At 37.6% G+C, this 72,089-nt stretch overlaps 2 protein-coding genes across 2 annotated transcripts; one reads left to right on the forward strand and one right to left on the reverse strand.

Moving 5' to 3' along the window:
• The first annotated feature begins 16,350 nt into the window (after positions 1–16,350).
• Positions 16,351–19,884, forward strand: LOC149005351 (putative inositol transporter 2). Its single transcript, XM_089169071.1, has 6 exons — positions 16,351–16,499; positions 16,949–17,019; positions 17,661–17,996; positions 18,099–18,206; positions 18,376–18,969; positions 19,061–19,884. The coding sequence occupies exons 1-6, from the start codon at positions 16,367–16,369 to the stop codon at positions 19,529–19,531; spliced, it is 1,713 nt and encodes a 570-aa protein (XP_089025197.1). The 5' UTR covers positions 16,351–16,366; the 3' UTR covers positions 19,532–19,884.
• On the reverse strand, positions 19,784–55,635 carry LOC149005352 (large ribosomal subunit protein uL14mz-like). Its single transcript, XM_089169072.1, has 4 exons — positions 55,537–55,635; positions 55,267–55,345; positions 38,635–38,732; positions 19,784–20,810 (listed from the first exon to the last, which is right to left on the reverse strand). The coding sequence occupies exons 2-4, from the start codon at positions 55,298–55,300 to the stop codon at positions 20,439–20,441; spliced, it is 504 nt and encodes a 167-aa protein (XP_089025198.1). The 5' UTR covers positions 55,301–55,345; positions 55,537–55,635; the 3' UTR covers positions 19,784–20,438.
• Positions 55,636–72,089: the final 16,454 nt, after the last annotated feature.

Consider the following 72,089-nt stretch of genomic DNA (forward strand, 5'->3'; position numbering starts at 1 on the left):
TAAGTTTCGTAAAGATCACACCTTGAGTATCTAATTTGGAATACCTAAATCGTGATCCAGCTAGTATTTAATTATTTATAGACAATGCTAAGGTTTATCGCTAATGCACTCTCCCACAAGGCTTACTACACCGTTAGACAGTAATCAATTCGATAACCTATATTAGACCATATGTTGCATATATCTCAAAAACCTCAACACTACATCGGCAATTGCAGAACACTGAGGAAGAGATTAATGCTAAGTTAAACTATGCAGTTCAACCTTGGAAGAAAGGGACCTTAACTAAGACTAGTTGATTGAAGACAGCATATATGATTTGTAATTTTATTCATAATATGATGTATACTAATATTATGTTAGTGTCAGCCTCCATCTTTTTTATCATCCAAAAAATAATCAAAATGTAATTTTATTCATATATGATGGAGACCAACACTACTAATATTATGTTAGTGTTAGTCTCCATCTTCGTTATCTTCCAATTAATAATGAAAAGGAAGAATAAGTTTGTTGAAGTTCTTGATGATTGGGAATTTGAGTATGAACCTCACAGATTCAAGTATAAAGATTTATGCAATGCCTTGAACGGTGCTATGCCGATTGTGGACTAATAGCTATTGTTTTAGGCGAACTCTACTTGTCACATCCACCCAGCCGATACCCCATTTGGAATACCCGGGATGTGATCCACAGTCCAAGGATCAATGATTTGAGGTCCATGCCTCCCACATACACGGTAACACAATCATGAACAGTAATAATCAATGGTAAAAACAGTTAATACTAAATATCATGAATAAGATAAGACTAAATAAATCAGAGTGCGGAAGGCAATAACATTAAACCATAATCATAAGGGTGAGAGAAGGTATGATAACCACTCTCTCAGAACAGCGGAAAAGAAGTGTGATAACGCCAAATACATGTCTAAGTGTCAAAAGATAATCTCAAAGATAAGTTAGTTACAAGACCAATGGTTCCACAAATACACTAGGGGAATGGGGCACTATGCTAGGGTTTCTTCTATACTAATAGTAGTCTCCTCAACAGTACGGATGAAGTAAACCCAGCGCTGCCGCTCCCGCACAACTGTGGGGCTAACCCTGGTGCGAATAATAATCCTCCTCGGCTCCAATATACGAATCCTCACCGACGCCACTACCCGGAGGGTAGTATGTGGAATCATACTCCGCCTCATAGGAGGTGCCATCGTAATCTTCGATACCTGGAATGTAATCTAAAACATTTCCACAAAAGGGATGAGTTCGAAGAACTCAGCAAGGAGGTTATTCCATAATTAGAGATCATACACATTCAGAACATATAATAATGCAATGTGATATGGAACATATGATGCAGATATGAGCCTAACTCTATGAATGCTGGTCTCTAAGGTAGACATGCTTTAAGTCATAACACCGTACTTCTCTGGGTCGTCAGTCACTCTCCCATTTCCATATCTTGGGAATGCCCGGGGAAGATCGGTAAAGTCATCAAAACCATGGTAAGGGGAATCGGTCACCGCTCTCTCACATCACCATTTGGTCAAGCATCTTGGCGCATGTCACAAGTAAAGCCTAGCCCAATGCAAGTCATCTACTCAGTCGGTCAAGTCAGATTCAGATACGTCCATTCCTCGCCCCCGGCGATCCTTTCCGGTATCCTTCACACTAGAGTCAGCGAAATCCCGGATTTCGGACTCATCAACCCTATTGGTCATCCACATATAGTAAACGGGAAGCTCTCACGTCCTCTCACGGATTGGTTACCGGTCTTGAGCGCCCGTGAGCCCAAGTCTATCCATATGCAACTCTACCAATAAATGGCCCCTTTAGGGTATCCGTAGCATGGTTTATGTCCCCTACCGGATTGGCTACCGGCCTAGAGCGCCCATCCAACCATACACTACCACGGGTTGTTCGGTCTCAATGCCCTTCCGATTCGGGTCTGACACGACAAGGATGAACCTAGCCACACAACTAGACACCCCTATGTATGTCATCCAATAACTCGGGAGAGTGTCGATAGGCACCATCGGAGAACATCCCATACTATTCCCTCCGATGCCCAAGGACAGAAGTGTCAGTAGGACACCCTCCAATCCCAAGTCATACGTAAGCAATCACACATCAAATCTCATCATTTCTCATGCATCCAATGCATATTCATAATAGTACTCAAATCATGATATTGAAACGAATCATTATAAACATAAGCAAATCAAAATGATAGAGTAACACAACAATTGTATAAAGATTTAAATGTTACTGTTCTAACACATATGTATCAGTATCATAATGATTGAAAGAAATTTAGGGATTTCATTCTTTGAATAAAGCATAGTTCAATATTTGATGACTTATATATTTATGGATATAACCATCCTTACCTTGGATGAGTTGATGATGAATTGAGAATACCAAGAATAGTCCAATAGAAGTGTTAAGGCCCTAAACAAACATCAATAATAAGTTAGAAAAGAAGTCGGGAAGATCGGATGTCATTTGAGTCAAAACTGACCAAGGTTGCTGTCAGCAACAACTTTGGTCGATGGTATCGACCAAAATGATCGACCAAAATAGTCCTCGAGGATTTTGGGGATTTTGGTCCGAAATGAGTCTTCCGGTGTTCGGATCAATCTGGAACTTGGAGGCATACTTAACAACAGTAGTAGGACACTATAAATCAAGGAATTAACCCAATCCAATGGTCTAATTAAAAAGCCCCAATTTGAGCTATCAAGTTCAAGTGATAAACATCATGGCATGAGTTGGAATTGATTGCATTGATGAGGAATAGCATGCAATAGCTAGAGGAACTAATAGAAATTCGATTGGAATCATATGGCAATGTTAAACATGAACATAATACACTTTATAGCTCAGTTTGATATCAAATGGTATGATGTTAATAGGTAAAGCATAGAATACATATGCTAGGCATGAGATATAAGCATTAGCATCAATGAATGGCTAAGGGAATCATGGATTGAGCATGAGTAGGCACTTGGAGTGGTGGTTGCAAGGTTGCAGCACCATTCCAAATGTCCCATCAGCAAGATGACAATAGAAAGGAGTAGAAAATGGTAGGGTAGAGAGTGGAATGAAGAGTCTTACCTTAGTGTAGAAGATGAAGGCAAGAATCAATGATAAACTAAGTGTCTTTGATGAGATACCCTTCACACTAACCAAGGAGCTGCTTTGGGAAGCTCTCCCCACGTTCCCAGGTGAGAAAAATGATTGCAAAAGGCTCAAGGCTCGAGGTCATATTAAATAGAAAAGGAATATTCCATGGAATCATTAACTTGGCAAACTGGGACATTTTGGTCGATGCTTTTGGTCGATGGTATCGACCAAAATGATTTCAGCAGAAAACTCAGGTTTAGAACAGCAACTTCAAGTAGGGATTTGAAAGGCTATACAAGGTCAAATTGAGTGAGGTTTTCTTCCACAATTCAATCAAGAAGTCTAGTTTCGGGGAATACCTTTGGATTGTGCACAGGAGGTCATTTGGTACATCAACCATATTAATCTTCTCCGATGCGCATACTTTCCTTAAACACTGACAATGCATTTAAGCAAGGGGTATCATTGTCAATGTCCATGGGCTCGGTCTCCGAATCAAGATCATCAATCAGAATGGTCCATAAATCTCTTCTTCCACCGCTTCGGGTCCTCGGACCTGAATACAACAGTGGATCCGGGTCATGGTCAAGGTTAGAATAGGGCTAGATATTACACTACTAATGCCAAGTGTTCATCCCAAATTTCACCCATATCTACTACACATGCATGAAGCATATCCTCCAAAATCTGAATTATTTTCTCAGATTGCTCATCAGTTTGAGGATGATGAGCGGCGCTCAAATTCAATTGAGTACCTAAAGATTTCTACAAACTCTTCAAGAATCTTGAAGTGAATCTCAAATCTGAATCTGATACGATGCTAATTGGCACACCATGTAGTCTCACCACATTCTCCACATATAACATCTCCAATCTATCCATAGTGAAGCTATTCTTCATTGGTATGAAGTGTGCCGACTTCATCAATCTATCTACAGCTACCCACACTGTGTCATTTCCCTTGTTAGTCTGAGGCAAGCCTGTGACAAAATCCATCGTAATATTTTTCCACTTCTAGCTTGTCACGGACAGTGGTTTTAAAAGACCTGCAGATGGTTGTCAAATAGCTTTTACCCTTTGACACATTCCACACTTGGCCACAAAATCATCGACATATTTTTTCCAATTTGATCCACCAATAATGTTCTTTCAGGACACCTTGGTGCTGCCGGGATGTATTGTGAATATCGAGTGATGTGCCTCACCCAATATTTCCATCTTAAGTTCTTCATTAGCTAGCACAAACAACCTTCCCCTATCAAAACATTATCAATAGACAAGGAAAAATCAAGTACCTCTTATGGATCTGAAGAAATCCTCTCCATCTTCTCCTTCAGAACTTGGTCTAAAGGCTGCAAGGTGATGATTCTATCCCTTAATGTCGGTCTCGCTTACAAGGTAGCAAGAATCACATTGGAATCTTCTCCAACTCCATGATGGAGTTCAACAGAGGCTTACTGAGGGATGCAAGGTCAATTACTGCACTGGTGTTCTTCCTACTTAGTGAATCGACAATCACATTTGCTTTACCCAGGTGATATTGGATATCACAATCATAGCCCTTCACTAGCTCCAACCACCTACATTGTCTCATGTTCAACTCCTTTTGTGTGAATAAATACTTCAAGCTTTTGTGGTCAGTGTGTATGGCTATTCTCTCTCCATAAAGATAATGTATCCATATCTTCAAAGCAAATACTACAGCTGCCAACTCAAGGTCATCAATAGGATAATTATGCTCATAACCCTTAAGTTCGTGCGGAGACTCAGTGGTCCACTATTGTTCATGCAATGGTAGGGTTGCATATGTTAGGGTTGGGCTCATAAACGTCTAAGGAGCGAACCGGGTGTCGTGAGGAGTCATGAGAGCATTCCGCCCCAACAATATGTGGATGACCATAGGGTTAGGGAGTGGGGTCCAACAGCAGTAGCCAATCCGTGAGGGTTCTCATTCCTAGGTTGCGAAGGATACGGAACCGAGTTGGTTGGTGCCATAGGGGAAGTATCTAGACTTCATGTAGTGTGTTACCGTATATGACTTGCATTGGATTAGAAACCCCGACATGCGCCAATACTCATTGCCAATGGTTGTGGTAAAAGAGTGTTGACTTGATCCCCAGCCATGGATGCCTGATGAGGACTTTACCCCCTTTACCCAGGATCCCAATAGAGGTCAATCCGTGAGGGATCAAAGTGACTAGACCTACCCAGAGGAGGGCTTGTGTTATATCTTAAAGCATGTCAATTGTCTAGAGACTTACATAGTTAGATCTTAGTAGCATTCATACTATTGGATAACATTCATATCATATTTGCATTATTGATTGTGTTGACATATGGATGAAAAATGTGTTATCCTTACTGAGTTCGTCAGAACTCATTCCTTTCTTTGTATTTTATACTAATTGTGTGCAGATGGTTTCACAACATCGGAAGTCAGAGATAATCCGCATGACCGAACATTCTCGTATGAAGAGGATGTGGCACCATCAGTGCGAGATGGAGATAGCGTGCACAAAGTGTCCTGCGGATGCTTGGAGTGCGCTTATAGCACCCATTGATGGCAGAAGAAGGCAGATTGCTAGACATTTTGTTGACCTTCTGGTGAAGAACTAGAGAACCCCCTTTCTTGTCAAACATGAACAATTTATCTTAGCTTTAGAAAAAGAATCTAGAATGAAACTTATTTAGTTTATTTTGATTGCTTCCGCTGAACTCCTTATTCTTTTTGAACATTAATTATTTCTTTGATTATTTTATTGGAGTATTTGGACCCCTGTAATCCTTTTATTTAAGTATTGAACTTGTTCTTGCTCTTGATTTATCTATACTTGCATTTATTATTATTGATGGGTAAGACCGTGGATCCTGTGACGGATCGCAGCACCCACGAGTTGTCGGGTGGGTAACCGAGACCAGTGGGTGGGGTGTGACATGCCTCCTAATTGTCCACAGTAGCCTTCTTGAATAAAATAATACAAAATTAAGTCATGAATGGCTATTTATAGAGGGTCGGGGTAAATTAGGGTTTAATCCTGTAATTAGACCTGGCTAGTCGCTTGGGACAGTTGGTTGGGTCAATCAACCTCCTTAAGCAATTGCCCCCTTGTACTTTTCAGTACTTGGGTGCTTTGCTCAACCGGTTGATCCCCAACACTAACCTAACTTAAACCAACATGTGGGCGATTCTTACCTTGATCACGAACATCATCAAACTCAACTTGACTCAGGATAGAGATCCACCTTCCCAGTCCATCAGAGTTTCTACTGGATCTCCTTTGGTCTCCCAGTATGGCAGGTTCTTTATCGGCAGAATCTAGATCCATGGGCTCAGGGTACGATCATGGGCTTCAATCCAAATAGTCCACAACTTATTCTGGGTGGAACTTCGAGTACTCAGACCTACATATGAATCCCAGGTTAGAATTATGGGGGTTGTTATAAAACCCATTTAAACAATGTTGATGCCGACATTCAACTCGATCCTTTATATTCTGAAGTATGTGTGCAGCTCAGGTGATGAAGTATACCACATTTAGTCAAAAACTTGGATAAACTTCTTTACTCCCTCTTCAATCAGTTTGGAATTACTTAATGCGAGTAGAAAATAGGTTTTCAACATCAATTTAAAAATCCGAAAAACCCGCAACAATCAGACTTACTAGCAACCAAGTAAATCCAAGTAAATCAAGTGTAGTCATCCACAAACAATACATAATACTGGAATTTGTCATTAGAGAGCTCAGCAGGTCCCCGCATATCAGAAAAATACTAGTTGCAGAGGAGTATCATTGTGTGTAGTGCATGAATCAAATGGCAATTTGTGTGCTTTAGATAGTTCACAGGGTTCATAATCAATCCCATTATTACATTCGGTAGATGCTAAACCAAAACAAAAAATAACAAAACAAACAATGTGAAATTTAATGTGCCCAAGTCAAAAGTGCTAGAGAGTCGATGTTCCACGAACACCAGAGAGAGCCAACACAGAGTCAAGAGCAATGCAAGCATTAGAAAACTAATAAACAACATTTCTAATATAAGTTTTTCAATTAGCAGGACTTGGCTCAAGAAGCGATCCTTGACAAGGAAATGCCAGGCATAAAATTCGAAGAAAATAGGGTTACTAATAGTGAACTTGCAAACACTAAGAAGATGATTAGTAGCAGAGGGTACATGCAGAACATCTTTCAAAAGAAGCCATGAATTCATAGTAGAAATAGTAGAGTGGCCAACATGTTTAATAGGCATACTTGAATCATCGCCAATCATCACTGATTCAGGACCAATGTACTCCAAAGCATGGTTGATTGCCTGAATATCAAAAGTGAAGTGATGTGTTGCTTCAGAATTAGGAATCCAACTAGGCAGATGGGCACCTCCTGAGTTTCCAAAATTATGACCAAAATTCCAAAAATTTGAACTTCTAGGAACAACAGAAGTCGGATGAGCCTATGGAAAAGTGCGAGCAACAAAACCAAGAGGGGGCTGTTGAGAACAAAACTTAGCAGGGTGGCTTGGTTTATCACAAAGCTGACAAAACAAACTATTGTGGTAATTTCGACCACCACTGTGAAATCCCTCACAAGTCCTAATCCGGAAATCTATGTTGTAGGGTTAAAGACCCGAAGTTAAGGTGGAAGATAGTTGTGGACCCTCTCTATTGAACCCATTGGCTCTGACCTAGAACCAATGGAGATTGATAGTGAAGATCCCATTATGGAAACCTTGTTTGATTTTGGGAGGAGATGTAACTTGAATGATGATGGACTTGAGAAATGAACCTTGAGTACTATGTTGACACTTTTGGAAGGTCCTACACATTTAGGTAAGACCCTTTCTTAAGTTGAAAGAGGACCCAAGTGGTGATTTTGGCTTCTAGGAACCAAAATTCAATTTGACCTAAGGCACTGCCTTGGTCAATTGCTTGGGGCAACCAAAGCAAGTCCAGGGACAAAATTGTCTATTTTGGGGAAATTAGGTTTTTGGATACTTCGATCTAATTCATACCTTTGCCTCTTAGCCTCAAGCCCAAAGTTGATTCCAAGCATCCAAGTGAAGTTCCTCCATTGAATCTTCTTCTATAAGGTTAGTGTTCGATCCTATTCTCTCTACCGTTTCTACTCTTTGTTTAGATTGTGAAGAAGGTCTTACATTACTGTAATGACCTACTTCTTCATCCTAATAGTCTTAGAGTGAATTTCCTTCACTCTATTCTTTCCCTAGCCAATACGGTGTGATTTCGGTGTTTAACCTAGCATGAAGACCATAATCTATTCTTACTGGAGTTATTTGATTCTAATCTATGTTAGAACTATTCCTAGGATGTTTTCTAAGCATGATCTACTATTTTCTTATCTCTAGAATGAATCCCCATTCATTCTAGTCTATCCATAAGTATCCGCGTTTTAGACTTATTATGTGATTTATTAGATTTTTATTCCAATGACCTTGTTTGATGTTTAGACCTTCATAGATAGTCTTAGTATGTTATTTTAAAATTTCCTATTAATTTCGGAGGTGTTCAGACTTCAAATGAAGAGTTTCTGACCAATTTCGGAGGTTTCTATCCATACACTAATGATTTGGTCACCTGCTTTGGTCCCCCAAGCTGCCAAAGGCCAAGCAAACAAAGGGAGCCCAAACTGCAAGCTTTGCCTATTCTGTTTCATCTCCGATCATTAGGGTTTGTTCCTTATACTCTATACATGTTTGTTTAGGATTGTTTGGTGATTTTGGACTTGCTTTTTTATCTCATTCTTTGGAGTTTATGATTCGAATATGAGATGAGTACGTTCACTCACAATTGACATTATTACATTCCTCATATTGTAGAACTTGTATGCATGTGTTAGCTACTGTTTTAGAATCTTCTCTATATTGGCATACTTCTGTAATTATCGTAGGCTATTCATGATATAATTTACATACTTGTATTGAATATGATTGATGGATTGTGAGTTAGATTCTATTGTGATATTTATGGAATCATGATGTGTTGTGATTGCCTAAGTGTGGTTATGGATTGGAGAATGCCCTCTTGGCATTTCTATTATTGAACACCAGTGGAGGTGCTATGCGACACTTTTCTATGGTGCCCTTTGGTGCTTTCCCCAACTAATGGATGACATATCTAGGTGAGAGAAAGTAAATCACATTGTGGGGACCATTCATTGGTAGGGTTGCACATAATAAGCCTTCGGTCATGGGTGCTCAAGACCGAAAACCAACCCGTCAAAGAACATGAGAGCTTCCCATTTATTATATGTGGATGACCAATAGAGTTAAGAGTCTACGTATCCGAGAGGGAGTCTATGACTCTAGGGAGGGAGATACTGAAACGGACTGCCTAGGCACGGAAGGGAGGCTATCATACCGGAACGGACTGTCTAGTGCACGAAATGGAGGTATCCGACTCTTAGTAGATGTGACTCAGTAGATGACTTACATTGGGCTATATATAACTTTGACACGCGCCAGTACTCATACCAATGGTGGTGAGCAATAGCATTGACCTAAACCCCAGCCATGAAATGTACAGGATGGATGCAAGACCCAATTGCCTAGGATAACCCAAAAGATGTGCTTCAGAGCCGTGAGGGAAGAGTGACTAAGACCTACCCAGAGGAGTATGGTCTTTTATCTTAATGTGTGTCTACCACTAGAGACCAACATATATAGAGTTAGAAGCATATTTGCATTCATTCTTTCACATTATTAAAGAAGGGGCATAAATTGGGAACACCACGCCAAGTAGTTAGAAGCTGAGAGTTTTATAGAAACGTAATGATGCACATTAGCAAAGTGAAGGTGTTGAATCAAAGGATTGCAGCATTGAAATGGAACTTGAAGAATCAGTTGCCATGAAAGAGAGTTGTAGAGAAAAGCAAGAACGTAAAGCTAAAATCAAAAATCCAAGAACCATCAGTCATGAGAAACAAGAGATTGGGCGCAGAAACCAATAAAACAAAAAACTTGATGTATCGGAACCTGTGAGTGATACCATATCAAAGATAACAAGTAAAAACAAATAGTGAATTGTATGATCATAAAATAAGATCATACACATATTTATGTACATATGAAAACACATCTACTACAACATATAAAGACCCTAGGCAATATAGTCTTGGTCCTAGTCGCTAATAATGTAATAGCATTTAAAATCCTACAACGTATGGACACAAAATTGCCCTTACATTGTCAGTAAGGCATCTCTTAATAATAACTATGTGATTTACAAAGTTCAAACTCACAACCCAACAACACAAGGGCTTCATTCTATTATTTGAATATCATTCACCCAGTCCCCACCACCACCATCAAATGAAATTTTATTCTTGAAAAAGAATGTATTGATGATTTATTTCATGAGACTAATCAAAATTTGAAATCAAAATCAATCAAATCACTATTAAATCATTTGTTGTTTTTTCTCCAAAATAAGAAAATCTTAAAATGGAGAAACTTCCAAAATATTATGTCATCTACCAAGTTCAAACTCAATAATATAGAATAATAATAAGACAAAACCTTCATTCAATTATTTGAATATCATTCATCTATCCCACCAACACCATCAAATGAAATTTTATTCTTAAAATTTTCAAATGAATGGAATCACACTAATTTTACAAATTTCAATTTCTTGAAAAAACTAGGTCTTGTTTCTTCTTCAAAATAAAAGAATCTTACAAACTTTTAAAATGTGCATTAAAAAAAAGTGAAAGAAGGTTGGCATGACAATATAAGAAGTCACAATCCAAAGATTTTTCCTTTTCGAGTGGAATCACAATCCTTAACCACAAGTCCCAAAGGTTAAGGATTGATAATATTTCAATATGTAATTATTGTAAGCATAATGCTTTTGATCATCTCTTTCTCCTCAACAAAACATAAAAGAGATACCATATATATATATATATGCATGGCTTTTTAAGATTATGCTTTGCTGTTTTTAAGTTAAACTATATGGTATCAGGAGAACAGTTTATCCATTCTCTTTGCTTTCATTGGCAAAAATATTCCAAAGTTAAAGCTAAATTTAATCATGTTATTAAGGACTAAAGCAAACTCATCAGTGCATATAAAATATAAAACAATCCAGAACAAGAGAGACACTTGGAGCATTGAAACTAATTTCATCATTACATCTTCCACTTCCCTCAAGTGATTTTAAGTTAGTGGTGAATATGAAGATTGGTGATGGATATTGGTGGGTGGATCCAAGAAGCATGGGTTGAACCGGAGAGCCCTGTTGGTTTGAACCACTTCTAACATTTAAGTATTGATGAACAAATACTGAGCAAAACACACACTAGATGAGATTTACATGATTCATTTAACTAGTATGTTCATGGTCGAATAAAGATGGATAAATTTCACTTAAAAGAAGAAGAAAAAAACAGGGTAAAACCTAAGATGTTTCTACATTGGATATTTCATGTATAGTTTGGATCTGTCACCTCTGGTTTTGAAGTAGCAGCAAAGACTCGATCCTACAAGTAACCCGAGATAAACCGTATTGAAACGGGTCAAACCGGACTGGCCCATTCAGCCTTATTAAAAAAATAAAAAGCTTAGTTGGTCATGTTATTATTATATTCTTTACCAAAAATAAATGTGTATATCATTATATTCCTGTTGTACCATGGGGATCAAGTGCCTTAATTGGACCGTACTAGTGGGATTGCCTCATCAAGAATAGAATATGGCTCCAATGATTTCTCTTCTGGAACCCAAAAAGCTAACCATTTGTTTTGCACCTATAAAGCAGATTTCCATTAGTTAAGAAACAAGCATCAAATCATACACCAATTTCACCCACAATAAATAAATTAGATACAGAAAGAAGGGTGGAGGTGAGGAACAGCTGAAATTGTTTTTTATTTCTAAGTTTGAGTGGTGCTATTATGTGAAAGGAGTATTTCCTCTAATTTTGTTTCTCTATTGTGGTTTTTGTGTTGAGTTTGAGATGTTGTGAATAATTTTCAAATTAGCTATGTAATCGAAAGCATAAGATCATTTTGTTTTATTGTAGGGGTAAAAAAGCATAAGATCATTTTGAATTTACATTCGTAGAACATTTTCATACTTTGAAGTCCGTTAGAATGAATATCAAGAAAACACGAACAAAAAAATAAATATTTCAAAAAAAACACAGAGATTTAACGTGGTTTACACATTAACGCACTGTACCATATCCACAAACAAAGGGAGGGGGGGAATTGCTATGTACAAACAAAGTTAAAATGGAGATATGTTAACAAATTGCCAAACAGAGTTACAAAACTATCACCCAAAACTTTATGATGGAAATCCCAAATCTCACAATGACTCCATAAAAAAACATGATATATGTATATATGTATATAGAGTTTCAACCGGATAAAGGATTGACTCATCAAGCCAAGCCTCTTCCATCATAGATCTTGCAAATAGGTCATTCAGGTAACCTATGTAAGCTACCCTAATATGTAATGCGGATCCATCTTCAAAGTCGAATATAAGAATTCAAATCATATATAACAAAAACTTTAATTTAATAAAGTTCAACCACCATGATACAAATTATACTCTAAGACCCGAGAGAATTTCTTGATATCATTCAAGATTTATATTCAATTGTTTTTTTCTTTTTTTTTGGTAAAATATTCTATTGTTTTAAGTTTTACATATAAAGAGATGTTGTATTCTTTATGTTTACATTTTGTTATCCAACACAATTTTTCAGTCATTTTGCATCCAAGAGTCTAGGATCCAAGCAATTAGAGAGCATCGGGTAAATCACATATTTGTACAAGAAATTGATCTCATACATGGAAGACCAGCCATATGGAATCCATTGCTTAGTTCTAAGGAGGAGATTCCATTTGGTTAGGTCAAGATGTATGAGACAACAACTTTGTCCAAAGTGTGATCGGAGCTACCATTGCAGGTTTGCTCGATTGGTAAGACCAACATTTTAGTGAAGATGTTATGGATTCGATGCCGCTTAATGATATATTATGTAATATCCATGTCCCTAATATGTTAAAAAAATAAAAAAGTATGACCGGAGCTCTCCTCACATCCATGCATCTTGAGTTGGGATCCTCTACCTTCGAAAATAATTTTTTTTTTTTTTTTTTTTTTTTTTTTTTAAAATTGATATTGCCTTTTTCTCTCTCTGTCTCTTTAGTAAACATAAACATCATATACAAGTAGACTTTTGGTTTTTGTTTCATATTTCTTTTGTTTAGATGGACAATCTCTTAGAAGTTGAAATCCATGGATTTCTTAAGAAGTCCAAAACCTTTTTGATTACCTAGGTCGGTAGATCGAATGTATTTCAAAATTTGCAACAAAGAAATGATTTCTTCAATGAAACTTCTTCATTCATAATTATTTATGTGGTTGTGTGGATTTCAAGATTTAGAGTCTACTACGGATCACATTAACTTAATAAAGTGGACTTCACATCAAACCTAAAAGGTTGGTTCTATTGGTAAAAAAATTATCGCCTCATACTATGAGAGTAAGAGTTCAAATCTTCTTGGGACTATAACCCAAGTTTTGTTATATATTTAAATTTATATAAAAAATTTATATTCTAAAGATGTAATCAAAGTATTGCTGTTAATGCAAAAAAAAAAAAAAAAATGTGAAACCCACATCTTAGTGTCTTTTGCATCTATTTAGATATCCATACATTTTTGTTGGTTCTACCATAAGAATAAAAGAAATTTTTTGTTGGTTGGTATTGACAATATTTTTATAATTCAATGCATTATGTTGAAATAAGCTTCCACAATTCTCATGCAGTGATTTTTTTTAAAAAACTAAGTAAATAATATAGAAAGACTTCAAACATATGAAAACTTAGTTTTATGTTAAAGAAGATTGTACAACACCATTGATAAGGACCCTAATCGTTAATTATATATTTAGCTTGAAATATTATTATAACCTTTGTGAAGGTATGAGCCGGGAAGAAAAAAATTAAAAGATCACGAAGATGGAAGAAATATATTAAATTGAAGAGTCAATGGTTCGTATAGTAAATATCCTATTCATCGAATAAGGTTTCAACATCTGGCAAGATTAGGATTATCTTGTGATACCATACGAAACTAGCCGATATGTATCTATATTTGACCCAACCGATACGATATATCTCAATACGTCTCTCTATTAAATTACACTAAAATACATTAGTTAGAGCGATACAATACTCGATACAGAACGATACGTCTCTTAAAATTACCTAACCAATACGATACTCCATACCGATACTTTAAACCTTGCTCATAATCAAACAATTCATTGGGTAGTGTCAATGGGGAGTTTGAAAACTATTTTCAACAAAAAGTAGAAAATAATTAGGATTCTAAAATATGCTTCCTATTTTGTTTTCAATAGACCACATTGAGTAGGTATATCAACAAGGAAGGGATAATATACATTAAGGTTAGAATCATGATGAATTAGAGCTAATCGCGAAAATCAAGGTTAGGGTCAAAGCAAATTAGGGCCATCTCGATCCTACCCAACCTATAAAGTAAATCAGGACAAATCAAGCTTAGAAAAACCTGAGCAAAGTAGGGTTTGAGTTGAGGGTTTAAGTCTAAATCCTTAAGGATAGAATTAGGGTTTAGACTAATCCGACCATTCACACCCCTAATTCTTTACAATTTGTCATCCCTCAATCAACTGAAATGATTCAACCACAACTACCTGGAATTGATTTGATTGAACCAATTATTTCAAAAGCAATAAATTTATTTTCGTAAATTTCATAATTCATTTTCTCATAACATTTATTTTGATATTTTTCTTATAATGGTGTAAACTGCAGAGTCAAAGCCAAAGTTGTGATTGTGGTGATAGCAGTGATAATACTGAGATCATCAGCTTATCAATTAATGCCAATGAAGAGAATCCCCAGAAAAACCTTATCCAACAAACAAGGCAATGCCCAGGAGAAAGTACTAGAATTTAATCGTTCCCCATGCATGGGTGAAATTAGATTAATCTTCCTGAGATCTCTTTTTTATTATTATTATTTTGTTGTGGTAAATGGTGAAATCAATTTCCAAAGTTATCTACATTAATGGAGTAGAATAAATAGTACTGGTGGGTCATTAATTTGTATAAATGTAAAGGAATTCATAGATTTTGTGTGTCAAATTAGTTGTGTTTCATATGAGTAGTTCCTTTCTTTCCAATTTCCAACTCACAATTAACAATTCACAGATTCAAGACCATATAGGATGGTTGCTGAACTCCCCCAAATCACAACATTTGTTCTTTCCTTCTTTCTTTTTAGTATTGAAACTGCCAAACACAATGACAGCCTAGGAAGCAAGGAAAGGGACAAAGATGATATTTGTTACTGGTTTTAAGTTTTCAATACTTCATTGCTTAAAATAGTCACTCTCTTCACCTGTTTCTGTTGGTATTCACAGAAAACGAATTTTCCAATTTTACCCTGTTCTTCACAGTAAAAGTCAGAAGCAGAAACTGATGTAGTAGAAATCAAATACCCTCCCAAAACCCTCCTTTTTTATTTCCTTACTGGTTTTCAGTATCATAACAGTGTTACCAACCAGCCATTTCTAACTCAATTAACAATGTTAGGTTTGTTTGAAAACTACCCCCACTTCCATATCTAAGGCCATCAATCAAAATCAAAATAAAAAAACAAACCCTTTAAAGGGATTTTAAAGAAATCACTTGAAAGGTTTGTGATTATGTAAAAAAAATATGATTCTGAACTTTACAAAGCTTTCTTCCAACAAACAATCTTAAAGGACACACCAAAATCTGAAGGAGGTTTCCTAGTGAATGTGAAAAGCTCTCATCCTCTGTAGTTCACTGGCCTACCTATTTGGTATTGGTGCTTTTCTTCTTTTACAAGTTTTTACTACAGTTTCTGGGCACTCGTTTGGTTCTTATCTCCTTGCAGCTTGTTTTTAGTAGAATTTTTCCATGCACACTGCGACAAAAAACACAGGGTGAGAGTGAGAGTAGCTACAGAGGTCTAATCTTTTCATTGATTATTCCAATACTGATTATATTTAAAGAGAAAAAAAATTGAATCTTGTTGACTATACCCTATTGGCTTTTGTGGGAATCTCATAGTATCCCTCACTCCCCCTATTTATTACACTACCTTCAACACTCCCTGGAGCCTCTCCATTGCATCCTTCTCTCTCTGAGCTTCAGTTTCTTTCTTCGTTGCCTCCATAGTGTGTGTTATGGAAGGAGTACATCCAGGAAGCGATGTTTCAGCTTTCAGAGAATGTTTCTCTCTGGCATGGAAGAACCCATATGTTCTTCGACTTGCCTTCTCTGCTGGGCTTGGTGGTTTGCTATTTGGTTATGATACTGGTACCAAATCTTCTTCTCCCTAGTCTTAGTTTTTGTTTTCTGCTTATGTATGTGCTTCTTTACTGATGCTTTTAGCCTCAAGTTTTCTACGACCCAAGATTTGTTTTGCTTGAGTAAGTTAAGAGACTTCACTTTGCAGCAAAACAGATAGACACAGCAAGAATGCCGGGTTCAGTAATCATAGATTTTGTATTCGTTTTTAAGTTTTTAAATATTATTTAATGATCCTTTTTTGGTCTCTTTAAAAATTCAGTCTTTTTTGTTTTTTCCAGTTTGGTTCTCATCAGTGATGCAGTCTTTTATCTTCCTTGATCCTTCTGGGATCTGTTTTTTTTTGTTCTGTTGGTTACAAGACTTTCTCTACTTCAACTCTAAATTTTTTTTTTCAAAAAAAAAAAAATCAAGTGTTCTACTGCTAAATCCTCCTTTTCTTCCTTTTTGATCTTCAGGAGTCATTTCTGGAGCTCTTCTTTATATTAGAGATGACTTCAAGGCTGTTGACAGGCAGACTGTTCTGCAGGTGAGGAAGTAACTTTTTCTTAATTATTCAGAGTTCCTCTTATTCATTATTTTCACAAGATTCACTCCTAAGGGCCTGTTTGGTTATCTGAAATCTATGAATCGGAGATCCATACCTGTTTGGTTGTAAAACATCCCCTGAATTCATTCCACGGATTTAACTTTTTTGCCTAAAAACATGAATTAAGCCATTATTGGATATTGGATGAAATTCATGGATTCCAACATAAGTAGAAAATGAATGAATTTTACAAATTTACGCAGACTAACCCAACGGAACTCTATGAACTTCGATAGGTTTGAAGCTAACCAAACAGTTAATTTTTTGAACCATGAATCCATAGATTTGAAATCCCATTTCATTTCAAATCACTGGATTCATGTAACTAAACAAGCCCTTAAAGTTCCTTTGTCAAAGATCTCTAGTACCCATAATATATATCTAAACAGTAATCTAAACGCTTCATTAACCAAGTCGATCCCTCTTGCCAAAAAAACCAACTTGATCCCACAGTATATGAATTCATAGATCTGAAATGAAAGCCAGGAGAATTAGTGTCCTCCACTGTTTTAATTCAACATCTAAAGAAAAGGAGCAGCAATTCTCTTAACTTGTTGACCATGCATGGTGGTATTATATAGGAAAGCATAGTCAGTATGGCAGTCGGCGGTGCGATAATTGGTGCTGCAATTGGAGGATGGATGAACGATCGATTTGGCCGCAGGACCACAATTCTGGCAGCAGATTTTCTGTTCTTCATAGGAGCTATTGTCATGGCCTCAGCACCCAACCCAACTCTACTGATTGTTGGCCGTGTTCTTGTGGGGCTTGGTGTTGGTATGGCTTCAATGACATCTCCATTATACATCTCAGAAGCCTCTCCTGCTAAAGTTCGAGGTGCGTTGGTTAGCACCAATGCTTTCCTTATAACAGGAGGCCAGTTTCTAGCTTACCTGATCAACCTAGCATTCATAAAGGTAATGAAGCAAAAATATGTGAAGTAGTGTTGAATGATCTGATCCTGTTTTAGTTGAACCAGGCAAAACAACTTGACTGACCCATCAGATTTCATATTTCAGGCTCCTGGGACATGGAGATGGATGCTTGGAGTTGCAGGGTTACCAGCTCTGTTTCAATTTGTACTAATGTGGATTCTACCAGAATCACCACGCTGGCTTTACAGAAAGGTTCACAGTTATTTTTATCCCCAGATATATCATGTTCTTCAAATGAGACCTTCTCCAAACAATTTTTATATTGTTATATACCCCTTGATAAGTTAAAGACGGAGCTCCAAACATCTGCAAATGATTAAGAAAACCAGTTTTTTTCTTCTTGTGCATTTGAATTATACAGGGAAGGGAGGAGGAAGCCAAAGCCTTACTCAAAAGAATCTACCCTGCGGATGAGGCTGAAATAGAGATACAAGCTCTGAAAGAATCTGTTGAAACAGAGATCAAGGAAGAAGGATCATCAGAGAAGATCAATTTCAGTAAGATATTGAAAACCAGGGCAGTAAGAAGAGGACTTGTAGCAGGTGTAGGACTACAGATCTTCCAACAATTTGTGGGCATCAACACTGTAATGTATTACAGTCCCACCATTGTTCAGTTGGCTGGTTTTGCATCTAATCAAACAGCCCTCCTACTATCTCTCATCACAGCTGGTCTGAATGCTTTCGGCTCCATTCTTAGCATTTACTTTGTAGACCGGACTGGAAGGAAGAAACTTCTGCTCATCAGTCTAACTGGTGTTGTGATCTCTCTAGCTTTTCTTTCAGCTACTTTCCATGAGACCACTTCACACTCACCACTTGTTAGCAGGCAGGAAACAGCCCACTTCTCTAATTTAACTTGCCCAGGTTTCCAAAGCACATCTGTGACTTGGGACTGCATGAAGTGCTTGAAAGCTTCTCCATCTTGTGGCTTCTGTGCATCTCCAACCAACAAGGTAGTTTTTTTTTTTTTTTCCTTCCCCTTGTCCTAGCATTCATCCTACTTTATATGTAATTTCTAACTTTCCCATTTGATTACTTTTGCAGATATACCCAGGGGCATGTTTGATCTCAAACTCAACAGTAAAGGATATGTGTCTAGGGGAACATAGGCTTTGGTACACAAGGGGTTGTCCTAGCAGATATGGATGGATTGCTTTAATTGGATTATCACTTTACATCATATTCTTCTCTCCAGGGATGGGATCTGTTCCATGGATTGTGAACTCAGAGATATACCCCTTGAGGTTTAGAGGTGTCTGTGGGGGCATGGCGGCCACCGCTAACTGGATTTCAAACCTGATAGTTGCTCAGACCTTCCTCTCCTTAACACAGGCAATTGGGACTTCATGGACTTTTCTAATCTTTGGGATAATCTCTGTAGTTGCCGTGTTCTTTGTTTTGATTTGCGTACCAGAGACCAAGGGGTTACCAATTGAGGAAGTCGAGAAGATGCTCGACCGAAGAGCTCTGCGTATTAAGTTCTGGGGAAAGAACTTGGATGATATTGAGAAGTAAGAATTTGATCAGCAGAGTAGCAGTAACAGCTGTATGATCATTTGTAAAGAAAACACTGAAAACTGTTGTTACTAGCATATGCTACATATCAAACTCCAACACTCGCACTGAACCGCACTCAGATGTGGGTATTAGGGAGGGTTTTAATCCTCAGCTCAGGCAACTATTTCCCATAAATAAATGAAGTACAAGTAGCCTGACCTTGCAAGCACCTTCACTCCTTTATCAATGTGTCGTACGTTGTAGGCCAGCTATAACATACTTAGCATGATTTCCAGAATGCAGTTTCCTTTTTTATTTGGATAATTACTAATCAAATTTGGTGATAATTATATGTTCCTACCTTTTGTGTATTTCCACCAATGTGATTCAACCTTACTAAGGGCATTTTTGGCATCAACTCTCATTTCCTACTTTGTAAATGCCAGAAAATGAGAATGAGAATGAGATACCAAAAAGGCCCTTAACTGCAGTCTTAATCTTCTCTCTTCTTTTCTTCATCCATCTGTTTCCTCTCCCCCCCGCCCCAATCCAAGGAAACTTGGGCGGAGTGGAGGGTGGGGGCGCAAGAAGGGAAATTTACTCCCCACAGGAATTGATTTATAGTGCCAAGAAAAAGGAAAATATAAAATCTTAAATAAGAGGTCAAATCAAACATGGAATCACATTGTTCAGAGCAACTAACAACTCATGCAACCAAAAGAGGAAAAAGGATCTGCCCGAGCGAGCATCTGAAGAACTAGGCAAAAATTGAGATAACCATGAAGCATTTCAGACACTTCGTAGTACAAGGAGTAATTGTTCAATTTATAAGGTGTATTGCTTCTGACCATGGATTCCCTCGGTTGGCAGAGTGAAAACCTTTTTCCAAAGAAGAAAGCAAGAAAGGAAATGATACCTTGAGGGCTCAAGCAATATGCTCTGCTAAAGTTAGAATTTTAACATGCTTCTTTTTCCTCAACTCATGTGGGACAGGTCCAAATACGCGGGTTCCAATTGGTTCTCCTTGCTTGTTGACAAGAACAACTGCATTGTCATCAAACTTGATTTCACTTCCATCACAACGACCCCTCTGCATAGCAGCACGCACAACTACACCATATACAACATCTCCTTTCTTCACTTTGCCCCGAGGTTGGGCTTCCTTTACTGATGCTATAATTGTGTCTCCTAACCTTGCTCCTTTCTTCCCCTTCAGAGCTTGTATGCACATTACCCGCTTAGCTCCCGAGTTATCTACTACTTTCAGGTTGGTCCTCATCTGTATGAACGTTCTATGCTGAAAAGGTACAAGAGATAAAGAAAGTATTTTAGCTTGAACACTCATAACAGGACATACCTAGCAAATGAGAATGATAGACACAAGCTCAAAATTAACTATAAGGAGTAAGGCGTGTCAAATATTTCTATCTGTTGAGAATGGGAATACACAACATGGATAATTGGATACTGGATGAGGACGAAATTATGGTACGATGGAGTTCCTTGTTAAGAACAGCTGAATTGGCCATACTAGTAACCTTGTGAGCAGATAACCGAACGAAATGAGTTTGGATTTTGAGCACACAAACTCTTTGAGTAAAGATATAACATCTTTAAACCAGCCCTCAGGCACCTGTTTATAACCCAAATGGCCCAAGTACCCAGGCAAATGGTCCATTGATAGACATAAAAACAAACCAAAAGCCAAGGACCAGTGACTCATGGACCTTGTTTTGCATTACAAGTACAATCAGAAAAGTTTCAAAAGCCACAAATGTCAGATAAATACTTTTTTTGGTCAGATATATCAGATAAATATGATATTAAAGGATGGCCGGGAAAAGAAGCAGGTAAGGAGCATGAGTTTAAAATAATCACTTTTTACAGATCAGGGGTTCAGAATTTTATACCTCATTTGTATTTTGGTACTTCTACATGGTCTTTTTTTTATTTTACACCCTACAGGCAAATCCACAAATTCATAACTACTTACCTAATACCATTAGGTGTAGAAGCTGACCCTACTAGTAACCTAATAGTACAACAACAACAAAAGGCATTTTCCCAACTGAATGGGATTGGCTACATGGATCCTTGTCTTCCAATCAGCTCTATTTGAGGCCACGCCATGGTTGTCAAAGTGTCCACCTAGGCGGCAAGGCAATTTTTCAACTGCCTTTTTTTGAACCGCTTTGTTAACATGCTGTTTTTTTTTCCCACTTTTTCACCTCACATGCCTTTGTCGCCTTGTGCACCTTATTGCCGCCTAGACGCCAAAACGATCGTCTTTTTTACATTTTGTACATAATAATATTTTTTCTTGATTTTTCTAAATTTTATTCTACAAAGCCGTATACGAACTTAATAGTTAGTCATTTCGGAATTGGGAATCAATGAATCATTAAATGGATAAGTCACTTATTTGGCATCACAGTAGCATAGAGGTAAGTAAACATGTAAAATTACTACTTTCATTTTCATACTTATAATTTAATATAGTTTATAATCATATGTTATAATGCTTGATGAGATGAACTTATGTTTGTGTTCTTTTTTTAATAATCTTTCATAATTATGATTCTTAGATGTTTTTTTAGCTTATAATAGAAATTTATTAGCTTAAAAGTAGTCGTATTGAAAATTTTTGACCCAACCGCTTTAGTCACCTTGTTGCCGCTTTGTCGCCTTATCACTTAATCGGAACCCCAACCGCTTTGGTCGCCTTGCCGCCTTGACAACCTTGAGCCACGCTATATACAAGGCCTAAGCTATGCATATCCTTTCACCCCACTTCTTTTAAAGTTATCTTAGGTCTGCCCCTCGCTCTTCTAATTCCTTCAATATGGATTAAATCACCTCTCAGTACATAGGCATTTACAGGCCACCGTTGAATGTCGTCGTGCCACCTTAGACGACTTTCTCATAGCTTATCACTTATTGGAGCTACTCCCAAACCAGCTCTAATATGATTATTCATTATCTTATCCATCTTAGTTTTGCCATTCATCCATCTTGGCATCCTCATTTTTGCTACACTGAGTTTATCTATATAATGCTTTTTAACAACCCAACACTCTGCACCACACATCATAACTAGTCAAACTACGGTCCTATAGAATTTTCCTTTAAACTTTAGAGGAATACATCAATCAACAAAACCCCGGATGCACCTCTCCACTTCATCCACCTCATTTTAATTCTTTGGGAAACATCATCCCCTCTATCAACTTTTTTTTATTGATAATTGAACCAAGGTACCTAAAAGAATCACTTTTAAGAATCTCCTTATCATCAACTTTCACCACATCATCATCCGCCGATGATGACCAAAGTCACAAACTAGATATTCTGTCTTCGTTCTAATTAGTTTAAAGCATTTTAATTCCAAAGTTACTCTCCAAGATTCTAACTTGATATTAATCCCTACTTTTTGTCTCATCTACGCATACACCAAGAAACCTCATCTTGAATGTCTTTGATTAATTCATCCATTATAAGTGCACATAAATATGGGCTTAAAGCTTATCCTTGATGTAGCCCAACTGTAATTGGAAATTCACTACCTTGTCCCCCCACTGTTCTTACATTTGTCACTGAACAATCATGTGTATCATTAACTGCACATATTTACTTGCAACATTGCTTTTCTCTAATCCTTGCCAAATTAATGCTCTATGGACTCTACCATAAGCTTTTTCTAGGTTAATAAAGACGATACAAAGATCTTTCACGTTATCTGTACCTTTCCATAAGTCTCCTAATAAGGTAAATAACTTCCATTATAGATCTTTCTGGCATAAAACCAAATTGGTTCTTCATAATTGTGGTTACTTATCTCAAACGGGTTTCATTATTTTCTCCCATAATTTCATAATATGACTCATTAATTTGATGCCTTTATAGTTATTACAGTTCTGAATATCTCCTTTTTATCTTTGTAAATTATAAAGACGATGCTCCTCCATTCATCTGGCATTTTCCTTGTGCTCACAATCTTCTTAAACAACTTGGTCAACTAAGGTAATATCAAAGGGTATTACGATAACTAGGATATTTTTTAAAATTAAGGAGCATTTGAGTTATTTATTTAAATTTTAATTGTGAAATTTAAACAAAGCATCTAGCCTAGTGGTTGAAACACTAATTGTATTTTATTTTCCAGAGCAAATGAAAGTTACCCAAAAATGACACAGTTAGTTCATAAACATCCCACTTCAGGTTTAAAAGGCAAATATCCCCTTTTCCCTTGACCATACACGATAACTAGGATATTTTTTTAAATTAAGGAGCATTTGAGTTATTTATTTAAATTTTAATTGTGAAATTTAAACAAAGCATCTAGCGTGGTTGAAACACTAATTGTATTTTATTTTCCAGAGCAAATGAAAGTTACCCAAAAATGACACAGTTAGTTCATAAACATCCCACTTCAGGTTTAAAAGGCAAATATCCCCTTTTCCCTTGACCATACACTTTAATAGAAGATAAAAAAAGCAGAGAACGTTAAAAGAGAAATTATCCATGAAGATAATATATATATATATATATATATATATATATATATATATATATATATATATATATATATATATATATATATATATACAAAAATAAAAAATAAAAAAGAATAAGAAAGAGAGTATTTGGGATTTTCTTCACCAAAGGAAACCCACATCCCGGCACCCTTTTGGCTATTTGTAGTCTAGTTTTTGTAAGCTCTTCATGCTCTGTCTTCCTTAATATCCTTTCCTGACTACTATTAGGATATCTGAGACGACTTGGGGTTCTCTTCAACAAAGGAAACCGGGTTTTGGTTGCTGCAAGGTTCAACCTTTCAGATCTTCCAAGACATCACCTGTAATTCCCTCTTTCTTTGGTTGAACCAGGCCATGCTCATCAAAACACATGATGTAAACAGAAGTATAAACAAGAAAGAATGAGTGTCCAGGTACAAAGCTTTATTTATCTCCTTGGGAACCAAACCAAAACCTCTGAGGATAGAGAGCAAGTGAAGGAATGGTAGTTGAGGAGCTATGGTGGTTTACTACCAAAGAGGACAAAAACACAAATTCCTATTCTTTGCAGAAGTCATCAGATAAAACACTAATTATTAACTAAAGCAGAGCTCTCTCATGCTTAACAAACAAAGCCATGGCTGCTAGTATTTACACAGCTATGGATTTTCAATTCACCATGACACATTCATCTCAGCCTTCTCAGTTTCCACATACCAACCCACCAAAAGAGTCACCATTCTCTGCATCTCCTCCAACACCTCCAAATCTAATACAGAAACAGACGAACTGTAGAATCCCTACCTTAAATCCAACCTGTCTTACTAGTTAAAACCCCTCCCTCAGTCTTTTCATAGAAACTAAGAGAAACAAAGGATTTGAAAACCGCTAAGAATCAAAATTGTAATTCCTGTCTCATAAACGTTACATCATCCGTGCACTGTCAAGGCCTCCCTAACAAAGCAATGGAAAGCCCAGGATTGTCTTGACAGTGCTTGTCCTCACAAAGTAATGGAAAGCCCAGCAATTTGGTAGGCCAACGATTGGTGGTCACAGTGCTTGTCCTCACATCGCAGGAGGGTGCAGCACCGGTAGAATCAGGTACAACATGGATGACCCGAGGCAGAGGAGAGCCAGATGTGGTCTGACGATGATTACAATGCATCTCGGCAAAGCTTTCCGGCGGCTCCTTGCCCCGGCAGTGGCGGTTTTTGGAGCGATTTCTACCACAGGAAGGCTCGCACTGAGGAGCAGTAGCTTGCGGGTTAGAGCAATCTTTAATGAACGTCATCAGCGGAAAAACGGAGTCCAACAATCTATGGGAGCAACCATCTTCACAGTCAAAAGGGTTGCACATGGCCGGCAATGAGGAGGTTGCAGCATCCAGGAGTACTTCAGTCGGCAGGAGAGATGTTCCAGAACAAGCAGAGCAAGACGCACTGCCATGACCAAAGACCTGGAAGTGAATACACTGGGGGGTGGGGGAGCATCCAATTCAGAGTTGGTTGCATAAACGACGGCCGCTATCATCACCAACGAGGATTGCAGAGGGAATCGGCTGTGAAGCTGAGACCTCAATACAGACCCTGGTATAGGAGAGGCGCTGCATGTTAATAGTTATCATGTCCATGTGAAGAGGCTTACCAATCAACAAACCAATTTGACTCTCTATTCCAAAATTCAAAAGGAAGGCCTGGGAGAGAGATTCACAAGGGAATAGTGCTGTAGTAGACCTTGTGGAGGGGAGAAGACTGTTCCCATGGTCTAAGGAAGATGGGAAATCTGCAGACAAACCAAGGGGAGCCATCAATGGCCCTAGCTTAGCTTCATCGAAGGTGAACTTGATGATGAAGATGCCACTTTCAAGGAGAAATATGTCAAGACAATCCTGGGCTTTCCATTGCTTTGTAAGGGAGACCTTAACAGTGCATGTCTCATAAACATTACATCATCCATGCCTTCCTTTGCATTTGCAACTGCTTTTGATTATCATTCCGGGTTTTCAGTCTTTTCACTTCACCCCATTTCTCTGATTTTTCCAGGAGTCCTGACTACTATTTTCTCATCGCAAAAACTGAATGTGAAAATATGTAACCATTTTTTCTTTCTCAAGAGGCCCAAAGAGAGAGATGTTGTTAGTTTGATCTATGCAGAAACCCTAGAGATCTGCCCTTTCAAATGGTCTGAAGTGCATAGGAAGAAGATGATGATTTTGTTTTAAGGACCTAAGGGTACTTCATGAAATGAAAAATAAGAAACAATCCATTTAACAGAAAATACTAATGGAAATTGTTGGGGTGTCTGTTTTCTGGATTGGATATCCGTGAATAAAGTGTGCCATTTGTGATGTCTATTTTTTATTACTGAAAATAAATTTAAAAAATAATAATAACGAGAGGAAAGAGAGCATAATAGGATCATGAAAGAATAGCACCTTAAGGAGACAGAATAAAAGGACACTAGAAACATGAGAGGAGAGAGAGAGAGAGAGAAAGTCAAGAAGAAGAAGGGGAGAAAAGGAGAACCTGACAGGAAGCAAAATTTTAGGGGTAAAGAGAATAAACTGCATTAGGGGAAGAACAGCGTACAAGCATGTTCAATACACACAATCTCAAAACAGTGTAAGCACAATGAATTTTTCCCTTCCAACTTCTGAAGCAAGTTGCTTACAGGGCAATAAATAGGCATGATAAAGGTGAGCAAAATTCTTCAAAACACGTAGGTAGGCATGTACTACATTCTAGGCCACCAAAGAGAAATTTTCAAAAAACAAGAGAATCCAAGGATTAGAAAAATTAACAATGAGGTCACTTCTAATTAACTCCATAAACAGAAATGAATGGCAAGACACTCCAATGAAAAGTTTTTTCCAATAAACACTTCAATTATTGGGAATTCTGCACACAATATCTACCAAGTGAAAAAATTCAAATAGATCCCAAGGTCCTCCACTCAAGTATATTTAGTTTCTACCCGAATGGAGTTTGCCCTGTGGCAAACCAATGCATTCAAATTTTTGGGAAAGCCAAAAGAGTGCATTGAGTGGAAAAGGATAGATGCACATACAAGGGAGGATAAGTGAATGAACTTGTGAGGTAACCCAGGGTCTGGGCCAGTCTTCAAGATCCTCTTTTAGAGAACCAGCAGCTATTAGGGTTTTAATTTTGCTATTTTAGGTCAAAACTTCACTCGATTCTTAATGGATAGCAGCTGTATATGGCCAAACATCACCTACAGTGGGGGGATTTCATTTCCAACTCCTTGGGTATATGAATAGGGAAATCCAGGGTTAAGAAGGGGAAAGTTTTAGGGTTCGGCCAGGTTAGTTTAGGTCCGAAATTTAAAGAAAACAATCCTGTTTTGTCAAGATTTTAGTTTGCCGAATTATTATTCAAGCTAGGGTTAGGGAATTTAGGGTTTCTGATTTCTAGGGTTCAAGGGTTAGGGTGATGTAACCAAGGATATAGGGTTAAGCGTGAAACTGTAACTTCCCTAGATTTATGGATGCCCAGGAAATTCTAGCAAAGATAGAAGGGTTTTTTCCACAATCAAAGCCTGCTGAATATGAGGTTCAGATCTGAACTCTATTGAAATTCGAAATTCAGATTTGAAAACTTGCAATTCTAGGGCAAACTAGGGTTTTGGTTAGGCTTGGGAGAGGGGCTAGGCTTGCTGTCCTGCAGTTCAAACCTGAGAATGTGACTGATCTGCAATTCAGAAGTTGTTTTAGAGAAGGAGGAGCTGAGGAATAGGTGTTTAGGGTTTCTCTGAAATTTTCCAAAATTCTGCAAACACTTGAAGAAGATAGAGTGCAGGAATTTTTAAAATCCAGAAATAGGGAAAATAATGTTAGGAATGCAACCTAGTAATAAGGGCAACCAAAAGGGCAGGGAAAGAGGTTAGAATGGGGCTGGGGTTTAGGTTCTGCAGGTGGAGGTCTCCTATGGGTGCCATAGGCAAGGAGGAGGGGGTGGGGAACTTGCAGGTGTTAGGGGAGATGGGGGAGGTGGGAAATTGCAGGGGATAGGGGAAGGTCTTATGATGGTCATGGGAGTTGGGGACGGTTGCTATGAAGACACAGCAGCAAGGGGGGGAGGGGCTTTCTATGGTGCGCAAGAAGGGGGAAGGGTGGAACAGGCTGCAGACAAGAGAGGGAGGACCAGGATGGAGTGGAGAAGCTGTTGAACTTACTTGAATACTTGATGGACTTGATGATTTAACATTCATAACTGGAATGTAAGTTGCTTGAATCCTGGAAATCAACTCAAGAACACTCTCAAAGACAACTGCAGGGTTCCCCTCAAAGGAACCCTGTCATTCACAATCAATTTTCTTTAATTCATCAAATCTGAAAATTACAATGCATGAAAAAGCTATTTATAGCCTAAGATAACAGACTTTGACCCCAACTAGGATCTGCTTACTGACAAATTCCCATTACATATAGAACTGGATTCTTATCCAAAACTCCTAATAGATAAGATAAGGAATCTTATCTTATCACAACTTAAGTTAGGAGTCAGGACTCTATCAAAACCACTTCACTTTAAAATAAAATACTCAAAACAAATCCTAACCAGACTTAGACTGACTCAATAAAAATCTGAAATAAATCCTAAATTAAATTCAGAGGTAAATAAATGGCTAAAATGCCTGAAATACCCCTCATTAAGGATTAGGCCAGCTCATGGCGGTTTTTCCGAGCAATCCTGGGGGGCCCACCTAGACTTTCGGCCAAGGGTTAGGGTTAGGGCTTAAGTCAAAGGTCAAGGAGGGATTGGGAAGGTAATCCTAAAAGTAATTAGGGTTTAGATGGGTGGTTTGAGAGTTACAAATCACTGACAGTTTAAGGCTTCTACGGTTTAGGGAATTTAAGGCAGCAAAGGAATTTAGGGTTTAGACTAGAGTTTGGTTGACTGGGCTGAAACTAAGAGAGTCATTGGGGTTGGGGGGATGAGGTTCCTAAAGTATGGGACAGAATAAATGGTTAGATTGACGTGGATCTGACCTTAGACTTTAGGTTTTAGAAAAAGTCAGAAAATCCTAGAAAAATAGAAAAAGGGTGATAAGGGGGCCTTAGGGTAATGATTTTAGACTTTGCGAGACTAGCTAAGGGTAACGAAGGGCCAGGGTTGTCCTTACTTGATGGGGTTAAAAAGACACTCGAAGGCTGCTGGAATTTTGAAAGTTCTTGGACTGCCGCAAGCTTGAAGATGATGAGAAGATGAAGATCAATTGCAAAAACTCTCTTGTCCCTCAAACCCAAGATGTGGACTAGCCAAGGAAGAAAATTTGACCGAAACAGGAATTTCGACCTTGCAAAAAGCCAACGGTCGAACCTGGACACTTTTTCTCTGGAATTTGGAACTTCAATTTCGCGCATCATATAGATTCAAAATGATTTGGATTCTTGCATACTACCTATTTCAAGCATAATAAACATTATATGAGAATGTAACATCCAAGTATATACTACATATGAGAAGAAGCGAGAATGTTATCAATTACAAGTCTACTCTATTCCATGTCTCCCTCTTTCGTATGCACCCCATAAAAATGACAATACAAGTCCCATGATGTTTGCCCCATATAGTTGGTCAGCAACTACAGCTCTGTACGTGGCCTCATCCACATGCCTAAGATTTCCTAATGGTGGGAAGTTTTGAATCTTCGGATAAGGAACTGGCTCAACTGCATATGAAAAGGCTGGTGGTGGCTGTGGTATATAGTGGTATAGCAGGCTCAACTGCAGACATACTTCCACTAATACTCTCCTATTTTTTATTTTAAAACCGAAATTAATTCTTTTTTATATTAAACATTTTTTAAATTTTTTAAATATATATTAAATATAATAAAAATAGACAACAAAAAAAAATTGATTCAACACCATCACAACAAATGGTGTCTCAATTCTCACATACATTAATTTGAAGCTCATACATCTACTACACATATACAATTTTAGCAATATACATAATTTTCAAAATAATTTTTAATATCATAAAAATAAAAATAAAAATAAAAAATAGTAGGAAGAATCAAAAATTAATTTTGACACTACAAATTCGTAGATCAACACTCTAAAGTAAACATACTTAAATTTGAAAACAATCCAAGAAGATTTAAAGCACAACAACAACAACAACAACAACAACAATAAGCCTTGTCCCAACTAAATGGGATCGGCTACATGGATTCTTGCCCTCCAATCAGTTCTGTTCGAGGCCATGCTAGATACAAGGCCTAAGCTATACATATCCTTTCTCACCACTTCTCCTAAGGTTATCTTAGGTCTACCCTTAGCTCTTTTAGTTCCTTCAATATGGATTATATCACTTCTCCGTACAGGAGCATTTATATGTCTCCGTTGAACGTGGTCGTGCCACCTCAAACGACTTTCTCTAAGCTTATCACTTATGGGAGCAACTCCCAGACCAACTCTAATATGATTGTTTCTTATCTTATCCATCCTAGTTTTGCCACTCATCCATCTTAGCATCCTCATTTCTGCTAAACTGGGTTTATCTATATGATTCTTTTTAACAGCCCAACACTCTGCACCGTACATCATAGCTGGTCGAACAACGGTCCTATAAAATTTTTCTTTAAGCTTTAATGGAATACGCCGATCACATAAGACCCCGGACGCACCTCTCCACTTCATCCACCCTATTTTAATTCTTTGGGAAACCTCATCTTCTAAATCACCTCTTTTACTTATGATTGAACCTAGGTACCTAAAACAATCACTCTCAGGAATCTCTTTATCGTCAAGTATAACCACCTCATCATCTGCCCGATCATGACTAAAGTTACAAACTAAATATTCTGTCTTCGATGTTCGATCTACTAAGTTTAAAGCCTTTTGATTCCAAAGCTATCTCCATGATTCTAATTTGGTATTAATTCCCACTTGGGTCTCATCAATCAACACAATATCATCCGCAAAAAGCATACACCAGGGGACCTCATCTTGAATGTCTTTGGTTAATTCATCCATTACCAGTGCAAATAGATATGGGCTTAAAGTTGACCCTTGATGTAGCCCAACTGTTATCGGAAACTCATTACTTTGTCCCCCCACTGTTCTAACACTAGTCACCAAACCATCATACATATCCTTAACTAAATCTATATATTTACTTGCAACACTTCTTTTCTCTAGTACTTGCCAAATTAACGCTCTAGGAACTCTATCATAAGCTTTTTCTAGGTCAATAAATACCATATGAAGATCTTTCCTACATTCTCTATACCTTTCCATAAGTCTCCTAATTAAGTAAATAGCCTCCGTTGTAGATCTTCCCGGCATAAACCCAAATTGGTTCTCCGTAACTATAGTTAGTGTCTCAAACGGGTTTCAATTATTCTCTCCCATAATTTCATCGTATGGCTCATCAATTTAATGCCCCTATAGTTATTACAACTTTGAATATCTCTTTTATTTTTGTAAATTGGAACCACAACACTTCTCCTCCAATCATCTGGCATTTTCCCTATGCTCATAATCTTATTAAACAACTTAGTCAACCAAACTAGTCCATGGGTTCCTAAGCTCTTCCATACTTCAATTGGGATTTCATCAGGACCTTGTGTCTTGCCGAGTTTCATCCTCCTTAAAGCTTCTTTTACTTCGGACATCGAAATTCTACGTATATAAGTTCGGACATTGGTGCCTTGGTGAAAAGTGTAATCATCTGAAACATAAGTGCTTGAAGAATGCTCATTTAGTAAACTAGAGAAATAGGTTTCCCATCTTTTCTTAATATCCTCCTCACATACTAATACTTTACCATCTCCATTTTTAATACATCTAACATGGTCAAGATCTCTACTCTTCCTATCCCTCATCTTAGCTATCTTATAAATAGATTTTTCCCCTTCCTTTGTGCCCAACTTATTGTATAACTCTTCGTACTTCCTTTACCTTGCTTTTCCCGCAATTTTCTTAGCTTCATTTCTATCCAACCTATACCTTTGAAGATCCTCAACATCCTTAGTTCTTTGCCATGTCTTAAAACTAGCTTTTCTATTCCTAATGGCAGCTTGAACCTCACTATCCCACCACCACGTCTCTCTATAAGAATGGATCTTTCCTTTTGATTCACCTAAAACATCTTTAGCCACCTTCTTAATACACATAGCCATCTCATTCCACATTGCATTGGTATCCCCTTTAAAATCCCATTTTCTTTGTTTGACTACTCCATTAACGAAGGATTTAAAGTACTCTCCTTTCAAATTCCACCATCTCATTCTGGGATGGTTTACCTTGGACCTTTTATGTGTTCTTGGGACTAAGCACAAATCCAAGACCACAAGTCTATGTTGTGCAGTTAAGCTTTCCCCCGGTATCACCTTGCAATCCTTGCACAACAATCTATCAGTCCTTCTAGTTAGGAAGAAATCTATTTGGCTTCTATGCTATCCACTTTTGAAAGTAATTAAATGTTCATCTCTCTTTTTGAAGTAAGTATTTATAATAGATAGATCAAAAGCAGTAGCAAAATCCAAAATTGAAATCCCCTCCTCATTCCTTTCTCCAAAACCATATCCTCCACGAACACTCTCATATCCTCTTTGATCTTTTCCAATATGTCCATTTAAATCACCTCCTATGATAATCTTTTCTCCTTGACGAATTCCTTGCATTAATCCATCCATATTTTCCCAAAATTCTAGCTTTAGACTTTCATCTAATCCTACTTGAGGTGTATATGCACAAATTAAAAAAATAAGGAAGTTGGTTACTCATCATGCAAGATTTGAGAAAATCCACAAATGGAGGAGCAAATCTAGTGTTTCAATGAAATGGAGTTGTAGAAATTAGGTGAAAAGAGGGATGAGAGCAAGAGAAATTAAAAAAAATAATAAAAAAATAGGGTCGAAATCTCAGTGGCAATATCGCTCGAAATGGGTCGAAATGACAATACGTCGATAAATGGGTCGAAAAGAGTCATTATTATAACTAGGGTTGTGTCGTTTCGGTGCAATACGACACGATATTTCATGTCATATCAACCGAAATATCAGTCGATACGAAACGATATAATACATTTCATGTTCCTACTAATGTATTTCGTTTCGATCTATGATCTTGCAGACATTTCGACCGAAATTGTTGAAATTTCGATCGAATTTTCTTCCATGGGACTAGCTTCCCAGAACTCCAAGTCCCTAAATTTTATTAATCTTCAACTGATTTGTTTTCAATTAGGTGCGGGCTTTTATATAGTCTTAAACTTGAGGGAAATAGACTAAAAGACTCAACCAAGGAAACTTAATTGGACTAAAACTAGGGAATCCACTTCAGATTGGGATTCCCATTACAACTCAACAACTTAAATAAAACAACTACAAAGGTGTCTTCTAAGATCTCCTAATCAAAGATAACTAGCAAAAATAAACAACCACCTTCCAGACTAGAGAAAAATTCAAGTGAAACTCAAGTTTTGATCAGGTGAAAATGGGAAACTTAGGTAGAAACCTGGGAAATTTCAAGGAAACTTAAGACTTTTTCATGCAAGTTTCAATAGGTTTGAAGGAGTATTTTGGGGTGGGACTTTGCACTTAAGTTAATTAGAGTATAAAAAACACATTGGCACATGCATTTGCTAAGAAAGTCAATGTAAATATGTCATTCAATGTACATAACATCAATGTAGAGTTGTCAAAGAAGTATAAACTTAACTACTTAAGTACGTAACATTCAAATATAACTTCTAAGTTCAATACATCAAATACAAAGTAACTGACAATAAAAGGGATGTACAACTCAGTGCCAAAAGGAGTGCCTCGGTGGAGCTATGAGCCGAGAAGTATTGTGCCTGTAACATCCTCTCCTCTGACCAATGAACATAGATATCCCATAACATGTTATGCCTATGGGTGTTGAGGTAATCGACAACTGCATCTCTATAAGTCTAGTCATTAACATCCCTAAGATAATCAATCTGAGGGAATACACAATTTGGATAAGGAAATCCTGATGGAGGGGGTATGGTCGTGGTATTTGGGGAAACATGAAAGAAAGGAAAAGAATAAAAAATTTGGGAAAACCACGAAACTTGTAGGAAAATGTCCCAGGTTTCTACAAAATTTCCTAGGTTTCCACGAAATTTCCAAGGTTTCCCTACAATGTTTTCTCATGAATTAGCTGGTCCAGCCAGGTCAAACCAAGTTTCAACCCAGTTGGGGGAAATTTCCCAGTTTCCATCGGTTTCATCAAAATTTCGAAACCTAGGACTTTTTTTTTTGCTCCCATGGTTTCATTTCCAGTTCTCAAAATGCAAATTTCGATCGAAATTTGATGGTTTCGATAGAATTTTGTACGATGCTTCCAGAAGGAATCCTAGTTGGATTCCTACTTGAAAATTGAATTCCAACTAGGATTCTTACCCAAACAAGGACTCTCTAATAACTCATTAACCAAGGACTCCTTAAAACAAAAAGTAGATCTAGACTTCTTGTGGAAAATAGAGTACAACTAAGGAAGATCCCCTTCTAACTAGGACTTCTAACTAGGTTAGGACTCTAACCACTAATCTAATCGAAAAACAAAAAGTAGATGTTGGATCCTAAAATTATTTTGGACTCAACTGGACCCTTTTAGACTCCAAAAGGATGGTGAAATACCATTTTTTCCTCTCATATGGTTTGGCCAGCCATAAGTGCATCCTTTAGGGTCTATTTTAATCTTAGTTGTCCTATGGTTACCAATCCTGGTTACATCAGCTCTCCCCTTCTTAAAAATATTCATCTCCTAATGAATGTGATTCTGGATCAATCCTCTAGAGATTTCCTATGTGAACTCATCTTCGCATCTTGCAGTGGAGGGAGTAACATGTGCGTTACCGCTTGCACCATCCCTAGGTAAAACTTTGAAAAGGTAGGGAGAGTAGGAGTGAAATCTTCAAGTCTGGGGGCCTTCTTTTTTAAGAACCAAGGGGGCATCATGAAGTCAACATGTTTAGGTTCAAAATTAGTAGTTATCCCCCCGAGGTCTTCTCTTTTCACCAATTCTGCCAATACAACTGCCTTAGCTATGCCTTCGTGAACTCCTATAGTACGATCTCCATACTTGATTTCTTCAAGAATAGCATCTTGAACTTCAAAAGGCTGCTAAGGGAATGTTCTCAATTACTTCTTTCTCTTCCATTGTGGTAGCCTCACTTGCCTTGCTTTTACTTACTGTAATTCCTCCAAGAGACTTTGAGACCAAGAGTAGAGTAAGTGTTGCATAGAATAGGGGCAGGTGTTAATCTGAAATTTGGGGGCAGCAAAAATTTATCTTCTAAAAGGGTATGGTGAACTTCTGGTAGGGGAGACATATCTCCAGCTGGGTTTGCAGCTTTTATCTTGACCCCAAAATCTGTTGTAGCACATTCTTCACCTGTCATGACCTTTTGATCAAGGTCTCGAGTAAATCCTTGGTCCTTCTCTTTTTTAGTGTTGTCTATATCAGTGTCTTCTAGCACTAACTCTGGAAGAAGCTTCTGGATTGGTGAAGAGGGTTCACCCTCTGATTGTGGAGCTTCGACCTTAGTGCTAGTGGTGGTGCCTTGGTTGCCTTCTTGACTAGGTCCTTGCGACTCCTTTGGTCAAATTAGGCTCTAGTTGCTTACTTGACTGGGTCCTTCAGATCCTGGGGATGAAACCAACAAGTGCTGCATTTTGGTACTAGAGTCCTTCTGAGTTGCTCTGAGGGCCTGTGTCTTCCTAATTTCTCCTGGTAGGTTCAAGTGCAAGAGCACAAAATTTTGGCCTTTGTGTATGAACTTACATGTGTTTTCTCTCCCCATGATAGCTATATCATTATCATACAACCAAAGTCCCCCTAAAATAATATCACACAACCTCATGGGTACTACATCACAGCAGACCTCCTCAGAGTAGGAATGGAAACTGATATGAACTAGACACCTCTGGGTGAAATCTCTCACATTTCATAACGGAGACTCTATAGGGTTGGGGATGCCTCTCAATTTTAATATTAACCCTCATTACAAATCCCCCAGACACCACATTAGAACTTTTACCAATATCAACAAATACCAAAGCTTTATGTTCACCAGATTTAAGCCTGGTATAGAAGATACAACTTCTCCTCCAGCCTTCTTCTTTTGTTTCTGCTACAAGGATCTTTGATATGACATTGATGGGAGAGGTTTTAGTCAAGGTATTCTTCATGATAGGGGTCTTTGAGTTATGTTCCTCCTCTGTAACAGTATGTTGAATCACCCATGACTCTAGTTGCTGATTCATGCTAGCTTTGATACTGATTTGATACAACCCAGGATCTAGGACAGTCTTCAGGATCCTCTTTTAGTGAACCAGCAGTAATAGGGTTGAACTTCGCTGTATACAGTCAAAATTTTGCTCAATTCTTAATAGACAGCAGCTGTATACAGTCAAACATCACTTGCGGCTAGGGGGTCTTGGCTTCCAGCTTCTTTGGGATATGAAGAGCGAAGTCTAAAAGGTTTTAAGGTTTAGCTACGTTAGTTTTAGGTCTGAAATTTGAAGAAAATAATTCTGTTTTATCAGAATTTTAGTTTGCAGAATTATTCTTCAAGCTAGGGTTAGAAAATTTAGGGTTTTGCGATTTCTAGGGTTTCTAAGGTAGGCTTAAGGTTAAGGCTAAAGTAGAAGATCAAGGAGGGGTTGGGGAAGGTAATCCTGAATGGAATTAGGGTCTGGATTGGTGGATTGAGAGTTATGAACGAGTGACAGTTTAGGCTCCTAGGGTTTTGGAAACTTAGGGCAGCAAAGAATTCAAGGTTTAGACTAGTGTTTAGTTGATTCAATGGGGCTGAAACTAAGAGGGAAAGTCACTAGGGTTGGGGGATGAGGCTCCTAAAGTTTGGGACAGATCTAACTATTAGATTGCCGTAGATTTGACCTTAAATTTTAGGTTTTAGAAAAAGTCAGAACTCAGAAAATCCTAGAAAATTTGAAGAAAAAGAAGTCTGAAAATCCTAGAAAAATAGAAAAAGGGTGATAAGGGCATTAGGGGTATGGTTTTACAGTTTGGGAGGGTGGCTAGAGGTAGGGAAGGGGCTAGGGTTGTACTTACTTGATGGGGAGAAGGTCACCCAAAGGCTGCTGGAATTTTGAAAAGTTCTTGGACTCCCGCAAGCTTGAAGATGATGAGAAGATGAAGATCAATTGCAAAAAACTCTCTTGTCCCTCAAACCCAGGATGTGGGCTAGCTTCCCAGAACTCCAAGTCCATGAAATTTTATTAATCTTCAAGTGATTTGTTTTCAACTAGGTGGGGGCTTTTATATAGTCTTACACAGAAATAGACTAGAAGACTCAACCAAGGAAACTTAATTGGACCCAAACTAGGGAATCCACTTTGGATTGGGATTCTCTTTACAACTCAACAACTTAAATAGAACAACCACAAAGGTGTCTTCTAGAGATCTCCTAATCAAAGATAAGTTGCAAAAGTAAACAACCAACTTCCAGAAGGAATCCTATTTGAAAATTAGATTCCAAATGGGACTCTTACTCAGATAATCAGATGAGGACTCTTCAATAACTTGTTAATCAAGGACTCAAACTTAAAACAAACTGTAGATCTAGACTACTTGTGGAAAATAGAGTACAACAAAGGCAGATCCGTTTCTAACTTAGGACTCCTAACCAAAGTAGGACTGTAACCACTTGTCCAATCGAAAAACAAAAAGTAAAAGTTGGATCCTAAAATTATTCTGGACTCAACTGGACCCTTTTGGACTGCAATGGAGCTGGTAAAATACCAGTTTTGCCCCTCATATGGTTCAGCCAGCCATAGGTGCACCTTTTGGGGTCTGTTTTGGAGCTCAATATCTGAGGTGCCCTATGGTTGCCAATCCTGGTTACATCAAGTTGAGAATAAAATTTGACCATATACACCTATCCAAACAAAACCAAACCATTGAAGACAGCTGCCTAGTGCAGTGGTTGTGGGCAGGTGATCAGTCACGCCAGGATGCCCCAGGTTCAAGAATCCCTAGCCTTATTCCCTGCCCTCTTATCCCTGCCCCTCAGTCCATCTTCATAATGGCTATCCAATGTTCCCAATTGCCACATCTTCTTTCCATGTGGAACAAATACTGAAATAAGACCACATAAATTCCGTGCCAACCACAAAAGCTTTTCCCTTCACCAAACACAACAACTCGATTAATATATCATGTCTAGACTCCTCACCAAATATCATACTACCTCTGAAAATCAATACAAAAATACAAGAATTAACAAGATATAACTGGTTTTAATGGTGCCAATCACCCCCAACACCTCAAGGTGCCCCTCAGCCAACGGCTGCCCAAGAAACTCTCCTCTCACATTCCCCTCCCTCTCTATTCCATTTCCCCTCTATTTAATACCCCTCAACTAACCCTAATACTCTCTCTCCTCCACATGGCATCATCCCAGGGCCCTAACACATGAAAAGCAAATTTGAATATCCTGTGTATAGAGAAGAGATTAAAAGAAGGGAAAGAAAAAGGATCAATAATTATCTTAAATTAGATACTGCTTGAATACCAGCAGACAGATGCAACTTGAAGGTGCCAAAGAGAAAACAGGGAAAAGAAAAAAAGAACAGGCTTACCTGTGACAAGAAATTGTTACATGTCATCCTGACTCTGTCATACGAAGTTCCCAGTAAGCCATAAGAATTGTTGCCAAGGCCAGCAGACACCACACGACCTGCCGTGTTTCATTCAAACTTCAGTAAGATGTCAATCAATTTACATGGGTAAAAAGCTCCCATTAAATTTTTAAAGCAGTGAATTGCTCTTCTCATAATCAATTCCAATATAAAGCTTATGAAAAATTCAATATTTCTTTGAAATGTTTCAGTGTGATGGTCAAATCTGTAAAAATTAGCAGTATTGGACAAGTAATTGAAAGAGTACAAGTTTTCTGTTAAATCCAGGAAATATTAAGTATTGTAAATATTCAGCACTAAATAAGCGAGATGGAAAAGATAATACACATATAACTAGGTGTCTATTAATAAAACAAGAGCTGACTAGGGTATTGGCATAGGTCCTACATTGTCTCAGTTGCAATCTCTTTCTAAGGTGGTCAACATAGTATGCTAGTTGCTACCATAATTGTCAAACTGTCATCTAGGCATCCAGGTGCCCATTGTTGGAACTTGGAAGGGACTTTTGTCACATACATGACACCTTAGTGCCTTGTTGGCATCTGCCTTGATTTTTTTTCCCCTCTGCCATGCAAGGATTGCCTAAATTTCGTGATAACTATGTTTGCTACATGAGATATCAACAATAGAAGCCGCCCTTCTTCTTCCTCCTCGTGGGTTAAACCTGTATTTCATTTAGCAATTAAAAATTCAAGGGCACTCTACAAAGAGACTAGACAAGCTTCATGTTTTCTCTAAATGCTTGGATTTCAACAAAACTTGAAGAAAAAAAAGGTCCATTAAATGTCAAGATTTGTATAAGTAATGGCAGAATAATGAATTAGATGTTTTTCAAATTTAAAAATAAATTAATTACCTTTGAATGCAACAATTGAGTATAAAAGTCCCCCTTGATTTCATCCAGATAAATTTGGAAAAACTTGTAGTTACATTCGATGCATATTGGACTTCAGTTAATGCATAATGAAAGAAATGAGCCTCTTCTGAGTAACCAGGTTGCTAGTCAATCAAGGCCAACAACACAAGATTTTTCTTTTTTTTTCCCCTTTTGGGATAAAAGGATCAGACATTAAACACAAGTTTAAGTTTTCACTCTTGACTATTAAAAAGTTTCCCTTTCTAAGTTCTCTTTCCTGTTGAAAAAGTATAGCAACGCCGGCTTTACTCATTACTATACTTGTATCTTTTTCTTCCTTTCTACCCCTTATTACTATAAATGTAATCACATACATATCTTTTGGAGTGGTCACAAGTGTCCTCTGCAACATATATTGTCTTTGCGGTTGCCTAGATCTAAAGAATCAACGAAACTAAGTGTAGTGTATTTTGGATATCACATTGGTCAAAAGGTTTTCTGTGGCTAGGAACCATTTGGATTCTTGGGTATACACATCCTTAATTGACTAAACACACGTAAACCATCACATGGCAAGATAAGTCACACAAAATGGGGGTTTGATTTGTACCCGTGGTTGGTTGTCAAAGGTTCCGTCTAGGCGTGCCTTGACGGCTACCTAGGCACCTAGGCCCATCTTTGAATCAAGGCGACTAAGTGTCGCCTTGCTTGGTGTCGCCTTTGCTTCCATTGCCTCGCCTTGTCGCCTTGACAATCATGTCGGCAACATACAATGAACCTTTTCTATACCTTTCATAATATTGTCTATTCTACAATTACCATAGGACTGAAAGACAGAAAAGGAAAGTAAAACAAGTTAACTCTGCACCATGAATGAGAACATGTGATACTGATTAATTTTGAAATAGTACAATGTACATGTCATTGTGTGCCAGCTCCAAATTCTAAACAATGCAATGTTGCAGACTCCCTTAATCGATCCCAAATGACTAAAAGAAGTTGCATGGAGCATCAAGACCACTCATGGACTGTTTGATGTAAACCCCGAATCTAGGTCTAGGAGTGGTTTGGTAATTTTCCTGGATTCTTAGGGTTGCCCAGGAATTCCAGCAAGAGGGGGGGATGTTTCAGATGTTTTAGGATCTTCTAGGCCTTGCTGTAACTGAGAATTAGGTCTAAAACTTACTGTAACTTGAATTTCCAGATCTGAAATTCAATTCAAACCAATTAGGGTTAAGGGTAGGTTTCAGCCAGAGTGGTTTGGTGTCTGAGTTGCTGGTACCATAAGTTCAAAATTGGTCTCAAGGATTTAAAGGGCATAAGGGAGATCTGGTCACCTAAACTTGGGTTTTCAGAAGCTTTAAAATTCTGCAGAATTCATCTTAAGGAAGAAGATGAAGTGCAGGCATTTCTAGGTTTAGGGAATATAGGTTGAATGGGGAAGATGACTGTGGCATGATGTTCTAAGGCTTGGGGCGATCCTAGGGGAAGGGGAAAAGGTTCAAATGGGGCTGGGGAAGTGGGCCTAACAGAGGAGAGGTGCTGCTGCTATCGCAGGAAGAGGGGAAGGGAAGGGAGCGGCTAAGGTTGGCTAGGGGAGGGGTATGGGCTGCACTTACTTGCAAGGCTTTGAATGAAGTTGCTGCTGAAGCTTGAAGGAGATGAAGATCACTCAAACTGCAGAAACACAGGCAAAAATCCAGCTACAGGTCACCCTGCTAGGGACCCACAACTTCTCAAAACTCTATTCTCTCAATCACAAATTTTCATTCATCAAAACTAAAATTTACAGTGCAAGAATAGGCTATTTATAACCTTTTAAAAAATAAAAATAAAAATAAATAAATAAAGACTCTGACTTGGGTTGGGAGTCCCTAATGGATAAGGATCCCACCCCTTGATCAATACACTTTAAAAAGAAATCTTATTACTACAAGACCTCAACCCTTAGATTGGAATCTTACTGAAACATATTTTAAGTTAACTAAAAGCACATGCTAATTAAGATAAAGGACTCAAGCAACAACTACAAAATATCTCTAAACAAACAAACTCCTAAAAGATAAGAACCCTTTTGGATGAGGAATCTTATCTAATCCACACTAACTAACTTCTACTCAAATTAAAACTCTTAATTAACTCTCAAACTGGGACTCCAAATGACAAAAGAAAAACAGAAAAGGACTCTAAAAAAATAACTGGATTTATCTCAGCTAATTATTATCCAAGGGTGGAACAAATTGCCCCCGTGTTAGTCCCCCACCCCCTGGGGCTGGCTTCAGAATTTGAGTGGGCTTGGGCCTCCTTCGGCCATTCTTAGGCTGTCCTTGGGTGGTTACTGACCGTTGGTGCCAAGACCAGTTTCCTCCAACTGTATAGCAAATGAAGATGCCATAGTGGGCAAAAGAAATGCTCAAAGGCCTACATAATTGCCCCCCTAAATGACCTCATCTACATTCTAGAAGTAACCTGTCCTACGGATTACATCACCACACTGTGAAGAACCAGCCTCTCAGCCACTGTAACTTGACCACAGCCTATCATACTTAAAATTAGGCCTGTACTATTGATGTCAACTCTATATTTTTCTTTTCTTTTAACATTTTTGCTGTAGGACATCTTTGAAACCAGAAAAATAACAAACATATGTACAGACAAAAGAATTAAAAATAAAGACCATAAGGCCATAGATCAACCTCTTGTGTCAGATGTATAAAATTGGGAAAGACACCCCTGCCTGATCGTGTAGCCCTGTACTGCTATGAGGATCGATGAAAGCCCACGCAGGGACATATGCTTGGATGGGATGTTTTTATATTGGGGGCTAAACCATAATTTTGCCCACTCCTGTGTCTGGTTGCGAGAACCGTGTGACCAAGCAGAGTTATTTTTGCCCCTAAAACTTTCACCAAATTTGAAGTACTTACCCTTTTTTTCTTTCTTAGGGTATACAAAAAAAATTTGGTAAGAAGTTCATACAACTGTTGAATGTGGCAACATCTCCGCCGACAAGCAGCAGATGATGTTATTGGAGTGAAGCAGCAAACCCAAACACAGTATACCAGCAGTAGTGTGGACTGGAGGTCGCAAAATAGCGAGAAATGGGTTTTCTTCCCCTCATAGGTGAATTTGACCAGATTGGCTCGAAATAGGGTACTTATAATACCCCCATAAGTCATTTTGTTTGGACATGAGGTCAAAGTGTTAGTGCTTAAGTTTTTAATGAAACAAAGTAAATCCCTTATTTCCCAGAGCATTTTGTCTCAAGAGCTTTAAAATTTTTGCCTATGTTTCAGCAATTTTTTAACCATTCAGAAAATGCCTCAACTGAGAAACTTCTCATCCTAACAAGATCTGTATTATTGTTCCATGGAGAACATCTAAATTTGCCGCATGATAAAATCAAGCGGTTGAGAATATGATGCAGAAAGTTCAACAATGGTCTAAACAACTTAAAAGAAAATTCTCTAATTTGAATATAAAGAGGATTACGGATATAGCAACAGACATGTAAGGGTTTTTCCCATTGGGGTGTTAAATTTGATGGGTCATTTCTGCAAACTCATTCATGGTAAAGTACAGAACTAGTTTTCTTCCGCTTGTTAATAGCGTGTTTTGTCTGTCCACTCTTGAGTGTGTTTCTTCCTTCTCTTCAACCTCCACTTTCTTTCTTTTCTTTCAATGCTCCCTGTTCTCTTCTTCTCTTCCAACATTTTGCAACCATGAATGATAAAGGAAAGGGATTGCTTTTCAAGAAAAAACTCAGACAAAATGGAGACCTACTACAAATCAAGATACAACAGAGAAGGCTTCCTCTCATCATCGCGCTTCACGTTGACCAACTGCAGAAAGAGATGACACTTTGGTTTTTGATGAGAAAGAAGAGTCCCTATTGCGTTCAGATTTTGATCTAGCCTTAGTGGGCAAGGTTGTAGGTCTAAGGTCATATCGAAAGCAAGCTGTAACAAATTGCCTTGTTGGGGTTTGGAAAACTCAAAGAGAAATCGAAGTTATCCCTCTTGAGAAGGATGAATTTGTTTTCCATTTTGGCCATCCAGTCGATTTGCGAAATGTTCTTCGTACAGGACCTTGGTCGGTTAATGGAAATATTTTACTGTTAGAAAAGTGGAATATCGATGAATCTTATTCTTTCATTGAATTCCAAATTTGGATTCAAATACACTCTGTTCCTATGGCATTCCGGATATGCCTGCAAGTTCACATCTTGCAAGAACTATCAGGGTTTGAGAATGGACAACGTTCTATCTTCTATCATTGTCATGTTTCACTTTCTATTTCTCAACCTTTGATGCTAGCATTGTTCATCCAACGAAGTAATGGTCAATGTATTCCACTGAAAATCCTATACGAACATCTTCCAAACTATTGTTACTTTTGTGGTTTCATAACACATGAATATTTGAAGTGTCCTTATTATTATGATTGTAGTCAAGATCATACGAATATTCATGGTTGCAGTATTATGGAAGATTGTCTGAGTAAACCAATATTACAGTTCTCAGGCCTGCGTGCCATTCCCCCTTCTGCAACTGTGTTGGATACTGCTCGAAATTTGAAAGTGGACTTGCTGAATCATACTGAATCAATGGGTTCTTCTGTGGATGCTGCTCTTTCGGTTGCCCGAAAAAAATAGATCCCTTCGGGATGGTCGCCGTTTGAAGGAGGATATTACAAGTCCATTACAGGCGAGACCCACTCCAATATCTGATCAGGCAGTTACAACTCCTGATCTTTATGCTAGTTGTTGTTTGAATGAGGTGGTTACAGGTCCAATACTGGCGGGGCCCACTCCAATAACTAATTAGGCGGTTATAGCTCCTGATCTACATGATGGTCGCTGTTTGAATGAGGTGGTTACAGGTCCAATAATGGCGGGGCCCACTCCAATAACTAATCAGGCGGTTATAGTTAATGATTTACATGATTCTGCGACTAATATGCAGCATAGTGGTGACCATGGTAGTTTTCAAAAACTACCACATTCTACTTACCCGTTGGAGTGTATCTCTAATTCCCAATTGTTGAGCACATGGGCCCACAAAGTGTTTATGATTCGGATAAAGCAATGCTGCCAAGAATAACTACTCATCATCGTGTCAATCAAGAGCTGGTCCCACAACCAATTCAAACTATTGTTACACCTCTTTGTGATGTTCAACTAAATCAAGAAGATTATCCTACTACTGCAGTAGCTTTTTTTTTTTTTTTTTTGGTTATAGAACTACATTCATAAGAAACTACCGAGAGGAACAACCTGGAGGTAAGAAATCCACCAGCCAGGGAGAGGAAACGGGCCAAACAGTCAAACTCGGCACTGACCGGGCCCTCCTAGCCAAGGTGTCTGCTAAAGCATTAGACATTCTTGAAATAAAAAGAAAATTACAAACATCAATATCCTGACGTAGCCTTAAAATATCTCCTAAAATAAGACTAACATCCCAATCTAAAAACAAATTGATGCCATTTAAGAAATGGATAATCGATTGATTATCAAAACATATCTCGATGCATCTATATCCACTTCGAATTGCATCCTGAAGTGCATCACAAAGGCACAAAGCTTCACCCATTAAAGAAGATGAAATCTTTTTTTGGATCCGAAACAGCATGCAGCAAACTTCCACTTGGAGAAAGAAAAGCATAAACAATCCCATTTTGCTCTTCAAATGTTGTAAAACTAGCATCACATAATACAGTAAGAACTGTAGATATAGATTGGGAAGAAAAAAGAAGAGAAGACACCTGATTTGAGTTGTTATCTTCTTGTAGAGAAACCACCGTATGACCATCATTTCCTTTAATTTTCTGCAATACTGTCAAGAATTCAACAGCAGCCTTCTGTGCTTGTTGAATCACCACAATCAGATGCGTGTCTTTTTGTCGAAAGATCAACAAATTACACAACAGTTTTACAAAGCAGGGATTGATTATGAAGATATGAATCTCGAAAACCCACACCTCCAGACTGTTTTGATTTGCACATCTTGTCCCAATTTAGCCAATGAATTTTCCCTTGATTTTCTGAATCTCCCCAGTAAAACCTTACAGATGATCTCTTGATTTCTTTATGAATCGATTGAGGAAGTTTAAAATGAGACGAAGCATATGATGGTATCCCTGCAACCACCGACTTGAGAAGAATTTCTTTCCCAGCATGGCTTAATAGTTTTGACTTCCAGCCATTGATCTTCTTCCCATCCACTCGTTCTTTAAGATCTTTAAACAACTCAGTTTTAGATCCACCAAGATCAGTTGGCAATCCAAGATATTTTTTTGGTCCTTAATTATAAGGAATATGCAACACCCGAGAGAAACCAGCTCTGGAAATGAACTTTAGTGTTTGGGGAAAAAGTTAAAGATGACTTCTGCAGATTTACAGCCTGACCAGAACCTTTACAGTACACCTGTAACAAAGCTTTAATTGTATGTACTTGTTAAAGAGAAGCTTTTGTAAATAGCAATGAATCATCTGCAAATAGCAAATGAGAAATACATGGACCCCTATTCCGAACTCTAACACCCACAATATCGCCATTAACCTGTGCAGGTTGAAGTAGACAGGTAAAGGCACGAGTACATAAAATAAATAGGGCAGGAGACAATGGATCGCCTTGACGTATACCACGAGAAGGATTCACAGCTCCACGAGCAGCACCATTAATAAGAAGTTGATAGGATATAGACTGAAGACTTCCCATAATCATATTCACAAATAAATGGCAGAAACCCATCTTCTGTAAAAGATTCTCGAGGAAAACCCAATCCACTCTATCATGCGCCTTCATCATATCCAACTTCACAGCCATATATTTTGTCTTGGTTTTTTTTGCAGTGTTGAATATAATGGAACAATTCATGAGCAATGAAAATATTATCAGAAATGCATTGCCCAGGAATAAATGCAGACTGGAAAGGACTTATAACTTATAACAATTCACAAAAATCGATGCATTAGGGTAAAGAGTTTTTCATATAGAATTTACTAGAGCCCTATCCAAACGAATTTGAACATTTGCATCCCCAATACGCCTATTTGACCAAGTGAATCCAGGCCCATGTGTTGGAATATCAGCTAATTCACAATTATTAACTAATGACCGAAAATGTGAGATTTCACCCAATGAAGTAGGATTGCCACCATGTTTCTCACGCCATTTCAAATAAGGATTAAAATCACCAACAAGGAGCCATGGAGAATTACTTTGACCTTTCATTGAGTCCAATAAATTCCAAACAAGATGACATTGCGATCTTACTGGATCACCATAAACACATGAGAGATGAAAAGAAGCGGAACCAGGAGGAGTAATCTGAACATAAATGAGGCGAGACAATATCAAGTGTGTTTGAATTTGCACAAAATGTTTCCATAAAATAACCAAACCACCTGAAGCACCTACAGAGTCATATCCAATACAGAAATCCATCCGCAAAGTCCGACAGTATCTTCTCACATTGGCAACATTGCACTTAGTTTCCATAAGAAAAATAACATCTACATTATTACCATGGGAAAGAATTTTAAACATACGAACTGTCAAGGGATTCCCAAGACCCTGACTGTTCCAACTTAAAATTTTCATGGCTGCCTGTGGGCCCGGTACATCGGGGCCACAGGTGTAGAGTGTGAAGAGAAAGATGAGGTGTCCGAATCATGCTCCATGTCATCAACATCAAGATAGCTTCTTTTATTATTATCGTGAGATAAATGAAGAAACGGATTAGGAGATATAATATCTAGACATTGCACAACATTGGATACTGCAGCAATAGGATAATCTTCTTGATTTAGTTGAACATCACAAAGAGGTGTAACAAGAGTTTGAACTGGTTGTGGGACCAGCTCTTGATTAACACGATGATGAGTAGTTATTCTTGGCAGCATTGCTTTATCCGAATCATATCCACTTTGTGGGCCCATGTGCTACAATAATTGGGAATTAGAGATACAATCCAACGGGTAAGTAGAATGTGGTAGTTTTTGAAAACTACCATGGTCACCACTATGCTGCATATTAGTCGCAGAATCATGTAAATCATGAACTATAACCGCCTTTATTAGTTATTGGAGTGGGCCCCACCAAAATTGGACCTGTAACCACCTCATTCAAACAGCGACCAGCATGTACATCAAGAACTATAACCGCCTGATTAGTTATTGGAGTGGGCCCCGCAAGTATTGGACCTGTAACCACCTCATTCAAACAACGACCAGCATGATGATTAGGAGTTGTAACCGCTTGATCAAATATTGGAGTGGGCCCCGCCTGTAATGGACTTGTAACCACCTCCTTCAAACGGCGAGCATCCCGACGGGATCTATTTTTTCCGGCAACCGAAAGAGCAGCATCCATAGAAGAACCCATTGATTCAGTATGATTCAGCAAGTCCACTTTCAAATTTCGAGCAGTATCCAACACAGTTGCAGAAGGGGGAATGGCACACAGGCCTGAGAACTGTAATATTGGTTTACTCAAACAATCTTCCATAATACTGCAACCATGAATGTATGATCTTGACAACAATCATAATAATGACACTTCAAATATTCATGTGTTATGAAACCACAGAAGTAACAATAGTTTGGATGATGTTCGTATAGGATTTTCAGTGGAATACGTTGACCATTACTTCCTTGGATGAACAATGCTAGCATCAAAGGTTGAGAAATAGAAAGTGAAACACGACAACGATAGAAGATAGAACGTTGTCCATTCTCAAACCCTGATAGTTCTTGCAAGATGTGAACTTTCCCCAACTTTGATGCTAACTCGACAATCTTCGAATCTTTCCGGAATGCCATAGGAACAGAGTGTATTTGAATCCAAATTTGGAATTCACTGAAAGAATAAGATTCATCCATATTCCACTTTTCTAATAGTAAGATATTTCCATTAACCGACCAAGGTCCTGTACGAAGAACATTTCGCAAATCGACTGGATGGCCAAAATGGAAAACAAATTCATCCTTCTCAAAAGGGATAACTTCGATTCTCTTTAAGTTTTCCAAACCCCAACAAGGCCATTTGTTATAGCTTGCTTTCGATATGACCTTAGACCTACAACCTTGCCCACTAAGGTTAGATCAAAATCTGAACGCAATAGGGACTCTTCTTTCTCATCAAAAACCAAAGTGTCATCTCTTTCTACAGTTGGCCAACATGAAGCGTGATGATGAGAGGAAGCCTTCTCTGTTGTATCTTGATTAGTAGTAAGTCTCCATTTTGTCTGAGTTTTTTCTTGAAAAGCAATCCCTTTTCCTTTATCATTCATGGTTGCAAAATGTTGGAAGAGAAGAAGAGAACAGGGAGTATTGAAAGAAAAGAAAAAAGTGGAGGTTGAAGACAAGGAAGAAACACACTTAAGAATGGACAGACAAAAACACGCTATTAACAAGCAGAAGAAGGTTTATTCTTTCGTTTTTAGGAAACTGTTGTAGTATCTAATGTTGTGCAATGTCTAGATATTATATCTCCTAATCCGGTTCTTCATTTATCTCATGATAATAATAAAAGAAGCCGGCTTGATGTGGATGACATGGAGCATGACTCGGACACCTCATCTTTCTCTTCACACTCTACACATGTGGGCCCTGATGTACAGGCCCACAAGCAGCCATGAAAATTTTAAGCTGGAACTGTCAGGGTCTTGGGAATCCCTTGACAGTTCGTATGTTTAAAATTCTTTCCCATGGTAATAATGTAGATGTTATTTTTCTTATGGAAACTAAGTGCAGTGTTGCCAATGTGAGAAGATACTGTCGGACTTTGCGGATGGAGTTATGTATTGGATATGACTCTGTAGGTGCTTCAGGTGGTTTGGTTATTTTATGGAAACATTTTGTGCAAATTCAAACACACTTGATATCGTCTCGCCTCATTGATGTTCAGATTACTCCTCCTGGTTCTGCTTCTTTTCATCTCTCATGTGTTTATGGTGATCCAGTAAGATCGCAACGTCATCTTGTTTGGAATTTATTGGACTCAATGAAAGGTCAAAGTAATTCACCATGGCTCCTTGTTGGTGATTTTAATTCTTATTTGAAATGGTGTGAGAAACATGGTGGAAATCCTACTTAATTGGGTGAAATCTCACATTTTCGGTCATTTGTTAATAATTGTGAATTAGCTGATATTCCAACACATTGGCCTGGATTCACTTGGTCAAACAGCGTCTCTGGGGATGCAAATGTTCAAATTCGTTTGGATAGGGCTCTAGCGAATTCTATATGGAAAACTCTTTACCCGAATGCATCGATTTTTGTGAAAGCTCCAATCGGATCTGATCATTCTCCTATATTGTTGGATTTGCATGGTGGTCGATTTATTGGTTAAGCGCCTTTTCGATTTGAGGCAATTTGGTTATCTCACCCAAATTGTGGAGAGGTTGTTAAAGATTCTTGGTCATCAAATTTGGGTGGGGCCCCCTCAAATATTATCCATAATAAATTGAGTAGCTGCCGTGAGAATTATAAGTAATGGAATCATGTTGTATTTGGGAATCTTCAGAGCAAAATTAAATCAACCGTGAATTCTATTGCTAAATTTGAATGCTATCCATTGACTATAGTATTGCCAATCAAATCAAAAGCTTAAAACGGAATCTATCCGATTCTTGGAGCAAGAGGAGATTTTTTGGAAACAGAAATCAAGGAATCAATGGTTATCTGAAGGTGACCGAAATACCCAATATTTCCATTTATCTACAATTCAAAGAAGGCAACAAAATCGGGTTCTCTCTCTCCAAGATCAAGATGGCAATTGGACGACTGATTTGGATAAGATTTACCAAACTTTTCTCACCACTTATTCAGGACTCTACCAAGCAGAGGGAATTAATATGGAAGCGTTGAAGACAATCTTGGAAACAATAAATCCGATTATTTCGGATGAGATGAATGCTAATCTATGTGTGATTCCAACTATTGAAGAGGTGAAAAAAAATTCTTTTTGAGATGAGTCCGTGGAAGTCTCCAATTGATGGCTTTCCTCTAGCTTTTTTTCAAAAATACTGGGAGACAATCAAACAAGATCTTTATGCAGTGGTTCTGGAATTTTTTTCTACTGGCACTATTCCTTCTATTTTAAATGAAACTCTTCTCTGCCTTATCCCAAAGGTTTCTTCACCAGAAAATGCATCTCAATTCCGGCCAATTGCTTTATGCACGGTGGTAAGGTGATGACAAAGATTATTGCATCACGTTTGAAAGGAATTCTTGAGGAAGTTATAACTTATAAGTCCTTTCCAGTCTGCATTTATTCCTGGGCGATGCATTTCTAATAATAGTTTCATTGCTCATGAATTGTTCCATTATATTCAACACCAAAAAAAAAAAAAAGACAAAATATATGGCTGTGCAGTTGGATATGATGAAGGCGTATGATAGAGTGGATTGGGTTTTCCTCGAGAATCTTTTACAGAAGATGGGTTTCTGCCATTTATTTGTGAATATGATTATGGGAAGTCTTCAGTCTATATCCTATCAACTTCTTATTAATGGTGCTGCTCGTGGAGCTGTGAATCCTTCTCGTGGTATACGTCAAGGCGATCCATTGTCTCCTGCCCTATTTATTTTATGTACTCGTGCCTTTACCTGTCTACTTCAACCTGCACAGGTTAATGGCGATATTGTGGGTGTTAGAGTTCGGAATAGGGGTCCATGTATTTCTCATTTGCTATTTGCAGATGATTCATTGCTATTTACAAAAGCTTCTCTTTAACAAGTACATACAATTAAAGCTTTGTTACAGGTGTACTGTAAAGGTTCTGGTCAGGCTGTAATCTGCAGAAGTCATCTTTAACTTTTTCCCCAAACACTAAAGTTCATTTCCAGAGCTGGTTCTCTCGGGTGTTGCATATTCCTTATAATTCAGGACCAAAAATATATCTTAGATTGCCAACTGATCTTGGTGGATCTAAAACTGAGTTGTTTAAAGATCTTAAAGAACGAGTGGATGTGAAGATCAATGGCTGGAAGTCAAAACTATTAAGCCATGCTGGGAAAGAAATTCTTCTCAAGTCGATGGTTGCAGGGATACCATCATATGCTTCGTCTCATTTTAAACTTCCTCAATCGATTCATAAAATCAAGAGATCATCTGTAAGGTTTTATTGGGGAGATTCAGAAAACCAAGGGAAAATTCATTGGCTAAATTAGGACAGGATGTGCAAATCAAAACAATCTAGAGGTGTGGGTTTTCAAGATTCATATCTTCATAATCAATCCCTGCTTTGTAAAACAGCTTTTCGGATTTGGTCTAATCCAAATTCTCTTCTTTCTTCATTCTTGAAGGCTGTGTATTTTCCACGTACAGAATTCCTAAATGATATAGTGGGAAATAATGCTAGTTGGGGATGGCAAAGCATAATTTGGGGGAAGGAAGCTCTTTCTCTCAAGGTTTGGGATGGTCAATAAAGAGGGGAGATTGAATTCACCCTTGGATTGATAACTGGCTGCCTATGGATGGAGGTATGAAGCCGGCTTCCCCTCTTGATCCTTTTTCCACAATTGCTTCTATTGAAGATTTTATTGACCATAATTTGAGATCTTGGTGGGAAGATGTTTTGCGGCAACATGTAATTCCCTCTGATGTGGACAAGATCCTTTCTATAAATTTGAGCATCTTCCAACATGAAGATGTACAACATTGGTGTGCATCTCGTAATGGAATTTTTTCAGTGAAGAGTTGTTATCATATGTTAAAAAAATTTACAGGAAGAAAGGTGGGCAGCAGCAGCGACTTCCTCACATAGAGGGGGTGTTTCTATAATTCCAAAATCGGTGTGGAAGACCATTTGGTCGTGCCAAACCTTGCCCAAAATTAATAGATTGTTGTGGAGATGTTGTGTGGACGCTATTGCAACTGGAGACGCCTTGCAAAAGCGACGAGTCCCATTAGATCCATCATGTAATCGTTGTGGAGAACTTGAAACAGTGGGTCATATTTTTTTGGGTTGTAGTTTTGCGAGAGCTGTTTGGTATGGCAACTTAACTGGATACTCACCAATGCCAGGTTCCTCTCCTTCTTTATCTGATTTTATTTTTGAATGGTTGAGTTTCAAGCAATTGGGTAAGGAGGAGTTTCGTGCAATCTGTACAAGATTTGATTCATATTATGGCATATATGGTTCGCTCGTAATTTGTTGATCTTTCGACAAAAAGACACGCATCCGATTGTGGTGATTCAACAAGCACAGAAGGCTGCTATGAATTCTTGACAGTATTGCAGAAAATTAAAGGAAATGATGGTCATACGGTGGTTTCTCTACAAGAAGATAACAACTCAAATCAGGTGTCTTCTCTTCTTTTTTCTTCCCAATCTATATCTACAGTTCTTACTGTATTATGTGATGCTAGTTTTACAACATTTGAAGAGCAAAATGGGATTGGTTATGCTTTTCTTTCTCCAAGTGGAAGTTTGCTGCATGCTGTTTCGGATCCAAAAAAAGATTTCATCTTCTTTAATGGGTGAAGCTTTGTGCCTTTGTGATGCTCTTCAGGATGCAATTCGAAGTGGATATAGATGCATCGAGATATGTTTTGATAATCAATCGATTATCCATTTCTTAAATGGCATCAATTTGTTTTTAGATTGGGATGTTAGTCTTATTTTAGGAGATATTTTAAGGCTACGTCAGGATATTGATGTTTGTAATTTTCTTTTTATTTCAAGAATGTCTAATGCTTTAGCAGACACCTTGGCTAGGAGGGCCCAGTCAGTGCCGAGTTTGACTATTTGGCCCGTTTCCTCTCCCTGGCTAGTGGATTTCTTACCTCCAGGTTGTTCCTCTCGGTAGTTTCTTATGAATGTAGTTCTATAACCGGAAAAAAAAAAAAGATACTGCAGCAGTAGGATAATCTTCTTGATTTAGTTGAACATCACGAAGAGGTGTAACAAGAGTTTGAATTGGTTGTGGGACCAGCTCTTGATTGACACAATGATGAGTAGTTATTCTTGGCAGCATTGCTTTATCCGAATCATAACCACTTTGTGGCCCATGTGCTGCAACAATTGGGAATTAGAGATACACTCCAACGGGTAAGTAGAATGTGGTAGTTTTTTAAAACTACCATGTTCGGCACTATGCTGCATATTAGTCGCAGAATCATGTAAATCATTAACTATAACCGCCTGATTAGTTATTGGAGTGAGCCCCGCCATTATTGGACCTGTAACCATCTCATTCAAACAGCGACCATCATGTAGATCAGGAACTATAACCGCCTGATTAGTTATTGGAGTGGGCCCCGCCAGTATTGGACCTGTAACCACCTCATTCAAACAACAACCAGCATGAAGATCAGGAGTTGTAACCGCCTGATCAGATATTGGAGTGGGCCCCGCCTGTAATGGACTTGTAATAACCACCTTCAAACGGCAACCATCCCGAAGGGATCTATTTTTTCGAGCAACCGAAAGAGCAGCATCCATTGAAGAACCCATTGATTCAGTATGATTCAGCAAGTCCACTTTCAAATTTCGAGCAGTATCCAACACAGTTGCAGAAGGGGGAATGGCACGCAGGCCTGAGAACTATAATATTGGTTGACTCAAACAATCTTCCATAATACTGCAGCCATGAATATTCGTATGATCTTGACAACAATCATAATAATGACACTTCAAATATTCATGTGTTATGAAACCACAAAAGTAACAATAGTTTGGAAGATGTTCATATAGGATTTTCAGTGGAATACATTGACCATTACTTCGTTGGATGAACAATGCTAGCATCAAAGGTGAGAAATAGAAAGTGAAACACGACAACGATAGAAGATAAAAGGTTGTCCATTCTCAAACCCTAGCTGGTGGATTTCTTACCTCTCGGTAGTTTTTTTATGAATGCAGTTCTATTACCAAAAAAAAAAAACTTCCAATATGCCATTGCAAAGCACTCACTAGCTCCAGCCTAGTTTACTATTTTCCTTGCACCAATATTTACCCTAATAATTTGAGAAATCCCTTCAAAAATGCAGTGGTTTGGGTTTTCCTCGAGAATCGATTATCCATTTCTTCGTGATGCTCTTCAGGATGCAATTCAAAGTGGATATAGATGCATCCAAATATGTTCTAGATTGGGATGTTAGTCTTATTTTAGGAGATATTTTAAGGCTATGTCAGGATATTGATGTTTGTAATTTTCTTTTTATTTCAAGAGTGTCTAATGCTTTAGCAGACACCTTGGCTAGGAGGGCCCGATCAGTGCCGAGTTTGACTGTTTGGCTCGTTTCCTCTCCCTGGCTGGTGGATTTCTTACCTCGAGGTTGTTCCTCTCGGTAGTTTTTTTATGAATGCAGTTCTATTACCAAAAAAAAAACTTCCAATATGCCATTGCAAAGCACTCACTAGCTCCAGCCTAGTTTACTATTTTCCTTGCACCAATATTTACCCTAATAATTTGAGAAATCCCTTCAAAATGATTTTTTTGTCATTTAGAGAGTGTAAGAATTTTCATATTGCAGATCAACGACTTAGAAAAAAGAATTCCCCTAAACCATAAAAATTGAACGAACATGGATAAAGAAAAACACTCAGTCACAGTTAAATGAAATAACATAAGATTGCATCAGATCACAAAGCATGAGGAAACATTGGAGAACACTGCAATACGGAGAAAGAAAAGCACAGAATGCAATCTCTACCAATATACAACATTTTCAAGAAAGCTACGGAATGGTGAATAAAACGTACCAATTGAACATTTGGAAGTTAGACTCGCAATCATCTTTGCTGGAAGTAATGACCTAAAATAGAGAATTTTCTATGCAAGCTGTTAACAAAATCAAAAAGTAACATTAGACTGCAAATAATTAGATTGAATTCTGAAGCAAGCAAATTAATGAATAGAAAACGAGTTACTCCTAGCAGATAAACAGGTGTATGGTCATCGCAATCGATCAATAAACTTTGCCGGTTAACAGGAAGGAAAGGATTCAACTTGATCAAAGAGAGCGGCCATACCTGAGCGCCCGCAGTTTCGAAATTACTGTGTTGTTCTCCAGACCCAAAATCTGACTATCTGAGACTGAGAGTGCTCGTGAACCGGTCGGCTTTGGTTCAGTTTCGCTTTAACCGGTTCCTGTCCAAAACCAAATCAATGGGATAAGAACTTGGTCCACCCAAAATGCAGCTAATCAGGTATATTTTCCCAAAAATATACCATTAGGTCTTTTTTGGTCTAAATTTTAGAAATCCAATCCAAAATGCATTTAAGTTTCAAAGAAGTCAGAAGACTTGGGAAGGGAAATAATAGAGGGCAAAAAAGTCATTTTATGTTTAGCCTTAACTAAAAACTGGGATCCAAATTCTCTCTGTTCCACATTGCCCTTTGTCTTGCCCATCTTTCTATCTCACTATGGGATGGATAATGCTTGAATTGGTAAAATTATAATTGTCAAATGGAGAGGAGTCATACCTTTTGAAAACCAACTGATTCCATTTCAAGTCAACATTTCCATCCAACAGTTGAATTTTTGCTTGTCCATGTTTCGCCCATTCGACAATCAGACGGACATGATAGAGGGCCATGCAGGACAGAGAGCATTTGAATTCGACTTAACAATTCTAAAAGAAAAAGGGGCATCCAATTTGATTATTTGTGAGTAAGGGCATCAATTTGCAGCTCGCTAAAAAATACCAAATTGGCCCAAATCGGAGCTTAATGGATGTGTTTGTATGAAGGGGCAAAGCCCAAACGGTTTCAGGTTGGTTCGGACCAGCCTGTATGTGGTCCGTTAGCTAAAACCGAATGGCCCGACTCAGCCCAACTCTAGTGGGCTAAATCAATCTCAAACCCACCTCAAACTTGTCAGGAAATCCAGCCCAATCTATTCATGTTTTCTCTTGCTCTTTCTTCTTGTCCATTTCACACCTTATGCATTCCTTCCTTCATAACACTTGTGTTTTCCTTCATCATCCTAAATTTTGCCAAAATCATTGGAGTTTTGTTTTTATTTTCATTTTTTGGATAAAAAATTATTAAACATGACGAATATTGATTGATGGATTATAATATAAAGCTATTATTAAACTTTGGTATTTGTTCTAAGTGCGCCAGCAATGCCCGATCTAATATTTATTTGTCTATTTCTCTTTTCTCTTTAAAATGACTTTCTTATCATTCAAAAAGAGGAAGAGAAACCAACAGGGTCGGTCCAAGTGGTAAGCAGCTTGGTCCGCTTAAACAAGGTTCCGGTATCGAAATCTTGTGGATGCAAAACATCCCCGCTGGGAGACTCACCCACCACAGCCAGGTGTGCGACCCGGGTCAAACACTGGATTAATCAGGGCAAAGCCTTAGAAACCGGGATTGACAACCACAAAAAAAAAGGAAGAGAAAAATACATAAATGAGGTACTTGCATTGGTAACATTCCAACCTATTACATATATTAAAAATGATCAATTATTGGAGAGGGGTATTTTGACCAGGGCATATATAATTAATGCATGAGATCAAATTTTATGCCTTGGACCACAAAATCTTCCATTACCACTGTATTATTATAAGGCTTAACTTTAATTATTAACCTAAAGTCACTATCATTCTTCATACAACATTTGACCAATCATTTCAATCGGTATGCATTAAATATTTAACTTCACAGCTACCACTATTACTTTAATTAAAGAGAATGAATGTTTCCTATTCTTACCATAATAAATGACATTTTGTTAAACTGTCCATCTCATATGCTTGAGCTATTTAGGTGGAGAGCCCCATTTGGTAGATTAAGCCTTGGGCCCACTGGGCTTGAGCCCAATATTTAGTTAAACTAGGTTTGGTTGGTCATTGTGAACTTGAGCCCAAAACAGCCCATTGCATTGATAATGTTCAATTAAAAATGTAATAAAATATTAGATATGTTGTATGATTATAGCATTAAACTAATTAAATTTCATTTAGTTTTCCCATACATGAATGAAAAGAACACAATGATAAGGAAGAAAAAAATCTGGCTTTCTAAATTAGCATGCGTGAGAGAGAAGTGACTTTAACCATAAAAAAGAAAGAAAGAGAGAGAGAAAAAAATAATACATAGGCCTTGGACCAACCTAGTAATAGTAATACACTCTAGGGTGTTTTTTTTTTTTTCATTTTTTGCCCACTTAAGTGGCAAATATTTCTATTGGCATAATTTTGTCAACTTGAAATATTCAAAAAACCTAATGGAAGGTTTCTATTAACTTTAACTTTGAAATTACCATTTTGCTTATAGGTTGAAGGAAAATACTTTACAAAACTTCATTTAGTTTTTTCAAATTTACAAAACAACTCCTTGTTCACTCATTCAATTTCAAATTAGCGATTGGGCAAAATTAAATGAAAAATAAATTGGGTGAAATAGTTTCCTTGATGGTCTTCTGAACTTTCTAGATTCTCATAGGGGGAATTGGAGTAGACCTAGAACTCGCTACTACAAGATAGCTCTGCATTTCTTCAAGGCAATCATAGCCAAGCTCTGATACTATTCAAGCTAGCGTGGTAATGATACTGAGGAGGATACCTAGCTAGTCTTGAACTGGAGCAGGGGAGTGAAGCCCTCCTCTTGTCCAGTGAACTCTCCTCTTTAAAATCTATCTCCTCACTCTACTTTCTTCATCCAAAACCGTATAGAATCCCCTACAACTACTAACAATCAAAACTTCCCTCTTTACCAAGTCCAACCAATATAGACTCGCCATCATGCAAAGTTAGGGTTTGTAAACTGATTAGATGGCGGAAGAAGCTAAAGAGAGAGGTAATGCGGCATTCTCCGCCAGCCGCTTCGAAGAAGCTATTCAAGCCTTCTTGTCTCTCCACTCTCGATTCTCGTCCCTCTCTCTGCAGCTCTTCGAAACTAATCCTTCCCTCTCCACTAACAACTCCATCATTTCTCTTCGAGGTGAGCTGGGGAGAAAGCCTAAGAAAACATATTTGAAATCAAAGAAATGGCACTTCTTTGGGTTTCATTTGTATTATTTGCTGTCAGTGTTGCTCAGGCTGAATTGTTTGCTCCTCCACCTGCAGCGACAAATGATGGTTTATCTTGTTTTCCTTCCCTTGATCTGGTTTCGCAGTTTTTTCTTTTGTCAAGATTGAAAAAAGATTTGATTTCTTTATAAATTTTTTTGGGATTGCAAGAACATCGATAGATCAAGGAATTGCATACATGCTATTTTGAAATTGAATCTAATGAACATTACTTGTTTTGTAAATTTGAAAACATCAAAGTCAAAGTGAACAGAAACCTAACATTGGGTTTTTTTTTATAATATTTCAAGTTGACAAATTAGGTCAACTAAAATATTTGCCACTTAAGTGGGCAAACAAGAGTTGGGCCCAACTTAATTAGGCAAAATGAAAAAAACTCAAAAGAAGGCTAGAGAATTGTCTTTTCTTCACACAAATTCACCATACATTTAGAAGGGGTCCACCTCTAAGTACTAACAATGTGAACTATGAGTGGGGCCTCTCCAAAACATATGGTGGAGGGTTCTCAGGGGTGCATAGTCCTCTGCCCGCGAAGTAGAGGATCTCAACTCTGGAGGTGTGCGCGACTCCGAGGCCGGAAGAGAGCCACCGGCTCTCCAACCGTTGAAACGGATGCCGCCCTAAGAAGCAGCGGTCCGGCCGTTGGCCGGGCCGCCTCCCGCTCTCCCTGTCTTGGTTCTTGGGGTTCTCGCGTTGGCTCGTGTTCCGTCCTTTCTCCTGTTGGGGTGGTTTGGTTCCGGGCGGCGTTCCTTGTTCCGGCGTTGTTGGGGTGGGGGTGGGTGGCTCCTTCTTTGTCCCGTTCGCCGTTTGTGTCCCTCCCCTTCTCGGTGTTGGGTGTTTGCGTCCTCTTCTTGCTTGTCGGGTCTTCGGTGCTGGTTGGTTTTTCCCGTGTGGCCTTCTCCGCGTTGCGCCCGGGGGTGTCTCTCCGATGGGCCCTCGGGCCTTCTTCGGGGTGGGTGGCCTCCCCTGGGGGTGTCTCTCCCGTGGGCCCTCGGGACCTTCTTCAGGAGATCGGATCCGGGTGTGTTGTGGCCCTTTTGGGGAGGTGCTCCCCGGGGTGCTCTCTCCCGGGGGTGCTCTCTCCCGGGGGGTCGGGCCTTTTTCCCCACCGGGAGGATATCTTGATGTTATACTGTTGTTTCTCCTTTTCTAAATATAAGAATAAACGACATCTAACAAATATAGAGTGAAATCTCCCTATGGAAATTTACCATCCACAAGTTGATGTTTAGATACTGAAAGGGTAAAATGACCACCCCATCCTTATGATGCCAACTTGCAAGCTCTTCTTAATGCATGTGTCCATCAAAGGAAATGCGCCCAACACAAAATGACAACCTTTGTGTCACAAGGTTTTTCTTCTTCAATCAAACGATTCTTTTGGGCTTGCTGTTTATGAAATAATGCAATGGTTGATGGACCACATTTGTAATTGGAAGTCAAAGTATTAAAGCACTTTCTTAACAAAATATATTAGAGTGACAATAATAAAAAGGCCACTCAAACTCTATTTATGTGGAAGTCTTTGACATCGGATTTGCCCACTCTTTATAAAATGAAGTTGATTATGCATACATTACTGGTACCAGCTAGGATTGAATCTGTTATATACTATCTTTAAGGAAAAATTTTTTGTTTAAGTTTCTTTTATGATTGTTTATGGTATTGCTCCTTTAGGGTAGAAAGTAGAAAAGGTGTTTGAATTCATAGACCCAAAAAATAGGATGGACCCCTTCTCTATTTTTTTTTTTATGTTTAGAATAAGGTTCTTCTCTTCTAATTTTAAGGTCTAACCTAGGGAGTTGTGAAGATAGTTGATTCTTATATTAGTAATGATTCTTATATTAGTAAAGGCACATGCAAAATACTTGTCCATTTCAATCATATGGACCACCTAATTAAGGCCCCAAAACCTTTAATGGGCTTTTTTTAAAAAGAAAAAAAAAATTAGGGTTTCTATCTTTTACTGTCCAAAATGAAATCTGTTTTCTACCTTAATATTTTTCTCTACAAAAACAATGATAAACCATAGATGGCCGTGCATCCCGTACATCATACATATAAGAGAAGAATTGATGGAGTAGGTAGATAGGTAGTTTTGAATAGACATTATGTACGAAAAAAGATTGGGTTGGCCAGCCAATACCATTTCCACGAGGTATAGGGTGAGACTAAAGCTACCTTCACGCCTCCCCAGTCTTTGCCTCCTGAATATTTGGTAGACAGATGTGAGAATAGTGTAATCCTCTTCCAACAAAAGTAGAAGATCTAGATTCATTTGCTAGTACCTAATGGGGGAGGATGTAGAACGATATGACATCGGTAATTTGGTACAATGTCAATATGGTATAAAAATTCTACACTTAAAATCACCATACTATTTTTGTGTAGGTTTCAATATTCAGTTTGGTATGGTATGGTATGATTTTGGTCTGTAAACAGTATAACAACGGTTCAAAACATAGCATGCTTATGGTATAGTAAGCTTTTGGTATGTAAAAACTACAAAAAACACAGGATGATATACAAACAGTATGGTTTTGATACATACTGTGGGTATGGCACCAGAAATTGATACCGTACCATATGTCAAAATGATTTAGTACGATATTCTTATGTGTATGTTTCTCTCTCTTCCATTGTTGAAATGACTCCCGTACCCCCTTTAAAGATATAGGAGAGACAAACATTAGCACTCTAAATATAATATACTACTAGTTTACTTATTTTTTGTCATCATCAATCACAAGGACTGGGGTCCATAGGCCTAACAGGTAAGAAGGAGTGGGGGAAGAGAAGGTCTGGAGGGATGGAGGGATGGAGGTTTAAACACAAGACTTCTTTGATCTTACTATCTTTACATAGGAGGCTATTATCTCTGTACCAAAACAGATTACCAAAAAGAAACTAATGTACCATAGCACATCCACATACCACTAGTATACTCTCTTTTTTTTTTTTGGTAGGATACTACTAGTATACTCGCCTCCCATTATATATATGATGAGAAAAGTTTCATATATATTTGTGCATGATGTATGGTTACGTTTTCAAGCATTGGATGGGTATAATGATATATAATACATGGTCCTTTTTATACAAGGTTTTGACATGAGGATACACCATGCGCTACCATATATGAAAAACATAGCCTTCTTCCACTCTGTCACAGCCTAGTGGAGACAAAGCAATCTAATCCACAAGCTCAAAACTAACATAGGGCAATGGCTCATTAAGGAGCTGCACATCAGGGAAGAATCCAATCCTATTTTTCAACTTTGTTAACTTCTTCTCATTCCCAATCCCTTGTACATTTTCTCGCAAGTTCTTTGCCATGCATTACACCTCAAGATTATGAAGCCTTGTATAAAATCTTTTTTAGGGAAGGAGATAAGAGCAGCTATTTTCCAAATGAAGGGCAATAGAGCTCTAGGGTATGATGTTCTACCCCCCTAGATTTTGTCCCAAAAACTGGGAGATTTTAGGAACTCAACATTCTTTAAATCAAGGGTACTTGCTTAAGAGTCTCAATAAGACCATTATCACCCTAATCCCAAAAAGGAAGAATCCTCAAGAGGTGAATCACCTAAGACCAATTAGCTTATGCATTCTTACCTACAAAGTCATTGCAAAATGTATAGATAATAGGTTAAAACCTCTATTACATACCATTATTTAACACCCAGAGTGCATTCATTTCTAAAAGATCTATCTCTGACAACATCTACCTTGCACATGAATTTCTACATTTCATGAAAAAATTCAAATTCAAAACTGGATATATGGCCCCTAAATTAGACCTCTATAAGGCTTATGATAAATTAGAATAGCCTTTTATTGAGAAAATACTCAAATTTCTTGGTTTTACTGATAATGTAATGTATCACAACAATAAAATATTACATCAAAGTAAATAGCCAATTGACTTAGAGGATTATCTATCAAAGATGGTTGAGACAAGGTTGCCTCCTAGGCCCCATGTCTTTATTGTGTGTCAAGAAGCTCTTTCAAAAAGCCTCACCTCCCAATTGGGTATTCCAAGACTTGGCTTAAAATATCTAGAGGGGAGCTAGAAATAAACTCACTTATTCTTTGAAAATGATTTTTGTAATTCACCCTTGCTACTTGTGAGAATGTTATTCTTATGGGTCATGTACTTCAAGAATACTCGTGTTTATGGCCAGCATTTAAACAACTCAAAGTCCTCCATCCTCTTTAGTAGAGGCAGTCTACATACCAATAGAAGTTACATCTCAGTCCTAGACATTAGTGAGGTAACTTCTCATTGAACCTATTTGGGCCTCCCATCCGCCTTTGGTAAGTCAAGGTCCTCCTAGACTTTTGCATTCTTGCATAATAGACATCGAAGTTATTAAAGTGGAAAGGAAAATTTTAGTCCTAAGCGAGGACGGAAATCCTTATCAAAGCAATGGCCACAACTCTCCCTTCCTATGCCATGCCAAATTTCCTCTCTCCCAAAGAAGTGACAAATAAATTAATAAAACACATTAGGGACTTCTGAAGGAAGAATAACAAACAATGTGGCATTAATTGTCCAAGGTGGGAGAAATTATGTTAGGCCAAGAATGCAAGAGGGATTTGATTTTAGATACTTACACCTTTTTAATAGAACTCTCTTAGCTAAACAAAGTTGGCGTATGCTCATTCACCCTCACTCACTTTGAGCCACCACAACGGAAGCCAAATACTTTCCCCATCTATTTTTTTCTCCAAATTCACATGCCTAGAGAAGCATCCTGGGATGCAAAAGCATATTGGCAGCAAAAGATATTCTAAACCTAGAGTTGTTAAGACAAGTTGGAAATAGACATACTTACGTATCTATTTAGCAACAATGAATACAAACTATCATGAGTATCATCTCACTATCCACACTATCTCCGATCTCATAAGATGCTTAGATGTGGAAGTTTGCCAAAAATTGAAAATTTTCAGTCAAATCTACTTACTTTCAATTAATAAGTTCTTTTCACTTGCAAGAACCTGCACAATCTTCCTCATCATTCAAGCTTATTGGTGGGACATAAGGTGACTCAACACTCTTTGAAAGGTCAGGAATTTCATTTGGAAGGTTGCACATGGTGCCATATCTACAAGCAAACAACTTTTTGTTAGACAATGCTCCCTATCCCCATTATGTTTATTATGTTGAAATGCATTAGAAACACTTTCTCATATGCTATTTTGATGTGAACACACCAAGAATGTGTGGAAAGCATCTCTTTTAAGAATTGATACACATGATTTCATAGGTGAATCTATGTTTGATTGGATGCAATTTGTGAACGTAAGGCTTCGAAGCTCTACTAATATAGAGTTCATTGACTCCATTTGGAGTACAACATGCTGGGTTATTTGGAATGACAGGATTGAAGCTCTCTTCATAGATAAAACCTCTTCTCTCTAAAGTTCCATTTCCACTCTTACCTTGTGGAGGAGATCCAGTCTTTACCAAGCATCTCTCATGTCAATTCTCAGGTGAACAGATTCAACTTTCTACTCAATCTTTAAATACCAATGAGATTATTGTTTTTAATATTTTTTCAGATGAGGCTTAATTAGGATGCTATGTCACACAAGGGTGCTCATGGTAGCTTGATTTAGGAGCCAAGTGAAAATTTTGTAGCAGTTCAAACAAGACTACACAATGGATTGTAGGCAACAATGATGGAGCTTGAGTCAATTAGGGATGCTATTTAACTAGCGTATGGGATTATACAGAATAACTATATTGCAATCCTACAATCTTCGCCCCTAAATGGGCAGCCCAACTCCCTAGATTGCCAAGTAGTAGTTTGGTTGAGGATATCATTTTTTATGTTTCAAGTTTGGATTTTATAATTTCATTTTCTATATTTCGAGTTTGGATTTTATAAGTTTCATATTCGTTCGTAAGGGTGTTAATTGTGTACCGAAACCATTTAACCGTACCAAACCGCGTCGTTTAAAACCGCACTGTTCAAATACTATACCGAAACCGAATTTCTTTTGTATGGTTCCGGTTTCAAGTACTCATACCAAAACCGTACCGAATTGGTACCATACCAAATTAAGGGATATAAATGTGATTTTACAGTTAAAAACACTTTACCTTTATCCTATCCCTAATTCTTTGCTTTAGTTTTTCATTTCGTCCTTCACTCATCTAATTTCTATTAATTAGATTTACTTGCATTGTCTCTATTAATATCAGATTCTATCAATTGTTTGATCACAATTTCATTAGGATCTTAATGAACTAATAACAAAAGTGGCATAGATTCGTTTGTACCAAAATTGTACCGCACTAGATACCATGTTTAAACTATTTTTCCACACCGATTTAATGCCGAAACCGTACCATTGCAAATACTGAAAATTAGTTTATGTATACAGGCCCTCGGCCAATTAGACCGATTCCAATTCAACTAAATCAGTTAATTTGTTGATCCTATATGAATTTTGGGTTAAATTTGTGAATAGTTGAGATTGTAGAATCCAAGGGGTGCAAGTTTAGCTCCGATGGCCCAAGCTCACCTTGAGCACACACATTTTAAGATGAAACCTCGAGACCTTGATAATAGGGAATTTCTTGCATTGAGTTGAGACCAACCATACCAAGGTTGCTTCTTCTTGAGAAATAGGGAATTTCTTGCGTTGAGTTGAGACCAACCATGCATGCCAAGGTTGCTTCTTCCATCTCAATGCTCTTTCTTCTTCTCATCCCTTTGATCCAAGCCATTTCCCCTACACATAGATGAGTCCATTTTGTTCTCCTCAAGGATAATCCATATCATTGACTTTTCCCTAACAACATTCATAAAAGTCTGATCAAACCTAACTCTGCAGCAACAATAATTAAATTGATGCCAAAGAAAGCAATTGAAACCATTTATGGATAAGGTAATAAGTCAATTATTGTTGGAGTGAACCAAGTGAGCAAGGCAAAAGGTTAGTTGGGTAGGAGGAGTAGATTAGGCTGATGAAGAGTCTAGAGATGTTTAGATTCTCAAGTTTCTTTCAAATACTTTTGGTTAGTCGTTTTCATGATCTGTGACAGCACGTTTATAAAGCGCCAGAATTCAAAAAAAAAAAAATACAAAACACAGGAAAAAAGTTCACATGAAATTGAGTTTCGAATTTTTAATAGACACATCTGAATCATTTGGAATCTGAAATCTGAAGATTACTCCTAACGGGTCATTTTCAAATATTTTCAGAGCTTCCTATTACCAAAAGAAAAAAAATTAAAGTGCTTCCATAAGTCTCTGTCTGGATTATGACATAGAAATGGATTTTGATTCTTATCGAAAAAATTGATTTTTTATTCAAATCATGAATCCCATTGGATGATATATCACTTTTAATGTCGGACAATTATCTATTCAAAATAACACGACTTTGCCTTATTTGCCAACTCCTAGTTGTTCAATATTTCACATTTATTTAAAAAAATAATATTAATATTTTATAAATAAGAGATCAAGAGTTCAAATCTTCTTAAAACCAGAGCTCTGTATCCATAAGCTTGTGTCTGTTTTAATATTGGATATTCTTATGACTATATGGTAGATTCTATTTAGTAGTTCTACATTTCTTAACTACTTTCATTCTATATCTTCCTCTCGGCAATGTGCTTGTTTATTTATCTAAATTTTATCGTCTCAATGAAGTTTGATAAGGTCAAGGTTATCTTATTTAATGATTTTTTAGATTATTTTTAAACTATATTTAAATATATGGAAGATAGTTTTTATGAATAAAATAATGAAAATTTTTCAACCTCACCCCTTGAGTTATCCCCTAAAATTGATGCCACCTCCTGAGTTATCTAATTTATCAATCAGACTCCCTTCAAGGTATAAATATATCAAAGAACACACTCTACTCTTAGGAAATCATAGTTATGAACTAATTAATGTAAACATGTTAAATATTTCAAAAAGATAAAATTAATCTTAACAAAAAAAACTCATACTCAACTAGTTTTTCATCTCTTTGTATGGTCTATGACTTCTTCCTCTTTCAATTATAATCTCACAAAATTTGGGAGATCTATGTCATTGATAGTGTTTTTACACTTAGGATGTGGGGTTGATATTGAAAATGGATGAGTAAAAACTAACTAAAACTAACCATTGTCAGTAATAGGGAGTCCGTCTAATAAATTGAATAACTCAGAGGGCGGCGCTGAGAATATCCCTATACAAAAGAGATATACATGGGCATTTTAAAATGTTCTACGTAATGGAATTTTGTTTTAAAATTCTATGAAGTGCTATTTTATTTTGTTTTTCATTTAAATAATTACTTATGCAATGAGAAACCCTGTACATTCTTCAAAACCATTTCAATGAAGTAGGGTTGTAACAGTGTCAACTTAGGTTGAACATTTAAAACCCTAAGCTTGACCCTGATTATGCTTTGAACCCTAATCATAAAACAATAAAATAACTCATAAGTTTTTATGATGTCTGTATTTAAAAAAAATATATTCTATAGGATGGTAAGGAAAGGTCGAGTTGGTCAAGTTAGGTCAAACGATCAAACCAAACCTAAGGCCGATCCTAATTCAAGGTCATCCCAACCTACCTTTAGTGCCAAAATTTTGAGCCAACTTATCGAGGATCAAAATGGATTCAAGCCATCAAGATCAAACCTACACTTTCAAATAAAATATCTATCCTAGCGACATGACATCGCATCTACCAAAAGCCTAGGCATATCTTAACCCTAAACCTAGGCATATCTTAACCCTAGTATGTTTGATCATTTTCTATGATTAGTCTATTTATAATCAGATTGATATGCTAATGTCTTACCAACTAGCTAATCAATTGGAGAAAAAAATTGGCTTCATTTGAAAAAGACTTATTAATTCATTTTATAGAAAAGAAAGTGATACCAGTGGTCATAATCATATCTTAAAAAAACTATTAGATATGATATTTCGTCACACAATATATACATGTCACCCTTAGAAATAGAGTGGAAAGATTCTCTATGCTTATAAGACATATAAAATTGAATCATTTATGTACTAAAAAAAATGATCTATTAGTTATTTTCTAAGGGAAGACTCTGACAAGCAGAGAATACCATGTAAAATAATGATTGTGTATTCTTTATTTTTGTCTTATGAAAGGAAGAATATCTTTGACAAATGAGGTAGAAATGGATATTTATTTTGATTAAAAAAATATATTTAAGAAACATTTCAATTGAAAATTTTCTATTTTTATTTCTAAAGAAAGAAAGAATATATTTTGGTGGAGAAGGATAAGAATAATCATTATTCCAATCCAATAAAGAGTAGAAAATTTCTTTCCTTTCTGTTGAAGATTAGAACAAGTAATTCGTGAAGAGCCTTTTGTTATGTTGCTTCGTTTACCCACTGCTTTATAATAATAATATATTATCTAATTATGATTTGATATTTTATAATTATTATATTTATTGTATGCTTATAATTTATAATTAAATTAATTAAGATAAACATTAAGAGGGAAAAAAAGACATTGTTGAAATCTAGATGTATGTAGAGAACTTTATCCAACAAGTCTCATATGTGTAGTAGTATAATTGGAAAACGAATGAGAAGATCCTAGATCTATTTATCTTTTCATATAATTGAGACATAAGTGTTATTTCAATTTTGGAAGTGATGTCTATAAGGTCAATTTTCGGCACTTCAACTGAACTTCATGGGATAGCTTTATATATATATATATAAAGAGGCAAGGGGAAGGGGGAGACATTTTATTATGTATGTTTCGCCTTGGTCTCGAAGGAGATTCAAGCTGTTAACCTCTTACTATGAAGTATTGGTTTATATCAATTGATTCAATTCATATAAGTCATTTACTTCTGTGACTCTTGTTTTATCGTGCAACTAAGTGATTTATTGAACCACATCAACATAGATGTCTATTCAGTGATTAGTTGTCAAGCTCAAATTCAAAATTCAAATTTAGAGCTCAAGAATCGAATTCAACTGCGAAGCATTTAATCGACATTTGTATGATTGTAACGAGTTGGGATCATCTACTTTTGTGGAAAGAGAGTTGTGCTGCTCTCATACTTCTCTACTACTACTCATTTAGGATAAGGGCCAGCTTATATAACATGTCAATACTCAAAAATGATATTGCCTCTTAAATGAGTGGTGAAGGAATGTAAAGAAAACATAACCCTCTATCGACCCGAGTACTCTATTGTAACATGCTCAATGTGTATGGAATACATTGAAGGACACACCACATTAGCATGGGATATGCTTGGTCTTCATGAGTAGATTCATTTTCTAAGGACATACAATTCTTGAGCTGCTCATAACTGGCTTGAATTTTTTATTTTTTCACTTTTTCTTGTGCTGATAGTTGGCTGGAAATTGAATCATTTCTTCGTGGGCTTCAAAGCAATGATAATTAGTCCCAAGAAAGGCAGAGATGCCCTCATCTTTCCTGATAGTTTCCTCACGAGGGGCCACCATCCAACCATCTTGCTCGCAATTATCCATTTAATATCTCTCTCTCTCTCTCTCACATCCACCATTCAAATTTCCACCCACACAAGTTCTTCTTCAAATTGGGTCAAACAAACCCATGACGACATTTTGTCAAACACTTGGTGTGCGTACGAAACCAGGCAAGGACTGCAAGAGAAGCGGCCACCCGCACCCACTACCACCACCACCACACCACCACTTAAGCAGAGGTGGGAAGGGAAGGTTTGTATCTTTTCATGTAGAAAGCCATGGATGAAGGATCCATTGATGAGATCTAGAAGAACGAAAGCCCTCATATCGTGCCTTACTGGGGAGGTATGATTTGGAAGCACGCACGCACGCGCAAGGATAATTGAAGTTGGGCACCACTTGCCTGTTTTCTGAATCAGACGAACAGAGATATTAATAAGTAATAACACTGATACCTGTTTTGCTTGAATTGGAGAAACTCCGCCGTCCAATATTCACTGATTACTTGAGACAATGCGGTAGGGAGCAGTAGCCAGTAGGTACGATCTGGTCAAACGAAATGAAATGAAATAGTGTTTGCAGTCTTGCAGAGACATTCTGAGTCTCTGACCTTCAAAATTAATAGTCTTTTATTTTCTTTATAATTATACTTTGGATTTGCTTGATTCTCTCTGTTCCACTCTTTGACTCTTAAATCATCATCATCATCACCCTGTCTTCATGTCTTCTGCTCTCTCTCTCTCTCTCTTGAGTCTTTTTCTCGCTTTTCCCTCCTCAAAGGTCACTCTCTTCACTTAGTCCGTCACATGTATTTGTACTGCTGCACGTTTCCAAATAAGCTTTTTGTAAGGTTTCGAGTCCTCTCCTCGAGGATCTCTCAGCCAAATAATTGAGGAGAAATTGTCACGTGTAAATATTTTAATCCAAATCTATATACCGTTGTTATTTTAGATTCGATCTTTGCCTACAGCGTATGCAATGGATTCACATCCTCTATAATTCCCTTCCCTACAATTTTCTGTAATTCTCTCATAGGATTGTGCCATGTGACATTTAAGTAATCCAAAGATTATCCAACAAACTAGAGTCAACAAACTAGAGTTTAAATAAAATTCAAATTTATTGGTGGATTTAAATAAAATTCAAATTTAGTTTAAATTGGATAACCATTAGATTACTTGAATGCCACATGGCACAATCTTATGAGGGAATTACAGGAAATTGTATAGAAGGGAATTACAGAGGATGTGAATCGAATGCAATACCCCCATTGCGTTACATATGTAATTCTTATCATGCTTCAAAAAACCATAGTCTTCATGGTTAAATCCTATCACACATTAAGATTCATTGGGAGAGCCCTTCCAAGGAAAAGATCTCACCCCCGCAATACAACCCTCTCAGTCCAAATCAAGAAAAACCTGCCTTGAACTTGATTCAAGTCTAATCTGATTTTTTAGTCCAAAGAACAAGTCTGGGTTATAAGCTAGATAATCCTGACGGGGTTGAGTTTAGTCCTTGAGCCAATCCAATTTGATCCTACTCAACTCTGTGTTTATTTAGTTACACATTTTTTTGGTGAACTTATTTAGTTAAAATAGAACTATATATAGCTTTGAATAATTAAGGATCTGTTTGATAACTCACAAGTGTTTCTATTTCAATTCTGAATGGTAATAAATTTTATATTGTAATGTTTAGAGTGTCAAATTTCATAAATGTTCAGATTTTAAAATTATTTCTCTGAAATCCAACAAGTACCTAATTTTTGTTTGAGAAATAAATGCAACAACAAATAAATGTTGCATGAAAAGGGTTTCTTAAAGCAAATTTTCCTAAATTTCATTTCATATTTTTAGTGAATATTTCTACTTTTCAAAGCAAGAAACAACAAAAACAGTTTTTTGGTAGATTATCAAATAGGTCCTAATTATCCCACCAAGAATCTTAAGTATTTAGGAGTTCGAATCGATCAATTAGAAGATTATGCTCCTCTCCACCAGATGTTTAAGATAGACTGTCCATCTTTGGCCTATCTTGTCAGTATTTAAAAGTGATCCACTCCTAAGTGTGTGATGAATGGATATAAGGGGAAGAGACTCAGTGATTACCTTAATCTCCGGAAACCGATAAAAGTGTTTTTTGTTACTATTATTTTATTAAGGACCTGTTGAGTCAATCGAGTGAGTGAGTGAGTGAGTGAGTGAATTCAGTGAGTTATTAAGCCGAGTTGGCATAAAGGGTGATGAAAGTGAAACAACAGTAGCTAAAAGCACGCTTGATGCTTAGCGAAGACCACGACACGTGGTGTGTCTGGTCATCGGAAAGCTCGCATTGGTGTTTTACACGCCTCATCGCAATCTGAGAGACTGAGACATGGACACGTGCCGTGTTGGGTTAACGATGTAATCGACCAACAGGCACAGGTGGAATTCTTTCTTTTCTTTTCTTTTCTTTTCTTTTCTCTTTTCGTATTAAATATTAATATTATTAATATTATTATCCGTCCACTTGGGTTTGATTTTGAATCTCGCAGCATCGAAGTGCTAACCCACTTTCTAATCCACAAAATTACCTTTTCGATTTTCAATTAATTTTTATTAATCTTGGTTTTCTCTTTCTCTAATCTCTCGTCTCCTTACTTTACCCTTTTGGTTTTAATCCATTGGCTTCTTTTTACCCGGCAACTGCAAGTGATGGAACTTTTTGAACTGCGAGAACACGCCTGGCTTGGGGTCTCTCTTAATGTAACACTCAAGATTGTTTTAAGGGATTCTTGATATATAAATAGGAGACATGGCTATGTTTTGAATAACAACTAGGGTGCAATCACATTCTCTTGGAAACAAAACACAAAACTCAACAAAAATATTACTTCAAAATTATTAAAAAAATTATTTGGCAAATGGGTTTCCGGATGTTTGGTTTGAGTTATGACCCTTCAATAACTCACTAGGGCTTGTTTGGTTACATGAATCTAGAGATTTCAAAAGTAGTTTTGGGTGTTTTTGAAGTAAAATTTTTTTAAAAATTGTTCCACTTTAAACTAGCTCGAGTATAAGTT

This window comes from Hakea prostrata, chromosome 9, assembly GCF_041222555.1.
Source record: "Hakea prostrata isolate BN-2017 chromosome 9, UWA_Hpros_2, whole genome shotgun sequence".
Classification (NCBI taxonomy): domain Eukaryota; kingdom Viridiplantae; phylum Streptophyta; class Magnoliopsida; order Proteales; family Proteaceae; genus Hakea; species Hakea prostrata.

Excerpts from the sequence above, each read along its gene's own strand:
- LOC149005351 (XM_089169071.1), top strand. The coding sequence starts at position 16,367 with ATGGAAGGAGTACATCCAGGAAGCGATGTTTCAGCTTTCAGAGAATGT. Across the intron at positions 16,500-16,948 it reads GCTATTTGGTTATGATACTG|GAGTCATTTCTGGAGCTCTT; the intron begins GTACCAAATCTT and ends TTTGATCTTCAG. Across the intron at positions 18,207-18,375 it reads CACGCTGGCTTTACAGAAAG|GGAAGGGAGGAGGAAGCCAA; the intron begins GTTCACAGTTAT and ends TGAATTATACAG.
- LOC149005352 (XM_089169072.1), bottom strand. The coding sequence starts at position 55,300 with ATGATTGCGAGTCTAACTTCCAAATGTTCAATTG. Across the intron at positions 38,733-55,266 it reads AACTTCCAAATGTTCAATTG|GTCGTGTGGTGTCTGCTGGC; the intron begins GTACGTTTTATT and ends GAAACACGGCAG. Across the intron at positions 20,811-38,634 it reads GTAACAATTTCTTGTCACAG|CATAGAACGTTCATACAGAT; the intron begins GTAAGCCTGTTC and ends GTACCTTTTCAG.